This window comes from Onychomys torridus, chromosome 23 (assembly GCF_903995425.1).
Source record: "Onychomys torridus chromosome 23, mOncTor1.1, whole genome shotgun sequence".
NCBI lineage: Eukaryota > Metazoa > Chordata > Mammalia > Rodentia > Cricetidae > Onychomys > Onychomys torridus.
In genome coordinates, this window is record NC_050465.1 from 33,050,558 (window position 1) to 33,122,646 (window position 72,089).

Below are 72,089 nucleotides of genomic sequence, written 5' to 3' on the forward strand. Positions count from 1 at the left end.
ATTGGGTAATCCCTGTGTCTTTCCTAGGGTCCCATTTTCTAGGTAGCCTCCCTGGAGTTGTGTAGCAATCTAGTCATCTTTGTTTTACATCTAGTATCCTACTATGAGTGAGTACATACCATGTTTGTCTTTCTGAGTCTGGGTTATCTCACTCAGGATGATTTTTTCTAGATCCATCCATTTGCCTGCAAACCTCATGATGTCATTGTTTTTCTCTGCTGAGTAGTACTCCATTGTATATATGTACCATATTTTCTTTATCCATTCTTCAGTTGAAGGGTATCTAGGTTGTTCCCAGGTTCTGGCTATTACAAACAAAGCTGATATGAACATAGCTGAGCAAATGCCCTTGTGGTATGATTGAGCATTCCTTGGGTATATGCCCAAGAGTGCCACAGCGGGGCCTTGGGGGAGATGGATTCCCAATTTTCTAAGGAAGTGCCATATTGATTTCCAAAGTGGCTGTACAAGCTTGCATTCCCACCAGCAGTGGAGGAGAGTTCCCCTTGCTCCACATCCTCTCCAGCATAAGCTGTCTTCTGTATTTTTGATCTTAGCCATTCTGACAGGTGTAAGGTGGTATCTCAGAGTCATTTTGATTTGCATTTCCCAGATAATTAGGGATGTTGAGCAATTCCTTAAATGTCTTTCAGCCATTTGAACTTCCTCCGTGGAGAATTCTCTGTTTAGTTCTATAGCCCATTTCTTAATTGGACTGTTGGGCATTTTAATGTCTAATTTCTTGAGTTCTTTATATATTCTGGATATCAGCCTTCTGTCAGATGTGGGCTTGGTGAAGACCTTTTCGCATTCTGTAGGCTGTCACTTTGTCTTGTTGACAGTGTCCTTTGCTCTACAAAAGCTTCTCAGTTTCAACAGGTCCCATTGATTGATTGTTTCTCTCAGTGTCTGTGCTACTGGTGTTATATTTAGAAAGTGATCTCTGGTGCCAATGCGTTCAAGACTACTTTCTACTTTCTCTACTATCAGGTTCAGAGTAGCTGGATTCATGTTGAGGTCTTTGTCCACTTGGATTTAAGTTTTGTGCATGGTGACAGATATGGATCTATTTGCAGCCTTCTACACATTGACATCCAGTTATGCCAGCACCATTTGTTGAAGATGCTTTCTTTTTTCCATTGTACAGTTTTGGCTTCTTTGTCAAAAATTATATGTTCATAGGTGTGCAGGTTAATGTCAGGGTCTTCCATTTGATTCCATTGGTCCTCATGTCATTTTTTATGCCAGTACCAAGCAGTTTTTATTATGGTAGCTCTATAGTAGAGCTTGAGGATCGTGATGCCTCTAGAGGTTGTTTTATTGTACAGGATTCTTTTGGCTATCCTGGGTTTTTTGTTTTTCCATATGAAGTTGAGTATTATTGTTTCCAGATCTGCGAAGAATTGTGTTAGTAATTTGATGGGAGTTGTGTTGAATTTGTAGATTGCTTTTGGTAAGATCGCCATTTTTACTATGTTAATCCTGCCTATCCATGAGCATGGGAGATCTTTCCATTTTCTGACATCTTCTTCAATTTCTTTTTTCAGGGACTTAAAGTTCTTGTCATATAGGTTCTTTGCATGCTTAGTTACAGTAACCCCAAGGTATTTTATATCATTTGTGGCTATTGTAAAGGGTGATGTATCTCTGATTTCCTTCTCAGCCTGTTTGTCTATTGTGTATAGGAGGGCTACTGATTTTTTTTAGAAGAAAGGGGGATCTGATATAGGAAAATAGGATATAGATGTGATAGGATGAAAGGGTAGATTGTTAAACCTACTTTTAAAGAGCAACTTGTTATAAATATTTTACATTGCTATAGATTTTAGTTTATTTATACAAATTAAAGTTAATTTTTTATTACTTTATATATATATATATATATATATATATATATATATTTCTACTCTTATTATGTTTGTGTAACTCATTTAAATTATAATGGATAATTGAAAAATACAGATTAATAATTAGTCTTCTATGATAGTCAAACTTATAGTCATGTTAAGTTTTCTAGTTATACATAGATATAATTCAATTAGGTAGTTAATCTTCAAACACTTCAAAGACATGCACAATATGGCATTTAAAATGTTTTAAAAATTTAGACTTTCTGGACAATGAGACACATTTTCTCCTGGCAGCACCAATTTACTTCAGAGAGAAATATGGGCATCGAAGATATTCCAAATGGAGTTTATCTTCTTCTTGGCAAAAATAGCCACTTGGGCAAGAAACTGTTCTTGCCTGGACTACTTGACAAAATGTTGTATCAACTGGACATGCAGGACCCATAGGAAGGTGACCACTGAACTTTGCAAGGCAAAGTGGTCCTTTGGGTTCCTGATTCACAGAAGAAACTGCCAGATATTCTACAGGACACAAAGAGAAATGATTGAGAGACTCTAGGCCTGTCGGCTGAAAAAGGATGCCCCAATGTTACAGAGGAAATTTGAATGACTGTCCCAGCAGGCAGCTCTCTTTGTCATTCTAGATTTTTGGAAGTTTCTTTCAATGCTCTTCCTGTTTACTTAGGTATATTTTTCTGGGGTCTTTGATGTAGTTGAAGACTAGATACTTATAATTTTCCTTGGTTATGATAAAAGATACTTAGACATGAAACAAATATAGGATAGATAGAATATTTTCTTTACAAATATAGGATAGATAGAATATTTTCTTTAATTTTGCGAAATACAAATAGACTAGATACTGTAACTGTAATTCTTGCTTGATAACTGTTCTATTATATGTGGTGGTATTGTGTTCCCTAAAATATTGTGCACCCTAATAAACTTATCTGGGGTCAGAGACGTAACAGCCACAATATTAAACATGAGGATAGGCAGTGGTAGCACACGCCTTTAATCCCAGCACTCAGGAGGCAGAGCCAGGTGAATCTCTGTGAGTTCAGAGTCACAGAGTCATTGGAAACAGGCAGGCATGGTGACTCACACCTTTAATCCCAGAAAGACAACCTTTAATCCCAGGGAGTGATGGCAGAAAACAGAAAGATATATAAGGCATGAAAACCAGGCACCAGAGCTAGTTAAGCATTTGGCTGGTTAAGCATTTGGTTGGTTAAGCATTCAGGCTTTGGAGCAGCAGTCCAGATGAGATTCATCTGGATAAGAACTCAGAGGCTTCCAGTCTGAGGAAACAGAAACTGTTAAGGTAAAGTTGGCTGTGGCTTGTTCTGCTTCTCTGATCTTCCTGCATTCACCCCAATAACTGGCCCCAGGTTTGTTCTTATTAATAAGACTCCATAAGATTCATGCTACAATTATATGTAATTTTACCATGTTAAAATTAAAACTTTCCTTTTTGTTTAGACAGTAAAGGGGAAATGCTGTAGGATAATACTTTTGTACACTGGTTTAATAAAACACTGATTGGTCAGTAGCCAGGCAGGAAGTATAGGCAGAGAGAGCAGACTAAAGGAATGCTGAGAAAAGGAAACGCAGAGTCAGGAGTCACCATCCAGACACAGAGGAGGCAAGATGACAAGGCAGAACTGAGAAAAGGTACCAAACCACATGGCTAAACATAGGTAAGAATTATGGGTTAAATAAAGTGCAAGAGTGAGTCAGTAATAAGCCTGAGCTAATGGCTGAGCAGTTATAAATAATATTAAGCCTCTGAATGATTATTTTATAGAAGTCTGCGGGACTGTGGGTGAGAGATTTGTCCCGACTGCAGGCCAGGCGGGACACAAGAAAACATTCAGCTACATTTGACTTTGTGCACTTGAGTATAGCCTTCTCTTTTATGAAGTTTAAAGAAAGTTAAATGCCCTGGCAGATATCTTTATGTTCACTCAGAAGAAAAAAACTGAGAGGTTTAAATTTCACTGCTATATCAGGTTCTGTGACTGACTCTGTAATCTTAGCTACACACTGGCAGGAAATAGAAAGTCTGTTTTGTGCATTTTGCTACACATGCTCTTTTAACAAATCATTATCTGTAAGGGCTTAAGAATAAATGACAAAATCCATATAATTGTAAAATTCATTTTTGCTTTACAATTTTTCTTACTTATACTTGAAATTAATTGTATGATTCCTGAACTCATTCCCACAACTTTATTAGGACATTAAACTAAGTTTCCATATGATTTTAATAAAAAATAAAATCTTTCAGAATAGAGTTTATCTTGTGTCAGAAGTGCTTCTGACATATCACACAATGTGGTGGTTAGCCACACTCTCAAAGAAACTCTAGGGAAAATATGACTCACTATATGAGCAAAGTCATTTCTTTTTATATGAACTTTTTTTTAATCTGAGTGAATTTTGCTTTAATTATGTGTACTGAAATTTTTCTGTTGAATTTTTCCCTCTAGAGAATTAAGTTTCTTGATTTAAAAGGAGAGTTTGTTGTGTAGATATTTCCTCTTAATTGAAATATTCCTTCCTGGAATGAAACAGTGGCTTATAAGACTTGGGTAGCTAATGAAACTCAGTGAACTCAGAAAATTCTGGAAAAGTACAGGATTCACAGGATGCTTATGCAGGGTTATCTAAGCCATAAACAATTGTCTGTGGGGGAAAAGATGGTTGCTGTGGCCATCTACAAGTTATACAAGGATGTGTCAGTCATGATTTGTCACTCATGATAAGATGAGGAGATACAGCTGCATTTCAGTCACAAATACACTCTGTAAGCAACCTCTCACCAATACACCTATAAAATAACTGCAATAAACTTATCAATTCATCAAGCGAGAGTTGGCTGGAACTATTTATTTGGTCTGTTGTTGGTACCCTACCTATTGTGAATAGACAGTTGAACCTATCTCTCCAAAAGTCACACAATACAGTTAGACAAAACATGGCCCAACAGAACCACCCATGAGCTGGGAAGACACAGGTGCCTGGATTATGTAATGGGTGATAAGACATTCAACTTAAGCTGATCAACCTGAGACTGAGCACTATGTAAATAGCCTCAATGTGGCTACCTTGACCAATTCACAAAGAAATGGTGTGCCTTCTTGATGTAGTATAAGTGTTATGCTCCTTTCAATGAGTGATAAGACTTGCAACCAAAGTCAAGCTATCTGAAAGTGTATAATGCTAAGGTGGAATACTAAGATGGTCTTTCTCTAAGCATGCATTATGGGATGGCATGCTTCTCTACTGAGTGTAGTCTGTCAATAAGGAATGGGGATTCCCCCTAAATAGTATATACTGCAGCATAATTTTTGGATGTGGCTATGGCATCAGTGTGGTCTTTGTTGTGACTGACAAGACATGCAACTGAGACTCAGCTCTTTACCCCTCCCAAAAAAAACTTGATGGTGTAAGGTAGGAATTATAATCAGCAAAAGATATATAGATTCTACCATTTACATTAGCCTCTGATTTGATAGAAAATTTGGAGACGAGAGAAAGGAATGATGGAAGTGTTAGCTTGCTATTCTTACTGAAGGCCAGATGAGAGAGAGAGACAGAGAGAAAGGGGGGGAAGTAAAATGTAACCCTTCCTGGAATCCAGAGATTTGGAACCAGCAGAAGGAGAAGGAAATGAGAAGGGAAAGTCTGAGGTAGAAATGATAAAAGATACCCTCAGGTCTAGTCTCTAAGACAGGAAGTGAAATCGAAATCCCTGTTTCAGCATTCAATGGGAACCTTAATAATGATCAATTGTGGAAAACCAATGCAATCAGGGAATGTTCTGTTTCTGAACTGCTTGAATTGGAAGAGGCCTGGGTTATCAGGCTGTGGAACATGGGGTGTATGGTCATGAAAGCTAGAAACTGTGTGATATGACTAACCATTCTTCCTGGAGACAAAGGCTCCAGTACGAGGCAATACAATATAAATCAGTTCCTAAGTAGCTGCCTCTTGTAACCCTTTTGTGACACTTGGTTTTCACCAGCTGAGAGTCTTGTGAATATCAAAAACTGTAAGAGAATTAGGAAGGACAAGCATTATTTCGGGAACTGAGTATTCCTGAGGCAATGTCTGATGTCCAGTTCACTGGGATGGAATGGGCAGGATTGTGTTTCAAGGAAAGGCAAAAAGGCAGTTAATCCCTCAGGAACCTCACATGGAATGGGGTTCTAATGAATATGCAAGGTGGATCTGAATGACTTAAACCAGTATGTAAATCGGGTTTATAAAATTCCAAAACAATTAAAGGGGGATTATAAAAGAACAAATCAGAGAAAGGGATCTTCTTGGGTTATACTTAAAATCAAATGCTGCAAGTTTTGTGTCAACTTGGAGTTCCTAATGGACATTGACCAAAAGCAAATGCGGTATTGTAAACTTCTGGAAGACTTTAAAGCCTGAGCAATGGTTCAGGGAATGAATAAATGAAGTGGATGACCAACTGATGTGGACAAGAACAATTAAGCTTTCCTCATAGTAGGCAACCATCCCCAAGAACAGTTGTGTATATTGCTCAATCTGCCACCTTTTTAGCAGCTAGTGACAAAGTTGTGAATGAAAGCATCTACCATCATCCCCAGGAGGAGGGAGCAAGACAACTCCTAGACAACTACTGGATTATAATGGGTTAAATAAAATAGTGCTTCCCATCCATCCCACTATATTCAGCATTGCTTTTTTGAGGTAAAAATGTGATACACAGGATGGAATCTTTTCATGCTATACTATACCTTGCTGCTATGTTTGCTTTTATGGAACTGACTGCAAGTTCAGTTCAGGAAGTTTGAGGGATGGGGTTATAATGAGTTATAACCTGTGGGCATTTTGGTGCTAGATGCCTGTGGGTAACCCATGCTCCATAAGTAGCCCCCCATTCATGTACCTTTAAGTATCTCCAATAAAGTTATTGGCTTATCAAGAAAGACTTTGGTGGAAACATTTCTTCACTGTGTTGCTGGGACCCTATATAGAATTAATAGACATTTGTTCACAACTCCCTAAGAAAAGTCATGCAACAATCTATACTGGTATAATGATTAATATAGTCAACTTGATATGATCTAGAATCATCCAGGAGCTATGCCTCTGGGCACACCTGTGGGTGATTATCTAGATTAGGCTAATTGAGATGGGAAGACCTACCTTATCTGTGGTGTTATTCTATGGGCTAGGATTCTGGACTGTGTATAAGGGAGCAAGACCATTGAGCACAAGTATTCATCACTCTCTACTCTCTAAATGTGGAAGCCATGTAACCAGTGGCCTGAAATTCCTGCTAACATAACTCCGCCCCATGACAGACCTTAACTTCAAATTGCAAGCGAAAATAAGTCAGATATTTTGTCACAGCAGTGAGAAAAATAACTAATATAGCTGGTTTGTTCAAATTGGGCATGGTACTGAAACATTAATTCATTATCTTTTGTGAAAATCTAGCTATGTGTTTTAGGATTTTAAGTGTACTGAATAGGTTAAGACTTGAGTTCCTAGGCATCCCTTTGGCCTTTTTATTAGAATATCTGAAGCTGGCTCACTACCTATAGGATATATATATAAAATTATAATATATCAAACATGGCCAAACACCACATATATCACATGGAAGACACCAGCTTAAAATGGTCCATAATAGGTGGTAATTTGAGGTGATAGTACTCTTCTTAGGAAGAGTACATGATTAATACTCAATGGTTTTATGTTAAAAGAAATGAGATATAAATTCAAACTGTAGAAGACATTTTCAATACCTTTCCTTGACCTTGACATGGGCCATTCTGCTGTACGGCTTTACCTGATCATAACCCACATATATTGTGTGGTATTCAGACTGGAGATCCTTAGGAATGAGTACTCTCTGGTAGCCATTTCCAATTAATGACTGGCAGGATCGCTGCATATGAAATCTGGCTAACTTCTACCTCAGTTGGGATGTTTGAGGTATTATATTCTCCCAGAATTTTCCAACAGAAATTGGAGTTTCTAGGTAATGCACTCATTCTGGCTTGAATGTGTCTTCCCTGCATCTACACGATGAGATATGAACTCATACATACAATAATGGTACTAGGAAATTGAACACTTTACAAGTGGCTATACTATGAAAACTGCTATGAAAATCTCATGATTGAGATTTGTACTCTCAAAAAGATTCTAGAGAGCTAGGCTATCCCATAAGCTATATGACAATAACAGCTCAAAGAAATCAGTCCGATAAGTTGGTTATCACCATAAGCCAGAATTTGCTTCACCTTGATCATGAGCTTAATGGTCCCAGGTACTCTGAAAATAAACTCTGCTGCTTATAAACTCTTCAGTCTGCATCATTTTGTCATGGAAGTTCTAGAGGACTGCAGTACCCTCCTGTCGTCTTAACAGCATGTATATATCACTTCCACTTGAAACCATGTCTTAGAGGCTCCTGTTGGGGATATAAGATAGAGGCAACTTATCCGTTCCCTGTACTTGTAAATACTGTCCTTATATAATCTTTTTTTCTGTTGGCTCTATAAAAAAATACATGTAGTTCTATATAATGAGGCAGAAATTACCATTTCAAATGTACCTTGATCCACTTCACCAATATTTAAAGGAAAAACTTAAATCTATACTTTAGTTATTTCAGAGACACTTGACAATGCAATTAAATATTTTTAACATAAATGCTCTTAAATGCAATTCATTTTTAAAGCAATATACACATACAAACTCATTGGAAATTTTCAGAGAAACAGCACAATATTTCTTTCAATACATTCTGGGCATTTGTGTGAGAAGAATTAAAATATATTGGAATTATGTTTTCATTTGACACAGATACCCTCAAGTGAAGGAAAATATGTCTCCTACATTTTCCATGCAGCATGACACGTGGTTCTCATTTACAGTCTTGTGTGTGAAAACCCGACTTTATGAATTTACTTATTCCATGACCTGATAATCCTCTGTGGCTAAAAGTATTGCTTTTCAAGAGAAAATGCCTCATCGAAATTTTATGCATTACCCATGAGCTAAAAACTAACATTTCTCCTGGAATTCATCTCTGGAAAAATCTATAGAGGTTTTTCTTCCATCTTTACATTTTTTAATAATCTTGGTTCATATTCTACCAATTTTTTACTTTGCATTCTAATATTGAGGAACAAAGCATAAGTATAAGAACAGTCATGCCAGAAAGCATAATTATTAATCAAAAGTAGGGTATTTTTCCTGGGTTTTGCCAGAGTTATGAGAAAAACAGATAAAGTAATGAAGCAATAGGAGAGCAAGATAATTAACAAAATGTTCACTGCTTCTCACATGGCATTCACTCAGGTAAATTCCATTCATGAAGAACCTAACTTAATTATATCCTCAAATTCATGGGGTCATTCCTATATAAATACCTTCTTTTTTTTTCAGAGACTGAAAAAAAAATTCCAGAGTTTGAGATAAGATCATATTGTGAGAATGGCAGAGTTGAGGTTTAGACAGAAGTGTTCTGATACAAATGTACACCCACACAATTTAATAACTCAGTCAAGTGAACTTAAATAGTTGTGTTTCTGAGCCTCTGGGAGTCTTTGTTAGTTTGAGTCATACTCTCCAGCGGGATAAAGAAAGCTGTTTTTGAAGCTTATTTGACCATGACACCTTTGTATATAGAATAGCTTAAGGGAGAAATGCTCAATTAGAATATTCTCTCCACATGCTTCCTTGAGTACTAAAGTTGGGTGTCACAATTTGATATATAAAATTATTTTTACTTCAGTAAACAGAATACTGGAAAGAATAGAAGAAAGGTGTCAAAATGCTTAAGTGTTCTTTCTGGAAATAATAACCATGAGGTTTGACTAATTATTTTATTTTGTTTGTTTGCTTGCTTGGTTGGTTCTTTCATTCTTTTGTTTATTTTTGAAACAGGGTTTCTCTGTGTAGCCCTGGGTGTCCTGGAACTCACTTTGTATCCCAGGCAGGACCTGAACTCATAGAGATCCTCCGGCTTCTGCCTCCCAAATACTGGGATTATAGTTATGCACTGCTATTGCCTTCCTGGTTTGGCTAATTCTTAAGAGTCAAAATTAGTTTTTATATAAATTTTAAAGTCTCACATATTAAATTGATGACCAGATTTTATTTTATATTACTTTTTATTTTTTAAGTTAGCATACAAAGTAATGAATTGCATTCTGCATTTTTATATATGTCATTACATTTTTTGTTCTTAATCCTCCTCCCTCTGCCAGTTCCCATGCTCCCTGCATCTCTCTTACTGTTCTCCTTCCTCTCCCAAAATAGACCCTCCTGCTTTCATGTTGTGTGTATTTCATCACTATATCGTTTTTGTTTTCCCATCTACTCTCCCTCAAAATGTCTCCTCTTTCATGGTCCCTTTTCTACATTTATGGTACATACATCCTAAATAGCTATAGATATGGATATGCAGGATATAGCAGGAGGGTCCACTTCTGAGAGAAAATGTGATATTTGTCTCCTTTTCTGAGTCAGGTTCATTTTTCTTGTTTTAAAAAGCATCAGTAACAGGTTCATGAGTTGCATCCACTTTCCTGAATATCATGATTTCAGTTTTCTTTGTGGCTGAATAAAATTCATTGTGCATATAAACCACAATTTCTTTATCCATTTATCTGTTGATAAATATCTAAGCTGGTCCTGTTTCTTAGCTATTGTTAATAGAGCTGCATTAACTATCTATGAACATGTATCTCTATGGTGTGTTGAGTTAAAGTCCTTCTGATATATATGAAGGCATGATTTATCTGGGTCTTATGGTAGTTCCTTTTTAATATTTTTATTATTACACTTATTTAATGTGTGTGTTTGTATCTGTGTGTGTGCGTGCCTGTTTATCTATGTGTGTTTGTGTGTATATGTCTATCTATCTGTGTGTGTGTGTGTGTGTGTGTGTGTGTGTGTAAGTACATATGTGTCATGGCACTTGTATGAAGAGAGGAAAACTTGTGAAAGCTGATTATTGCCTTCTACCACGTGGCCCAGGTGTTGAACTCAGGTCATTGGGTTTGCCCTTGGCCCATTGAGTTACCTCACTGACCCAGTAGTCCTCTTAACTTCCTGGATTTATGGGTTACTGAAGCTTTTTAAAACAAATTTATGAAAAATAGAAAATCATAATTTTTAGCTTCATTCTTATCTCTTTCTGAAACTCTAATTACATGTGTGTTACATGTTATGCTGGTTAGGTTTGGCAACTTGACACAAACTGCAATGTTTCTATTAGATTGGCCTGGGCCATGTCTGCAGAACATTTTTTTAATTAACAATTGACACAGGAGGGTTCAGTCCACTGTGGGCAGAGCCAGTCCTATGCAAGTAGATCTGAGTTGTATAAGAAAGCAAGCTGAGCAAGCCATAGAGAACAATCCAGTAAGCAATGTTTCTCCCAGGTCTCTACCTCCAGGTTCCTACCTTGAGTTGCTGCCCTGACTTCCCTCAGTGATAGACATGGGAATTTGGGGTGAAAACCTTTTTCCATTGCTAAGATCATCTTGGTCAGTGTTTTACTTCAGCAATAGAGACACATGTTATATATGCTCCTTCACTTATCTAGTTATTCTGTGTTTCCATTTCAGACATAACTGATTATAACCTGTAGACCCCTTTCATTATAGTATATTGCTCTGGTGTGTTGAGTTTTTTACAGCAACAGTTAAATTATGGGTAGAAGGTTTTCACTCTTAGTCTAGGATTCCTTAGTCCTGAATATAGTTCATTCTTAACATATAGTTCTTGGGTTTCAGTGGAAATTCTGAAGCATTTACCAAGACTGCAATCTAATAGGACTGGAAATCTGAACTTTTGTTTCCTTAGGAGGCAGTTGCTGAAATATGTGTTCATCTTTCCAAACCTCCAGAAGTCTTCTTCCTCCTTGGACTACCTGTGAAATACATGTATTTGTGTGATTCAAAGATCAGCCGAATAGTTGAGGAAAGAAGGAATGGACATTTATATCAAGTTTAAGGATTTCCATTTGTGGTTCCCTGAATTCATGGATTCTGTTGTGGTGATATTTTGTTTGTGGTTTAACAAATAAAGCATGCCTGGAGATCAGAGTGTGAAGCTAAGCCACAGAGACCAGGCAGTGGTGTCACATATCTTTAATCCCAGTACTTGGGAGGCAAAGGCAGATGGATCTCTGTGAGTTCAAGGCTACATGAGATTAATCCAGTATACAAGAAACAGAGCCAGGCAGTGGTGGCTCATGCCTTTAATCCCAGCACTAGGAAGGTGGAGACTGACAGGGATATGGCTGGACAGAGAGAGGAATATAAGGTGGGAGGAGACAGGAACTCATGGCATTCAGGCTGAGGATTTACTAGAGGTATTAAGTCTTGCTAGTGGCTGCCTGCTCTGCTGATCTTTCAGCATTTACCCCATATCTGGCTCCAGGATTTTATTACTGAGACCAATTAGAATTCAAGCTATATTCTGTCATTGACCTCAGCATCTTCAGGTCAGTAAGCCTGTGGTTTTCTCATTGTCTCCTGAGCATATGCCATGGTAATGCTACCAGTGGAAAGACTAAATAAGCATGGGTGTCAATCATGACAGTTCCAGTTACTCATGTCCTAATTGTCCAGTTTTCTCTGCTCCTGGTAGATTTCTAATAGACCAAAAGGTTATTTCTGATAGATAGATTTTGAAATTATTATCAGTAGGAGAATAAGTCCAGTGCCAACTACTGTGCCAGTACTAGAAAGCAGACTTCATCACTGAGGTATCAATCAATTATATTTGCATTGCATTTTAAGCAATGAAGCCTTATGATATGAGACTTTGGGGGGAGTTTCTTTTTGCTCTAGAATGAGGATAATTGTGCCTATTTTGTCTGAGGGTGAGGTACTTTTATACTTTATAAAATTAGGTTTGGAACTGATGAGATGGTTCAGCTGGTGGGGTGTTTGTTATAGAAGCCTGGTAAAGTGAGGTCAACCACTGGAGGCTGTGTAAAGGGGAGAGGGGAGAAACAGCTGCATCAAGTCATCCTCTGACCTCCTGTAAGGTTATGGCATGTGCAGGCCACACCTACCCATCACGCACACACACTAACAATCGTTAAAGCAGTGTTTAATTGCATTGTTTCTCTTTATAACTTTTGAACATGTCATCTAAAACCTTCTCAGTAACCATTTTTGGTTTTGTTTCCAGATTGTTTTTCAGAAAAGGTTTTGTGTAGCAGAAGCAGGCCTCAAACTCACTGTGAAGTTGAGAAAGACTTTGACTCCTGACCCTCCCTATTCCTAACTCCAAAGTTTAGGGACTGAACCAGATTTCTAGGTAAACATTTTGTAAAAACTGTCACCATGAGGGCTAGGGATGTACCTAAGTGGTGCCATGTAAACTGCATGAGATAGTGCACATCTGTAACCAACTATTTGGGAAAATCAGAAATTAATGATCATCTTTGGTTGCACAGGGAGTTTAAGGGTTAATGGTAGGGGAAGAAGAGATGGCTCAATGGTTAAGCACTGACTTTTTTGCAGAGGGCCTGAGTTTGATTCCCAGCCCCCACATAGTGGCACAAAAACATTCATAACTTCAGTTCCAGGTGATCCACGTCTTCATCTAACTTCTGCAGGCACTAGGCAGACACATGATTCACAAACATAAATGCCAGCAAAACACTCATACACATAAAATAATAAATCAATAAGTAAATATATAACTAAATAAATAAGTCTTTTTTAAAAAAGAGTGTTAACACAAGAAGGTAATTAGGGATTATGTTGGTTTAGTAAAGTGGAGGTTGTAGAGTTAAGACCATGCTGTGTTGCCTGAGGCCCTGTCTCAACAAAAAAAAAAAATAAGAAAAGAAAAAAAGTTTTTCCACCATCTTTTCCCACATTTTTCCATGCCATCCTGTCAATATAATTATTTTATGACTATCTTGTAAGGTCCAGCACATAGAAGTTGAAAGTTATAATATTCTAACTCACTCATCTGTGCATATGAGTAATGGTTTTATTCATAACACTTTCTCTTTTACACTACAAACTAGACTAAGCCAGGTTCCTCTTAATTTTTTGTATACCAGGGAAATATTTTTTTCTATCAGTGTTACTTTATCTCTCCTTGTTTATTAATAGATTTATAAGTGGATCTCTTTTATTTCTTCTCTGTTAGTGTATATTCACAGTACAAAATAATGGGTCTCATTATTAAATTCTCATCCATGTATACCATGTAGTTTGATTATATTGATTCCACATACTCTACCCTCTCTTGCCACTATAGTAGTCCTCTTCCATTTTACAAATGTTCTACCTCATATTTATGTCTTTATTTTTTACCTAGAGATTGTATAGGAGAAAAACATGCAATATTTATCTGTATCTAGTTCATTGCTTAACATGATGAGCGCACCACTGAGGCAGAGGCAGAGCAGAGGCAACGGGGTGGGTAACAAGGCTCCCTGCTTCAGGACTCTCTGGATGGCTGTCTCTTCATCCTCCTCCTCATCACTGTCTGGTAGGTGATAGTCCTGGAGGGTCACTTGAATGAGAGGGCAGGAACAGAGGAAGGAGTGATGTGAGAGATTTCACCAGATGGCTGCCCTCCTGTCTCCTAGAACTGTTGCTTCCCTGGGGATACCTACTTCAGAGCTGAGAATCCAGCTGCTGTGCTTCCCTACCCCAGCCATCAGCCCTGAGCACGAGGGCAGTAGAGAAGAAGCATTAGCACCCGAAGAGACTGAAGGTCCCACTGCCTCTTATTTATTAGGGTGCACGATATATTGGGAACACAATATCACCACAGTATATACTCTCTTATAGTTGGATATTAGCCATTAAGGATAACCATACTACAATCCACAGACATCAAAAAAGCTAAGTAACAAGGAAGTCCCAAGGGGGGACACATAAGTATCACTGTGAAGGGGAAATAAAATAGGCATCACAGGTGGATGGGGGTCTTCATGGGGCTGGGCATGAGAACAGAAGGGATCAGGCTGGGGGAAGAGGGAGCAGAGAGTACTGGGAAAGACCATTGAAATCAAAGGCATCTCTGGGATGAGCTAGAAACCCAGTGCAATGGAAACTCCCAAGAATCTGTAAGGGTAGCCTTGGACTTTTAGCAATGGGAGACAAATAGATAGATTTCATTGAGAAATTCATACTTGTATACAATGTGTCTTGGTTAAACACACATACCAACAGTTCCCTCCTCTACTATCCCTCTCTTACACCCCCACCACTCTTAAATCCTAACTTTATGTGTTCTCTCCCTTTATAAACACACTCACTGCACTCTGCTATCTGTATGCACATAGATAGATGCATGACCATCTACCAAAATAAGAGTAGCCTTTCAGGGGCATGATCCCCAAAGAAATCTTACTCTCTTCCCCAGAACCATCAATTGCCAATAGCTTCTTAGATGGGGATGGGGCTTTATGAGTCCCTCCTCTGTCCATGTAGAGATTTTTTTTTCTCTCACAGTTATAGCTGCTGTGAATTCATGTGTGCAATGGCTCCATCATGTTCAGAATATCTGTTTTAATGAAGACATCCACTACTTCTGGCTCTTAAAATAATGCTTGCTCCCTCTTCCCTATGATCTCTGAGGGGAAAGTAGTATGGCATAGCTTTCCCATTTAAGGTTGTGTACACCACAATCTCTTATTCTTTCTGTGTTGGACCATTCTGGATCTCTGTATTAATCACCATCTACAACAATGATGAGCTTCACTGATGAGGATTGACAGATTCACTAATCTATGGATATAAAGGTAATGACTTAGGCTTATTACATGGCAGCCATGTGGTTTGGGCCCAGTTAATAGTACCAGGCATACGTTCAATCTTGTGGAGTAGGCTTTAAATCCACTCCAGAAATTGGTTGTTTACTCCTATAGTATCCATGCCACTATTACACCAATGAGTATATCTTGCCAGGACAGTTGTTATTATACTGTTTTTCTCCCCTAGTAGCATGAATAGAATCTTCAGGTACTATGAAAGTAAGCCAGTAGAGATGAAGCATCCAGGTTAGTACCAGCTTGATTTCTCTACATCCTGTGACTCAAGTATGTGGTGTCTTCAGCAATATGGTCTTATCATTGAGTTCTGAGAGGTGATAAAGAACACTGTCAACAGTCTGAAATTCTTGAAAGGGTCTATGAGACTCAGCAGACTAACAATTTGAAAAGAGGTAATCTATACTTGGCACTAGTAATTTATTAGATAACTGGTGGTGTCTGGGGGAGATGTTGTACCCCTGTCATATGATAGCTCCATCTAAATACCTTATATAGGCACACATGTATATTTTAAGAAGCTTCCACACTAACAGATTTCCATATGGCATTTTTAAAGACTTTAGTGTTAAAGCCTCCCTATACTCCCACCTGTGACCCCTTCCCACTCCAACCTCCTTTAACTTTTTCTGTTCTATCATTCCCTTTCTTCCTTCATACCACATGTGTTCTTTTCACCTTCCCTTGGATTATTTGCTACACATGGCACCTACACTAGTTTTCTGACTTCTGTAGGTACTCCAGTTTAAACATACACATCTGAAAGTCAAAGCTAGCCACATTAAGAAAGAACATGTGGCATTTGTCTTTCTGGATCTGAATCAACACAGAATAATTGTTTCCAGAAACATCCACTTATTTGAAAATTTCATAATTGCATTTTTATAGCCCAATTATATTCCATTCTGTAAATATGACACATTTGCATTATCTAGTCATCAGCTAATTTCCATTTGGGGCTATTGTGATAAAGCAGAAATGAACCTGGATGAGCAAGTGTCTCTGTAGAGAGATATAGAGTCCTTTGGGAATATGCTCAGGGGTGATAGAGCTGGTTCATGTGATAGATATATTTTTAGCTTTTTAAGAGGCCTCTACATTTGTTTCCAACATTCCTGCACCAGCATGCACTTCTACCAACAACAACTATGTGTTCCCCTTTTCTCACAGCCATGCCAGCATTTGTTCTTTTTGAATAGTTCTTAGAGATCTTCACTGTACCCACTTGAAACTATTTTTCTTGAAAAATAATCCTATTATATTCCAAAATAGAATTTATTTTATGAATAAAAGTTTAAAAGGGAACAATCTTGGAAGAGTTGAAACAATGGTTTAATTGGGCTAATTTCTCATTAATTTTAATATTTTCAATAAGAAGAACTAAAATTTTTATTAGCTTTTGATCAGCTTTCTCCTATGCAGAAAACATATATTATCTTAAATACGTCATTCTTATCCTGGACATTTGTTTTTAGACATACTTCAGAGTGAGACAAAATGATGCTTTTACTTGGTCAGGAAATTGTCAAGCCCATATTTTTCAAATCATAAGATAATATGAGATTCATTTTTCATGTTCACTCCTATAAGGAGGAGGAATTTCCAGAAGAGAATTTTTTAGTATGCTCTGATAGGAGAAGGTTATTTTGAAGGACCAACTATGTGAAAACAGCCTGGGAAACATATATCCTTTTTTTAGCATAAAACAACAACTTCTTTAACAGTAAGGAAAAATACCATTGCTTAAAAACAGGTGCCTGCTGCCTCTGGGAAATTAAGATCCAGCTTCTCAGAGAGCAGATGATTTCCATATGTATCCTTTGGCTTCACTATGAAAACCAGCATCTCTAAAATGGAGTGTCCATTTCAAATGGATTCAAAGGGATCCACCTTTGCACTCACAAAACTCACACCTTGTTATTTCTTGAAGAAAAATCAATATATCTTTCAAATAGTGTGGTGTGCTTGCATGCATGTCTAACTCCACATAAAACCATAATCATAAAAAGCAAAGGCCTCCAGTCACTGACTGTAAAGGAAATTATTACTTTTTTTAGAAGCTGAAGTTGAGACGGCTCCTCAATACATATTTCTCTGTTATTTCTCCAGTCCATTTGATAAACCAATAAAAGACATTTTCTCAAAATGATTACCACTGCTATTTTAAATGGCTGGAATGTAAACATGGTATCATGTGTTGTTGTTGCTTTTAATCACTTTTTAATAATATTTTGTCAAACTTTCCCCTCACATCATGTCAAACTTGGTAGAGTCAACATTTTCCTCGTTTTAATTATTAAAATTCAGACCTGTGTAAAGTTTTAATTTCAAACTCAGTCTAAACTGTACCAACCAAAGCATGAGGACTGATCTAGATTGCTAAGGAAGGTCGAGGCAGAAGGAAACCATTTTCTCCTTCTCACTACATATTTTCTCCTCAAGGCTTCTCACCCTTCAATGTGTGTTTGGCAGGGGTAAGGGGGGAAAGTGAGGGGAAGGGAAGGAAGATGGAGGGATGGAGAAAGGAGAGACAGGGAGGGGGAAAGGAGGGGCTTCTCAACTGCTGTTATATTATCATATTCCACTGACTAATTTAGCTTTCTGTCTCTCTGGCTAGCCACAGGTGCCTTGTGTGTGGCAGTCATTCAAACCTTGGCTTTTCTGTGAGATCTCTATGAGTTCTTAGTATCTTGAAGATTTTCCTTATAACATAATTTTCTGCTAAAGTATATGAAAACTTCATGTCAACCTCATTCTCCACCTCTAAATCCTTCCCATAGTGGTACACCTTCTGCCTCCTCTAACTGGAGCTTCCATCCCCAACAAGAAGCTCTACATAGTGGGCAAGAAAGCCAAACTAAGCTTATATTGTGGGATTTATGCCTATTTTCATCTCCTCTTTGCCCCCCCCAACCAGGCTCTCTCTGTCATGTCAATGATCTTTCATGATTTCATTGAAGTAGACCAATAGGTAAATAAATAGGCTGTACAGATATCCAGTCAGGAGACAATGATATCTAGTCTCCCCTCTGGTGGGAAGTTCAGTTTCTTATGAATGATTCTCTTGGTACCTCTCCTGTTTGAAAATTGACTTTAAAAAGAAGAGCCTCCTGAATCTTTAAGATAAGAGAAAATGACACTCCTAATACAATCACTACCTTCCTGATTCTTCAGATTCTGTTCCACCAACCTAACCAAGTATATTAAAAGTGGCAGGGATGTAGCAGGTGTAGAAGGCTTGGTTCCAAGATATACTAGCTCTTAATAGCTGCCAATTGGGGTGTGTGTGTGTGTGTGTGTGTGTGTGTGTGTGTGTGTGTGTTGACTAATCTTAGTTGTCAACTTAACTACATCTGGAATTAAAGAAAAACCAAGCATCTGGGCACACCTATGAGGGATTTCTGGGTTGGATTATTTTAGATGGGAGACCCACCCTAAATCCAGACCATCTGAGGTCAGAAGATCCACTTTTATTTTCTGACTCCTTTACCTCATGTGCAAGTTCATCTCTACTGAGCCATTTTCTTCACTGGTGTTAGAACTACTTCTTCAGGATTCCTATGTGGACTAAAGACTGGCAGCTCTCTGGGACCTCCTGGGATGCCAGAACCAGATTGGGGCTGCTGAGGTATACAGCCTCATGGACTAAACTACTACTGTACCCTTGGCCTTTCCATCAGGAGACAGCCATTGTTGGACTACAGACTATAAGCTGCTCTAATACATCTCTGTTTAATATGTAGATGTATATTAGTTCATTCTACCAGTTCTGTTCCTTAGAGAATCCTGAATAATACAGGGTAGTTCTCTTCAGCATGATGATGATGATGATGATAGATGGATGGATGGATAGATAGATAGATAGATAGATAGATAGATAGATAGATAGATAGACAGATAGATGTTTTGGCAGCAAATGCAGATAGATGGGGCAATACAAAAGGAAGGTGGTAACTATATGCTTTCTCTTTAGTCCTTTAAGAACTCCAAAGCCTAAGTCAACAACCCTTGTCAGGGAAGAGAAACAGCATGCATCTGAGATGCAACAAATAGTAAGGTGAACAGGAGGCCAGAGTAGTTCCAGAACATGCAAAGTGATATTCAGAACTGAAGCAAGCATGGCCTGGTGTCAGATATATTGGAGCTTTTATTCAACTACTTTCCTAGTGAATAGAACTGTGACTTTGAGAAAAGTAGGGTATTCTCCCTAATACTTCCTTCCTCTCAGGAAAATAAGCATTCTTGGGAGAATAACAATGGGACCTGTTGAAACTGAGAAGCTTTTGTAGAGCAAAGGACATGGTCAACAAGACAAAGCGACAGCCTACAGAATGGGAAAAGGTTTTCACCAACCCCACATCTGACAGAGGGCTGATATCCAGAATATATAAAGAACTCAAGAAATTAGACATCAAAATGCCCAACAGTCCAATTAAGAAATGGGCTATAGAACTAAACAGAGGAAGAAAGAAATTTAAGGAATTGCTCAACATCCCTAATTATCTGGGAAATGCAAATCAAAATGACTCTGAGATACCACCTTACACCTGTCAGAATGGCTAAGATCAAAAACACAAGAAGACAGCTTATGCTGGAGAGGATGTGGAGCAGGGGGAACTCTCCTCCACTGCTGGTGGGAATGCAAGTTTGTACAGCCACTTTGGAAATCAATATGATGCTTCCTTAGAAAATTGGGAATCCATCTCCCCCAAGGCCCAGCTGTAGCACTCTTGGGCATATACCCAAGGAATGCTCAATCATACCACAAGGGCATTTGCTCAGCTATGTTCATATCAGCATTGTTTGTAATAGCCAGAACCTGGGAACAACCTAGATGCCCTTCAACTGAAGAATGGATAAAGAAAATATGGTACATTTATACAATGGAGTACTACTCAGCAGAGAAAAACAATGACATCATGAGGTTTGCAGGCAAATGGATGGATCTAGAAAAAATCATCCTGAGTGAGGTAACCCAGACTCAGAAGGACAAACATGGTATGTACTCACTCATAGGAGGATACTAGATGTAAAAACAAAGATGACTAGACTGCTACATAACTCCAGGGAGGCTACCTAGAAAATGAGACCCTAGGAAAGACCCAGGGATCACCCAATGACAGAGAAATGGATGAGATCTACATGAACAACCTGGATGACAGTGGGAGTAATGAAGGGCAGGATTTAAGGGAAGGAAATCTTAGGGGAGCAGGAGATCCCAGCTGGATCAAGAACAGAAAGGGAGAACAAGGAATAACAGACCATGATAAATGAAGACCACATGAGAACAGGAATAGGCAGAGTACTGTAGAGGTCCCCTGAAATCCACAATGATACATCCTCTGTAGACTGCTGGCAGTGGTCAAGAGAAAGCCTGATCTGACCTAGTCTGGTGATCAGATGGCCAAATACCCTAACAGTCACGCTGGAACTCTCATCCAATAACTGATGGAAGTGGATGCAGAGTTCCTCAGCCAGGCCCCAGGTGGAGCTCCAGGTGTCCAACTGTCAAGAAAGAGGAGGGACTGTAAGAGCGTGAATTGTTGAGACCAAGATTGCAAAAAGCACAGGGACAAATAGCCAAATGAATGGAAGCACATGAATTATGAACCAAAGGCTGTGGAGCCCCCAGCTGGATCAGGCCCTCTGGATAAGTGAGACAATTGAATAGCTTTAACTGTTTGGGAGGCATCCAGGCTGTGGGACCCGGACCTGTCCTTAGTGCATGAGCTGGCTGTTTGGAACCTTGGGCTTACACAGGGACACTTTGCTCAGCCTGGAAGGAGGGGACTGGACCTGCCTGTACTGAATCCACCAGGTTTAAATGAATCCCCAGGGGAGTCTTGGCCGTGGAGGAGATGGGAATGGAGGGGAGGGGATGGAGGAAAGGTGGGGGTGGGTGCAGGAAGGGGGGGGACAGGGGAACCCATGGCTGATGTGTAAAATTAAAACACAAATATAATAATAATAATAATAATAATAATAATAATAATAATAATAATACAAAACCACTTACCTCAGTATCTTAATACATTACATGTTTGTCCTGGCTAGTTTTGTGTCAACTTGACACAAACTATAGTCATCTCAGAGAAGGAAACCTCAATTGAGAAAACATATCCAGATGATTGGGCTGTAATTAGTCAAGCCTGTAGAGCATTTTTTAAATTAGCAATTGATGGAGGAGGTGCAGTCCATTGTGGGTGGTGCCACCCTTGGGCTGGTGGCCCTGAGTTCTATAAAAAAGCAGACTGGGCGGTGGTGGTGCACGCCTTTAATCCCAACACTTGGAGGCAGAGCCAAGCAGATCTCTGTGAGTTCAAGGCCAGCCTGGGCTACAGAGTGAGTTCCATGAAAAACCAAAAAAAAAAAAAAAAGCCCAAGTTTCTTGTTGGGGATTTAGCTCAGTGGTAGAGTGCTTGTCTAGTAAGTGCAAGGCCCTGGGTTCGGTCCTCAGCTCTGGGAAAAAAAAAAGAAAGCAGGCTGAGCAAGCCAGGGGGAGTAAGCCAGTAAAGAGCACCCCTCCATGGCCTCTACATCAGCTCCTGCCTCCAGGTTCCTTGTGGAAAGACTCACTCCTAACAGGCCTGAGGGCCAGCTGGCCCAAACCAGTAATAAAGTACTTTCTGAGAGCCAACCTGGGTTTGCCTAAGGGCCTTAGCAACAGCGCTGAGACATGATCTGGAGATGACCTGGACCCATGAGAGGCAGCCATGTCACACCAGCAGATGCATATTTAGCACACCTTCCCCTGGAATGGGGTGGAGGGTATATAAGGCTTGTTTCTTCCTGAATAAACTGAGCTTCTTGTGTCAACATTCTCTCAGAGTCTGTGTCATTGAATCTGCACCTACTTGGCCCTCTCCCCCAAAGGGAACAATAGCACAGGACCCTGCCACAGTTCCTTGGCATAAACTCCAGCTTTGTTTTTCCTTGATGGCATGTCACTATATATGAGCCAAATCAACCCTTTCCTCCAGCTGCTTTGGTCATGGTGTTTCATCACAGCAATAGAAACTCTAACTAAAACAATGTTCATCAAAAGCACATGGAAAGTATCAATGCGTTTTTATTATCTGATGCAATGACCATCTCAAGATATACCTTCAGATGTTCTAAGTAGCTCACTAAAGCAATTAAACCTCACAACTATTATCTCCTATCCCTACATCTTTAGGAAAAGGAACTCTCTATAATTTTGTTAGAAGGCATAAAGAAGTGCTTATACTCTTAAAACACTGATCCTTGTTTTGTTCCTTGGCTTAAATACAGTGAGTCACACTGAACTTACAAAGCTACATAGGTTTGGTTTTCCAAACCATACATGCTATAATTTTATTAAAGATTTCCACTGAACACCAGTCAATAGTAGTTCAACAGCACTACTATCTGGTTTTACTGAATGAGTTGCTCAGACACAGACATTTCCTGGAAAGTGTGTTCATCAAGCTATAGTTGTAAAATGCCAGTAATCCATAAGAAACAACAGAATCAGATCAATTTCATGAAATATTTTAGATATTCATAAAATATCTATCTTGTATAGCTCCCTTTCATTAGGTAGCTAGATGAGAATATGCAGGGAAAGGATTTTCTAAGGAAGGAAACTTTATGCTGACATTAAATTAAATCTGAATTAAATTATAGAAGCACAGAGATCAAAACACATTTTTCCCATGTATCACAGAGTACATGTTGCCATGGTCCCAAAATAAAATTATGTTATCAGTAAATGCAAAGACTATTTCTTTTAAATAAATTTAGGCTCTAAAATTTCTTAGTCACATAATTTTATGATGAATGAGCAATTTCTCTGTATCACAGATTTAGAGTTACCTGAAAACCTGCTGTGATTTTACAATTGGTTGCTATTAAAAATAATAATAATGTATTTTTTAAATATGTGCTTGTTGAAACTATTATATGTTAATATTTCCCAGCAGTTTCCCCATAAATTACATAATTCTGTAATGTAAACATTCACCATAAAATTTGCCTAATATTGTATACTAGGATGTATGATGGGACAGAGGTTACAACAACTTCTCTATACTAGACTGACTATCATGCTATCAATATTTTGAAGTAATGGACATATCATAATGATGCCAACACTGAGCTTAAGGAATTAGCACTTGATGCTGCTTGAATGTTTGTGACTACTCCAAAACTCACACTGAAACTACACTCCCATGCATGCATTATTGGGTGAGGCATTTAGTAGTTTGTTAGGTCATGGGGGAAGCCTACTTCATAAATAAAGCTTAATCTAGTTATTTTTTAATAGCTTCATCCATTGTCCGGTCCCTTTGCCCTTTTATCATGTGAGAATGCAAAAGCAAGGCACCGTTTTGGAAGCAGACAGCGGCCCTCACTACACAAACCAGCCAGTACCTCAGACTTGGCCTTTTTAGCCTTCTAAATCTGCAAAGAACTGTGGGCAACTAAGAAATGCTAAGAACAGCAGAAACAGTCTTCCCCAGGAAAGAGGACACCAAATGGATATACAATGCCAAATGGTCAGCCTGAAAACATACACACACAACTAGCATATAGACTGAGCAGGTTGTATTAATTAAACAAATGTGATTGTTCAGGACATATTGAGAATGGTATAAAGATACCGTGGTTCTGGATGGCTGTGGATGTGTGAAAAGATGACCTCAATGCAGTGGAACCTCAACCATAGATTGCTGTCGGTTATGTTTCCATCACCACAAGAAGGTATCTGAGATCAACATATAAGAAGGGAATGTAGGCTTTGCCTCGTAGTTCAGAGGCTTAAGTCCATGGTCAGCTAACTGCTGCTCTGTGGTGAAGCAGGGTGACCTGGCAAGGGGTACCTGGCAAAGCAAAGCTGCTCACCCTGTGATGACTGAGATGCAAAGGAAAGAAGAGGGCTCCAGCAGGGGACCCTCCCAAGGGAGGAGGCAGGCTCCAACAAGGGACCCTCCCAAAGGGAGGAGGCAGGCTCCAACACGGGATACTCTCAATGGCCCAACTTCCTCTGAAGGTTTTGTTGCCCCCAACAATATAGTCAGCTGCAGTTCGTGCCCTCCACACCTGAGCTTTTGAGGGATATTTAATACACAAACCATAAAAACTGTATCTCAGACTTCTCAGAGTACTAATAATAAATCAGTCTTTTAGAAATAACAACAAGAATGAGATTAACTTTCATGACAATGCCTTATAAATCATCATATCAACTGTATGATGAAAAAAATAGAATTCTTGGGTTGCTTAAGGGTACATAATTTCTACGGAACTAAAAATTGAAACTAAATAAATGGAAATTTTATTATTATCTGATTGAAAAAGTAAATGATATACAAACCAATTTACTGCTATTGTTAAATTAGTATCAAGATAAAAATATTCATATTATTACATTTGAGGAGAAAAACATTAAAAAAAACACCCTGGGGAGATTAAAAAAAAGATAGCACCACTTTAAATACTACTCAGCCTTGCTGTGGGGTGTTCTGTATGCTCTGAATGTGTTGCTCTGATCTGTTAATAAATAAAGTGTTGATTGGCCAGTAGCCAGGCAGGAAGTATAGTCAGGACAAAGAGAAAGGAGAATTCTGGGAAGTGGAAGGCTGAGGAGGAGACCCTGCCAACCACTGCCATAAGAAGCATATGTTAAGATACTGGTAAGCCATGTGGCAACTTATAGATTAATAGAAATGGGTGAATTTAAGATATAAGAACTAGATAGCAAGAAGCCTGCCACAGCCATACAGTTTATAAGTAATATAAGCTTCTGAGTGGGCTGTGGGACTGCAGGGGCTTGGCAGGACCCAGAGAGAAACATTCCAGCTACACAGCTTTCATTGCTTAGGGACAATTCCAAGCATTTTCTTAAGTTTTTAATATGTGATCCTCATTTGGCTGTGATAATAATGAGGTTTTAAAAGATCTAGTAGCTATAAATTAAAATTTTCCTCATCATCTAGGCAAAAGGCATTCTCTCTGATGCTTCATCTAGGGCCCCCCACTGAGACAGTCAGAGGGCTGGGAGATGACTCAGGAGCTCATCACCTGACACAAGTTTACTGATGGCCACCTAAAGGCAAGGAGTAATTCACACTGCACTTTCCAGGTAGAGCTTCATAATAATACTGAGTCATGAGATTTAAATTTATAGTATACACCCATGTCTTGGGCCTGCTTAACTGAAATGTTCAAATGTGGTTGGTTGTTCTTTACTTTTTAGACTCTTTGACTCCTTGTGGGGCCTGGCCCGCCACCCAGCTCCCACATAAATCACACACGGGCTCACTCTTTCTTATGAGTGCCCGGCCTTAGCTTTGGCTTGTTTCTAGCCAGCTTTTCTTAACTTAAATTTTCCCATCTACCTTTTTCCTCTGAACTTTTATGTTTCTCTATTCTATATACTTTACTTCTTACTCTGTGGCTGGTTGTGTAGCTGCGTGGCTGGCTCCTCATGTCCTCTTCTCCTCCTTTTCTTGCTCCTTGATCTCTCTCTTCCCAATTTTCTCCTCCTATTTATACTCTCTGACTGCCAGCCCCACCCATCCTTTCTCCTGCCTTGCTGTTGGCCATTCTGCTTTTTATTAGACCAATCAGGTGTTTTAGACAGGCAAAGTAACACACCTTCACAGAGTTAAACAAATGCAACATAAAAGAATGCAACACACCTTTGCATTCTTAAACAAATTTTCCACAGCATAAACAGATGTAACACACCTTAACATAATATTCTAAAACATTCAAGCGATTATTTTTAAGATGGAATGAATGCTGAATCATTTTAGGGTTCCAAATATTCACAGTTAGAAAAATGTTGTTCTTTTCCAAACCACTGTATCTTTACAAGCTATTTATAATACCTTTCATGTGATTCAAAGTGTTGGAATTCAGTGGTATGACTGTCCTCTGAGAAATAGGCTGCATATGCAGACAGATACCCCCGCGCTCACACAGAGAGGCAGCTGCATTCTTACCCTATTAATAGCATTGCTTTTAACCAGGTTCTTGGTTCAACAAAAGTGGCATTTTATAGTTGCATTAGAGTTGCACAAAAACATGACAATAAGCACCTTTTGAGTGCTCCAGTTGTTCACTTCCTATGCCAAGAAATTCACATTCATTGGCTCATATCTAGCAACACATCAGTGAATAAATCACTTAACCAAACCTCTTATTTTTATACATAAGTTTTGAAATTGTTTTTGTACAAACATGGATGAAAGGTGGTTTTAGCAAATAAGTAAAAGTTCAATTCATTGACAGCTAAGACACATTGCAAAGCTCTGTACTAAGGCTTTAGCCATAGGCACTAGCCCTTTAGTCCAAAATATTCACAACTAAATGACTTTATGAGCCTCATTTTTTATTGTATGTGTGTATACTGTGCATGTGTGTATGTATATGCATGTGTGTGTGCGTGTGTGCGTGTGTGTGTGTGTGTACTCATACTACAGTATGTGTGTGGACATCAGAGAATAACTCTATGGAGTCAGTTCTCTCCTGCCACTTTTACATGTTCCAGTAATAGCAACTGCTGAGCCATCTCTTTAGTCCTTCTGTAGGCCTCTTGACACCAAAGTTTTAGAAATAATCTGAGTATCTGAAGACACCCAATAGCATCATAACCATTTCCACATAGAAGTAGATCATCTGGTCCCACAGAATAACCACAACTGCTCCAAACCTCCCCCACAAAAAAACTAAAGCAAAAGGAGAAAAAAGAAATGTTAAATCTTGAACCACAAAAGTAATATACAGTAGAAAACAGTACATGCTGTTAAATATCCACTTTGAGCTCCAGAAAGAGAGAGAAAAGAAATAGAAGTTATTTTAAGTATTAATGGCTGAGAGTTTTCTAAAATCTGAAAGATGTATCAACCTATAAATCTAAGCTCATCAAACACAATGCAGAATAAAAGCATAAGAAGACTGTGACCCACAAACTGATAGAAGAGCCCTCAGAACAGGCCACATCTGCAGACCTCCTGGTTTCTAACTTCCAGTCTCAGATTTATAAAAATATGAATTCCCATTATTTAGGTCACTTTTTGTTATAACATTCATAGCCACCAACCCAGCCTATTATGATAAATAATGAAAACTGTAACTTTTATCTTATACCCATGCCAGCAAATTAAGAAGAGATAGAATCATATGATAAAGCATATCACATATCCGCATGAAAATGGCTTTGTGTAACTCAGTATAATAAATTTAAGGTATAGAAAGAACTTTTTAAAAAATTAAACAAGAAATCAAACAAACTAATCAATAAAATGAGCTGATAAAATGAACAGATAGTTCTCAAAAGATGAAATACAAATTGTAAGTAAAAATATTTAACCTAATTATCCATACAATCTTATATGACTAGCCATATCACTCACAGTTACTCAAAGGACATACTTAACACGTTACAGAGACACGTGTGCATCAGTGCTATAGCAGTATTATTTGCAAAATAGAATGGTCTAAGAACAGAGGAATGAAGAAATTGATGTACACAAATGGAGCTTTTTTTTCATCCATAATGAAGAGCAAAGATGTATCATTTTATTAGGAAATTAAGTAGATCCCAGAAAGATAAGTACCAGATTTTTCTTGAATGATTCCCAGATTTTGTGTAACAGCATAAAATCATGCATGTCTACATGATAACAGCAGAGGTATCCAGAGCAGAGGAGGGAGTTTGGGAACAGCAGGAGGAGAGAGAAGTAAAAGGCAGAGGAGATAAGAACAAGCTATATGCATGGTAGATGTTTGTGATATGTTCTTATGCAACCACACATCACTCATAATTAGTATACAACAAGGACAAAAGGTTAGAGGATAGCTAGGAATCCCTCAGATACCAAAGAAGTCATGGAAAATAAAACCAGCACCTCTCATGATGGAGAAACACGGTTGGGTCCCTAAAACTGAGAACAAGGATTTTACTTTATCATCAAAATTTTGGAGATTTGGTTATAAGTATAAGATAATAAATACAAGAAATCAATTCTGAAGTTCATTTTTAAAGCCCCAAACATTTATATTTATACAAAATTAATTACCATTTTTATGGCTATTCTTGGTTGTCAGCCTCTGGAATTAACTAAACTGCAAATGACTAGGCGTATCTGTGAGGGTTTTTTTTTCCTTAATTAAGTCATCTGAAGCTGGAAGATGAACTTCTAATCCAGATCTCTTGAGGTGGTAAAACAGATTTCTAATCCAGATCTCTTGAGGTGGGAAGACCCATCTATAATCTGAGCCAAAGCTTCTTCGGGCAGCCTATGGAAAGGACATGGAAGAAAGGAGATATTTTGTTCTCTGCCTGCTTTTTCTCACTCTTGCTAGCAGGTCCACTCCTTCACTGGCGCTAGAGAGTACTTCTGTGGGATTCCAGTATTTAGTGAAGACCAGCTGAGATATGCAGCCTTCTAGACTGAACAATTACTGTATTCTTAGACCTTCTAATAATAGACAGCCATTGTTGGACTATCTAGACCATAGCCTGTTAGTCATTCTAATAAATCCCATTTCTAAATATATTTATATAGATATAGATATATATGTATATATATATATATACAGATATATAGCCCCATTCTATAAATTTTGTTCCTCTCAAGAACCCTAATACACCATTAGAAATGGCATTAACTATATAAGTCATGTTTAGCAAACATTGAATTTTTTTTCAGAAATATAAATTTTTGTTGAAAAGATTTTTTTCATACAATATATTCTGATCATACTTTTCCTCTTCTCCAATTCCTCCAAAATACTCCTTACCTCATTACCCACCCAATTTCATACCTTTTCTCTCTCTTTTTAAAAAACAAAAACAAAAACAGGAAGCACATCCATCAGCAACAAACACACACACACACACAAAAAAAAAAATCCCAGGAACTGAAATATACAAACAAAAGACCAATAGACCAAAAAATTTTTTTAAAAAATGCTCAAACAAAGCAACATGAAACAAAAACACCATTGAATTCATTTTTTATTGATTAAATACTCCTGGGCGTGGGGCCTATCCTGAAGTGTGGTTAATATAGCCAGTGAGACTCTGTTGGAATAAACTGATTCTTCCTTTACAAGTGGATGTCAATTGGAGAGAGCTTTTCCATTAAGGATAGAAGTCCATTTCCACTTCCCTCCCTCAGTGCTGCGAACCCATCTGGCTTGGAGCTGTTCAGTCCTTGTGCACACTGCCACCATCTCCATGAGTTCACATGTGTATCAGTCCTGTTGTGTCTGGAAGACGCTATTTCCTTGGAGTCATCCATCACTTCTAGCTCTACAGCCTTTCACTCAGCACTATCTTCTGCATAACTCTTTGAGCCCTGAGGGGAGGGGTTTGATGAAGACATCCCATTTGGGAGGGAATGTCCTGAAGACTCTCATGTTTTGCACATTATCCAGCTGCAAGTCTCTATTAGTTTCCATATCCTGCAAGAGGAAGCTTCTCTGATTATGACTGAGCATGACACTGATCTATGAGTATAGTGGAACGCCATTAATAGTCATTTTATTGCCATTTTCCTCTTGTAGAACAATTGTATTTGGTATTTCACTAAGTCCATGACCTATCTAGTCTTAGGCTTTTGGCCACCCAAGCAGTGTGAGTCATAGGTTCCCTCTCATGGAATGTGCCTTAAATCTAGTAAAAGAGTGGTCGGTAACTCCCAGAACATTTGTTCCACTATTCCATCAATATATGATGCAAGCAGGTCATTGTGAAGACTACAGGGTTTGTAGCTGGGTGGATGATTATCTTCCCTCCTGGCAGCATGCAGAGTACCTTGCAGTACCATGAACACTAGTTAGTACAGGTGAAGCCACTACTTAGGCACCAGGTTAACTTTTCCATATTCTTCATATTCAATGAGATATTTTTTACTAAAAATGAAAATTATTGCCAAAAGTTTTTGAAGGTTATCTAAAAGGTCATTTTTTTCTATATCAGCAGATTCCAAGCCTCAGGAATCAATCAACCCATATAAAAAAATTTTAAAAACCTATACTGAAGATGAACAAACTTTATATTATCATTAGCATTGAAAGTAATACAGTATAACAACTATTTACAGACATATTGCATTAGATATTATCAATAATCTAAAGATTATTTCAAATATACAAAAGGATGTTTTTAATATAAATGCAAATACAATGCTATTATATATACATATGAGGATTGAAAATCTAAGAACTTTGGCATTATCAGAGAATTACAAAATTAACCCCCCACAGACATGTAGGAGATGCCAGAAATACAAAATGTAAATTCGTAGATAAGTTTAGTGGAATTTCATTAAACACTAGAAGGCATTTTGAAAAATAAAAGCAGTTTCTAAATTTATAAAGAATGGTGAAGGACCCAGAAAAGGCAAAACAAAATAAAAATAGAAGAAATGCCATGTGAGTGCCAGGTTTCAAGGCTTGCTTACTATAAAGTTTCAACTAAAATGTGATGGTGACATAAAAGCAGACTTACCTATAAAAGAAAAATAACAGAGGTATGGGAGATAATTTGTGTATACAAGATCAACTGGTTTTTAGAAAAGGTGTCAAGGTAATTTAATGGGTGGAATAATGGCTTAGGCTGCAACAACTGGACGTCCACATGGAGAAAGCACTCCAACACTTCCTTGGCACTGGAGGCAGAAACTATCTATCTCATTAATGACTACTTAGTTGTAAAACCTAGAAACAAAAATTTCTAAAATAAAAATATTGAATGTCTTCATGACCTTAAAGATAGGAAAGTGCATCTTAGATAAAACACATAGAGCAGAAAGCATAAAAAATTAAAATATGTATTATCCTCACCTCATCATAATTTTAAAAAAAAATCATTAGTCACTAGGGAAAAGCAAATCAAAGCTGCAGTGGATAGGATTTTATTTTTAGAAACAGACAATAGCATGAGTTAGCAATGATGCTGAGAATGTACAACATTCATGCATTGCTGGCAAGTGTGAAATAGTGTTGGAAAGGGATGTCCCAAAATGTAGCACTGAAGACTTCCATTTAGAAGCTACCCAAATTCCTTCAAATATCAGTGTCTTAACTGACATTGATATAACAAGGATCCTCTCTCTCTCAACCCCCCCCCATATGTGTGTGTTTGTCTGTCTGTCTGTCTCTGTCTCTTTTTCTCTCTGTGTGTCTCCCTCTAGCTTCTAGCTTTTCATCCAGTTCAATCCCACTAAATTAGTTACCACTATGTTTTTTACATCTCATCCATATCTGCACACTTTATTATTAATTTACCAACTTATTTGTGTTTTACCATTTTTTTCTTGAAAAATGGAGATGTGGATATTTCAATCTTTGTAAGAGAAAAATCATGTATGTTGATCCGCTTAAAATTAATACTCTGTTTATAAGACATGCCTTTATGTAAATACTTTGTCCAAGCCAAGCATTTAATACTGCACTAGATTAAATGAGGCATATACACAAACACAAACATGCACACACACACACACACACACACACACACACACACACACACACACACTTAGAAATACCTTTTCTGGAATCATTTTAAATGTTTCTTAACATCTTTTTTTAATTAAATGAAAATGTTCAGCATCAATTGCTAGCAGTACAAGATTTCAGACTTGTGGGAATGGTCCAGAATTGTGGGAGTGTGCTCCAACCCCTTTCTTCACAGTCAAGTGACTTAAAAATGTCCATGAAGGAAGAACTGATTAGAATCCTGATTTTCATCTGTTTGAAGAGAAGACAAGAGCAGAAGAGGTTACAGTCTTACATTACTCGACTTTCTTGCTCCAATATATCAAAACTTGACCATCCAAGATCACGAGGAACAGCTGAGAAAGAATCAAAGCAGACACTGTACCTTGCAGTCAGTAGAGCCTGCCAATGTGAGATTAGAGCTCTCCATCCTAACGAGAAAACAGCTTTGGGAAGTTCTCCATGTTTGTGACTCACAGATATTCCCAAGGGTTGCTGTTTCCATCTTGCAGTCAACAGACTCGGAGGAAGACGTGCAGTTCTGCTCAACTGTTGTTCTTAAGCAACTTGGCTGAAAGAGATGTTTAAACATTTGTTGGAAAGATGATATATTTGAGTGCTTTAATTTTTTAAACAAAACTCTAGATTTTAAACTGATTTAACTCCATATTCAACATGGATTAAATAAGGGCTGAAGAACAAATACTATTTTGTATAATATCTACTATGAACTTAGCAATTTTCCCATTTTAAAACTCCTAAACTAGGGGGTACTTATTCCAAGAATAGACCTGCACTGCACCCCACCCCCTACATATCATTTCAAATTGCCTCCAGATCCTAATCTTTGTATCCAACAGTTCTGGCTCAGGAATTGGCCACCTAGTTCAGGATCTCACCTTGGCTTCTACTCTGACCAGCCATGCCAAGTCACCTCCCATTCCACTAGGATTTGATTGCTGGCTAATGTCCACTTTTGTCTAACCCAAGCTCTCTAAGTATTGTATAGCGTTCTTGATCTACATTTTCTCTGCACACTTCTAGTCTGTCTTACTCCATTATGCATGCAGACTGCTGGTTTTCACCCTCATGGCCTCCTTTCTGCTCTAAGCGAGCTCCCTCATTTTTTCTTTTCTTTTCAAAGTCCCAATTAAAAAATGCTAGACCTTAACAATTGTCCTGATCTAAATGGTAACTTTGTTTTTTTTTTCTGTGAATAAACAAAGAGGTATAAAAATAACAGAAGAAATATTACTAAATAATGTTCATTTTGTTCTAATAAACACTACCCCTTCGTTTAAAAGGCAAGTAATAGAAGGAACCCCCCATCTCTCTCCCAACCTCTTATGTCACTCATGCCTGCCCTGTTCCTCTCCTAGTTGTCCGTCTGTCCGACTCTTGGCAATCCCGTCACACACACTTTCTCTGGAATGACAGTTTTTTGCCCAGGTTCCACACCCACCCCTCCCTCTGTCCTGAAGATCACACTCTGTACAAATGGAACAAACTGGGTTCAGCCAACAAACTTGTTTAGTTTAACTTACACAGCATTCTAATTTGCCTTTCTCCCCCAACAGTTGCCAATGTGTGAAAACCAGAAGAGTAAGCTTGAAATTAGAAAGTCCCATCTCTGACTGGTAATCAGGTCTTTATTTATACACAGCAACATCCAGAGCTGCAAAATGTCAGGAAAGTAGAGCTGACTGCTAGCCAGGAGAGCTTACCTGAGACACTTTCCCAATTCATCTCAGTAGAATTTAGAGGTTGTAATGCTGGCTGTAGAGAAAAGTACAGTATATGATGCTCACAGGCGCGCATAAAAGGATACAGAGAGGTTCAGTTTCACTGATGTATTAGAGGGAATTTGACATACTAAATCACTGTCTGTGTACTTCATCTTGAAAGGTAATCTCAGATGTGTCTTTAGTAAAAACTCACACTTCTCAAATCTCCATTTAGACCTCTTTCCTCAGGCTACCAATGAGAAAGGACTCTCTATTTGCTTCATTAAGTTTCTTCCTGGTCTCCCACTTCCAACTTCCTCCACTACTTTTTAATTTAAGATGCAAACATGAGAGAGACCTGGAAAACCATAGACTATGATTGACATTAACATTCAGCATAAAGTGGTTTTCAAATACTTCTGAGTAATTTTGATAAATAGAATTTCTACTTCTTATAGTAAAAATGTTTTAAAATATTCAGTATCATATAATGCTAAAGTGGGGTGGATTTGGATGTGTGATTTCCATAATGATCCTTTTATGTTATAATTCATAGTAATAATCAATGAAAATATGACAAGATAAATGACAACTAATAGAGAAAATGTTAGACTTATCCACAAGAATTTGCCTTGGTTCTTTGAGAAGGAAGCATAAGGCAACTAGATGTATCCTTGCCTATGCCACTGATATCCACTGCTATACAGATAATGCTGGGCAGTTCTGGAAGATTGACAAGTCCTCTGTCCCTCATTCAAAAATAGTCACTTGTATATACATTTCCATATGCTCACACAGACATACAAATATACACATACAATTTTAAAACACAAAAAATAAAATAAACTATAAAAAAATAAACCAGAAAATAGTTAAGCATTAACTACACAAAGTGAATAAGAAGTGTGAGGTGGAACATTCTAACTAGAGAGAGAGAAAGAGGTAGAGCAGAGCAGACGCTGCTAGACACTGCCATGAGAAGCAAGATGTAAAGATACCGATAATTCACAAGCCTTGTAGCAAAGTATAGAATTATGAAGATGGGTTAATTTAAGATGAAAGAGCTAGCTAACAAGAAGCCTGCTATGGCCATGGTTTAAAAATAATACAAGCCTCTGTGTGTTCACTTTGGGTGTGAGCAGCTATGGAACCAAGAGGCTGTGGGACCAGTGGGTGAGAGAGATTTGTCCTGACTGCAGGCCAGGCAGGACACAGGAAAACTTTCAGCTACAGAAGTGAGCCACTCTGAATGGAAGAGGATTGTAGAATAAATGAAAGCCAGGAGCTTATGTCCTTGTTATACCTGAATGAGATATTTGTGGATGGAGGGGCTATCCAAATGGACTTAAAGATCTAGAACTCACAGAAGTAGATAGAAGAGGATGCAGTATGTCAAGAGAAAAAAAAAAACAGAAGACAAACTAAAAATGGGTCATCTGAGCAAGAAAATCATTTATGAACAGGTCATTAAGACAGATATAGAACACTAAAGACTGCTGATATTTAAGATCCTCTATAAGACTTGTGAGGCATGGCAGGATAAGGATGAGGAAGGTGATGTGGTAGAGAAGTATTTCAGAAGAGACTCTCTATAGAAAGAAGGGACTCTTTGGTATTATCAATTGCCAGAGAAAATGGAACACAATAAAATCAAACGTTGTTTCTTAGGTTTGGTGATAACCTTAGTGAGATCAAGGGATAGTTCATGGGGAAGAGACAGAAACTGCATCGGGTTGCCCAATTTATTCAATGCAATTGTGAAGGAAAGGGAGAATACTGACCAATCTAATCTAGCCAGCATGCAGTAGCGGCACACACACCTTGTCAGTAACTAACAGCTCTCTAATTGGATTTAAGACCCATTCAACAAGAGGAAAGTCATGCCTGGTACAGAAACCTTGAAAACTACACGGGCTGCTGAAGTCATGGGTCCTGGAGGAGAGCTTACGACCACCACTTTACTAAACCAACCTAACTATGCTCTAAATATTTTTCCTTACACCCACAGATAAACGCAGCCCTCACTCTTAACAAGGAAAGTTCTCTTTGCAACAGATGGAGATCATTAAAGAAAACCACAGCCAGTGAAAATGCAGAGCTGTGGAGCCCAGTCCCCACATGTAACCTACAAACAACTCCTGCATTAGAGAAGATGGGGCAGAGTGATTATAAGAGCAAGAAGATCATGAAATTTGTTGTGAGACCATGTCTCCTGAGAATGTCAGAAGCAACATGACAAGCACCAAGAAGGAAAGATATTTGTTAAAAATGGAGGCTAAGCATCATGCTGCACATCTACAACCCCAACACTCATGAGGCTGAGACTATAGGCTCTTGAGTTCAAGGCCAGCCTGGACGAGAGAGTAAAACCCAGTCTCAAAATAAACAAAGAGGATGCAAGTCAGTGGTAGAATGTTTGCCTAGCCTTCAAAAGGTTCCAAATTTGATCCCCAGCACATAGGGGGTAAAAGTGAAAATAGCAATATTAAAAATTCTGTGTGATGAGACCAGGTGGAAGCACGGCTCTAAAATCAGTCCCAGGAGCCATTATTAAATGCCCCATAAAACCATGTTGCCTGAAATACAGGTTTGCCTGGCTCAGACTCATGGACAATACTAGAGAGGAAGTACCCCAAAGTTAAGATGGACCAACAGTGACATCTGCTGCCAGGGACTTGTTTTGAAAGTGGGCTGTGTCAACATTTGCAAGTAGAGTCCTGCCAAACCACTGGGCTTGGGCTGTGATGAGTCAGCACTCCCAGAACTCCTGTTTGTCATTTATGCTATTAGAAGGTTTTCCAAGGAGAACACAGAACATGGGAAAATAAGAGAATGTTTGAAAATGTAACTAAAACAAACAAAAACAGTGGAGGCTGAGACATAAGCGATGAGAAAAAGACTCCACTTTATCTTTTCTCATCCTGTTTCCCTTTGGCTAAATAAGTTCAAATTAATTCTGTAATTGTTAGCAAGCATGAAGATGTTTCCAGTGAATAGGATTAATGTAACCATTGCCTGCTTCAACAGATTCCAACATAATAGCCAGGCCACAGAGGGAAAAAAAAATGTCCAAGGATCAAAGGAGATTATGCATAAAATTTCAGAGTAACCCTTGCTTAGGAAAACCACTTCCTAATTATCTAACTATTTACCTGGATTATACCTCCTTCAACATCTGCTGGCCCTCAGGCATTTTCTTTTATTTTTGTGAAAGCCAGTTGAACATAAGGTTTGAATCAAACATCATGTTTAAAATAATCATAATAACTGCCAGTATAAAATGCTCAATGTGATTCAATTCTATAAACCAGAAAAAATGAAAGAAAGAAAAAAGAGTTATTTATTTGTTTATAAAAATAGAAAATGATAATGAATTCAATTATTTTGAAAGAAGTTGAGCATGACCAATATTTCAGTTGAAGAACTCCTGAGTTTGGACTTCCATTCCAGGATTGCCACCACACAATGTGGCATCTTGAGCAAATTACACTTCTCTGGGCCTCATTTTTCTGTGCTATAAAATGAGAAGATTGTACTGTATGTGGGATGGCTGCAACTCTTTTCTTTCTTGAATTTAGCAATGCCTGCTTATGAGTTAGTCACATAGCTGCATAAAGACTCCATGGAAAGACTTAATAGCAGGGTATATTGTGGATGAAGGAAGCACAGAGTCTCCATGAGCACCTCACAGATGTTCTGGTCTACTGTGGACAACAGAAACAAGGAGTGTCCATGTGCACCTCACAGATGTTCTGGTCTACTGTAGACAGTGGAAGCATGGAGTGTCCATGTGCATCTCACAGATGTTCTGGTCTACTGTAGACAGTGGAAGCATGGAGTGTCCATGTGCATATTACAGATGTTCTGGTCTACTGTGGACAGTGGAAGCATGGAGTGTCCATGTGCATCTTACAGATGTTCTGGTCTACTGTGGACAGTGGAAGTATGGGGTCTCCATCTAAACCTCACAGATGTTCTGGCCTCAGACAAGAACATCTTGCTCTTCTTTTGGAACTGTAGATTGCATTATCAGCTGCACATTTAGTGCATATTATGATTTCCCTTTACAAGGTGTTCAACAGATATTATTTCTTGTACTCACAGTATTCTAAAGACAAGGAAAACAAGCCTCAAAAAACAAAAAAGAATTTCCCAGAGTCAGAAAACACAGACTCAGTAAATATCCCACCATTCTCTGTTATAAGTGAACTTAACTTCTCATATTTTGGATCCATACCCCAAACCCCCCTGAAACATAAAAGTCATATATTATAGCATCACTGTGCCTCATATGTCAGTATTAAATATACACATATGCTTACACAAATAAAGCATATCTCTTTTGACATGAAATTCAGCTAGCCTACACAAATACAAAGGAGCAGTGCAGAAGACCTGGTGCAAAAATATTTGAGAAAGTGTTTTTGCCCCCTTTACATCCAGACCATAATTTCCTCTCCTTTATCTTCTCTTATTTCTTCCCCCATACCTCGTCTCCAGCAACCCCCATCTGCTTCTCCTCTGTTTCTGTTCAACAAGAGGGTAGGCCTCCTATAGGTATCAACAAGAATGGTATATCAAGTTGTTCTCAACAGACAAAAAGGATTGCACTTTTAAATATTAAAAGTGATAAATGATAGAAAAATGACACAACAAAGTCATGTTAAAGTTAAAAGAAAACAGAATTTTTATTAATTAAATACAGAATAGCACTAAATCCAAAGTTGGAAAGATCCACGTTCACAGAACACTGTGATACACCAATTGGATGTCTGGCTGATATAACTGCTATAATACTCAGGGTTGTACTCGGTGTAAGTGAAGATTAATAAATACTAGCTGATGGTACTGGTTTATAAATAATGTGAACAATGAATTCATAGTAAAAAGAATATTTCTGAGATTTCTTTAATATGAGGTATTGCCTTGGCTTTAGTCATGCTTTAGGTCATAGTATCCATGTTGGGCTGAAAGCAAAAACTCTAACTTTCCATTAGAACACATTAACTCTTCCCATCAGATAGCAAAACCATCAGCAGCCTCTAGAAGTGGTCCATAATTGCAGGTTTGCACATTGATGTTTACAGTGATAGACAATTGCCTTTGGAAAATTACCTGGCAAGATAGTTTTACTTTTAAAAAAAAAACAGATACAAGAATGGAACCATAGAATAAAAATGAGTACTAGCAGTCAAAAAGTATATTTCATACCAAAATGCTATCAAAAAGTATATTTCATATAAAAATGCTGTGTGATCTTGTGGTTACCTAGTTGATTCATTTATGTTGTAAGCATCTGTTCTTCATTTATGATAAATTCTCCAATTACTCATCACAAGGAACACACTGACAAATCAGTCTAACTTTAAGAAGCTGGTAACTGGAGCTAGAAAGATGGCTCATCAATTAAGAGCACTTGCTGTTCTAGCAGAATACCTGGGTTCCATTCCCAGCACCATCACGGCTTCTTACAGCTGTCTGCAACTTTGGCTTTGTGGGCTCCTATGCCCTCTTCTGGCCTCTGTGGGCATTAGGCACATATGTGGTACATAAACACACATGCAGATAACCATGTATATGCATAAAACAATAATTTTTAAATGAATAGTTGGTTGATATAGGCATAAGATAAATTAAAGTACAAAATCACAAACTACATGCACACCGTGAGCAAGAAAAGGCATTTCTTTTCTCTCATGGGAAAGATGCCAAAAGACCAAAGGTCAGAAAGACACAGAAACACAAGAAGGAATTGAAAACCAGTGTGTTTCTCTAGACACTAATAATTTATATGCTATTAAAATAGTAAAAAAAAATGGTGAACTTGAAACTATAGACCCACTCATATATATGATACCTCTAAAATGTGGACAGCCAGCAATTACTGAGAAAGAGTGCTTATATAACTTATGTAAAGCAAAGTCCTACATTATATTTCATACCTACTGTTCTGCAGCAGTATCATTCCAAGGTGTGAAGGCCCACTGTGCTATCATGCACTGAGTCTGAACAAGAAAGCTCTACAGAGTGCTGTTCAACATATACTCCCTGACTCATTCTGTTTGTAGAGTGAGCTGAGCTGTGACTGTGGTCATACTCAACCAGCCAAGAAAATGTTTCCAGAGTGCAATTGTTCCAGCATCAAGCCACTTTACAACATGTCCCCATTGCTTTTTGATACTCTGTGGCCAGGAGACTGCTGAGAAAATATTATTCACCAGAATTAGACTGGACTAGTCATCTGCCTGGTTGTTACATTGCACTTCAGCTCAAGCCATGTCTGCAACTGAACTTACCAGATGTTTCTAATTTCTCTGCCTTATGAACTACAAGTTGAACTTTTTTCTTGGCTTTGAAATATTCTAAACAAATAACGTTCTGTGATGTCTCAGGAGAGTTACATAATAAAGTCCCAGGTAGTATCATAATAAGAGTCCAGGCTCTCCTGAGCTGCCGGAGGCCTGTCCCACTCACTACCTCTCACTACCCCTCACATTCTTTTGAGAAGGTTTTAGCTCTAAGATTCTCATTCTGATCTAGAAGGTCCCATCAAGCTAACAGATTTTAAAAACCACTAAAATTCTGAAGCTACTATACATCCTCTGCTGATGTATTCAGTAAAATACATGTTGCATGAAATTAAGCTCTTAACATGCATAAAAGTCACCAATTTATACACCTTTCAAATAGCACTATGTTCTAGAAAACTATCCAAAGATTGTGCACATGCTTAAAAAGAAACATACAAGGATAATAACAAGTCTTTATTAATAGAGAATGGCAGTAAATTTTATATTGTGTCCAACAGAAATATGACATAGACTGTAAGACAATTATATCCATAATAATAATTAAATGAAAAAGTAACAAATAGGTCAACATGAATATGTGTGTGTGTGTGTGTGTGTGTGTGTGTGTGTGTGTGTAGGTGTGTAAATATACACAAATGCCTACATATACTATATAATTTGTAGCTGTGGATTTTATTTTGTTGCCATGTATAAGAATTCTTTATTTAGATATAAATAACTTTGGAGGAATAGGGTAAAATGAAAATAAACTGAAAACATGAAGGTTGGAGAACTCTACACACATGAATTCACAGGAAGGAGGGGGCATAAAGAAGGAGCAGAGAAAGCAGACAGCCCTGGGAAGTCCCTGCTCCTCAAAGACCACATGAACCGGCTGCTACTCTCGTCAGAGCACCTCCTACTGCACTGCGGGCACCTGTTTCAGGTCCTGTGCAGCTTCTCGGGAGCAGCAACCTTGACTACAGTTTCCCCTCTTCCTTGAATTATCTTACCCTGGTTCTCAATATGGTCTCTATCAGCTGTCCAGCAGCCTGGCACCTCTTTTTCTTTTAACCTAGAATTAAGTCTTCCAGGTTTTGGCCACAGGCACTCCCTGTAGAGTGAGAGCGGGTTCTCAATGTCTTGCCATACTCTCTTGGAGACATATCACTTACATTTTATTTATAGATGATCTCCTGTCCTATACCTCTGATACTTATATGTATCCAACATTTCTCTCTTCCTCACTTTCCCTTCTCCAATTTTCATCCACTCTCTGATTGGCTACAGAGTGCTTCCTTCAATTACTGTATAAAATCTCAACTTAATCTTTATCCTCCCCAGTCTCTCCTTCTTTCATGTATGTGTTTGTGTGTGTGTGTGTGTGTGTGTGTGTGTGTGTGTGTGTGTGTAATGCACTATTTATATGCATATTTGTATATGTGTGTATTAACTTTAAAACTGAATTCCAGGTTCCTCATAGTTAAAAACTAAATTTTACCTACGTACTTCTGTCTACATTCCCTTTAACAAAGATTAGTGTTCTATACTATATTAATACTAAATTCTTAGTGAATGCATTTTTGTGAGTAAATTATTTTCCCCCATAAGTGCTATACCTAACACACATTTTAGTAAGCACAACAATATTTAGGAAATTGGCTTATGAGCTATTGACTTACTGATTTTTGATCCCATCTTTTCTACAATGGATTTGAAATGGTCTACATACTGGTTACTGGTTTTATTTCTATTAAAAAGGAATGCGTACTTGAACAAGATAGGATTTATCTTTCACTATTGCATAAGAGTGATGGTAGGCTACAAAATCACATATGTGGTAAATAAATGTTTTACTACACAACTAAATTATTACTAAGAGTTTGGGAAGTAGACTAAAATCTGCAGCTGAAGCTTTTCTGAAGATCCCCCAAATCTCTGGAGCTATACTAAGGTTCATTGGAGATAGGATGTGGCCTTCAAGCCAGCTCTCACATAACTTCTGGGAATCTGTCTTGCTATTGCAGGGGTTTGGGTGGCAGCTTTGGTATCAGTCTTGGAACACAGAAGTCCTCCCACAAAGTTACTAATCACCATCTGTTAAAGCCCCCATGGGGTTCTGATTAGTAGCCTTGTACCAAAACCCGCCCTCTCCAGAGCATTGCCAGGAAACAGAGTGGAACACTGAGATGTCTACACACCAGGACCCTTTCTGCCTCTCTCCTCCCTCCTCAGTCCATTACTTTTGATCCTGAAAGCAACCATCCTTTGAAATATCCAGCCAAGATACTTTCCTGTGCTTTCACATCCACTTTATTTTACAGATTACACTAATCCCCCCTCCTTTATGAGGTTCAAATTTCTAGAAAAAGTCCAAGTGTTGTTCTTTTACATCTATCCCTTGAGAGATGATGAGCTCCAAACCAAATGTTTAAATAGAAAGATGAAAGAAAAATACAGCACATTCCTCATAAACTAGGTTCCTTTCTCAACAAATGGTCCAGGTCTCTTCCTGGCTCATCCATCATTGGTCTCATGTCTTCCCTTTTATTCCCTGTTTTATTCTCATTGTAATTCCAGTTCATATCACCATGTCCTTGGGCCTTATCAGCTTATTCCTAAATTATTACAACAGCCTCTTTGGAATTCTGCTTCATTCTGTTGCTCCTTTTTTCTAGGAAAGCCCTTACCATGCCTCTGCAAAATCTTCCACTGGCTGTCACAAAATAAAACTTCATCTGCTGACTTGAAAACTGTACATGCAAGCTGCCTTAGTCTAACTTAATTGACCTAGTTCCCAACATTCAGCCTCCTTTCCAAAGAGGTGAGCCATCAATTTGTCCCTTTGTACACCCCTTACACACTAATGTAACATTACTTTAACTCACATTGCTACATCATCTCATCTTATGTAAAGTTTAGCCAATGTTAAGAACCAACACACCACTGAACCTCTCTCTACTCCTGCATAATGTAGCTAAACCATAGGGACCAAATTGTCCATTTTAGTATATAGTGCTATTTTTTTTATTATGCGCCTATTTCTCTCATTTTACTCTTTGTATGTTCCATTCATTGCAAACATCTTGAAGGTAGGCTGCATATCTTCATTGTACTCACCACAGAAATAGATATGTTATAGGCAATTCATGTGAATTACCAACCAATGGTGCCTTCTCAACCCAACTTATTTCTCCCACCCTCAATATTTACATATATTTCTTTCTACATGACATCATTCCCTACACCAAGAATCCACAAAAATCCTTTATTCTTAACACAGAAATTCAGAATATAAAAATTAAGTATATAGAACTGACAAGTTTCAAAATAAAGATGTAAAACCCACAATAGAGACATAGTCATAAAGTCTAAAATCTAGAATATAAAATAGATATGTTAATCAAACAAAAGATAATAAAAAAGATATTAGCTTTTATGTTTAAGAAGAAACATTTTTAAATTATTTCTTTTATTTTTCAGATTATAATATAATTATATCATTCTCCCCCTTTCCTTCCTTCAAACCTTCTCATATACTACTTAACATTCTTTCAAATTCATGACCTCTTTTTTTCATTAGTTGTTGTTACATACATATATGTATATACATTTTAAATGTCTCTTGGTTGTATAATAAAGAGTCCAAGGAAATAATAAAATACAATGTTTATGTAGGTCTCTTAGCAGAGACTTCACCCTACCATATTCCTACGTTAGCTCCAAGCAGGAGTAAAGAGACACTCAGGTGAGTTTGGCAACCACAGTTGTGCTGTTTCTAATCTATTGCCTTGGGCAGGAGCTGCTCCAAATCAACAGCGACATGAAGAACAGAGGTGCTTTTAAGCATCTTTTCCAGACCCACAGGGAATAGCAAGCTGGAACCTTATTTAAATAACTTAGTAAAACCTATTTATTTTCTCTTTAAAAAAAAAATGAAAGAAAGAAAGAGAAAGTCAGTCCATAAACCATCCTGCAAAATGAGCATACTAAACTTTTGTCCCTAGGTAAGTAGCTATTTAGAGTAGAGGCTGAGTTATAAATTATTAATAATAATAATAATAAATATTTACACTATACATCCAAATGTATTGCCTAGGAAATATCTAATTTACTGAGTCAGTTGACCAAGTGATTAATTCCTAGTTGATCAACTCATCATAAAAAGTTTAAGCAAGACTCAAGACTTAAAAACACCATTTCTAGGTAGTCTTGAATCCATTTTAAGGAACATAATGAAACAATAATAAAATTTAAGTTAGTATATAGTCTCATAGATCAAAAACATTTCCTAGAAAAATGTAATGCCCAAGTAATTTGTTTTACTGGCTATGAATATGAGTTTTGCAAAATGAAGTGAAAGCATGCATTATAACATAACACAATCATCAGATTTAAGAGTAGAATTAACTATTTTAAGATATTTATTCTTATACAAGCTAAGATGCCTAAACTATAGGAAAATGAGGTGGCAACTATTTTAAGAGACTTTACAAAAATTACTTATTTTGAACAATTTTATGAATCTATCAACTGCTATCATCATTAACAAATCCTCAAAGGAAAAATTTTTACCTATATCACCTTTGGGTAAAACGATATGATGGTTTAAATGGCTGCCAAGGCATAGAAGAGCATAGTATTACAAATGGGTCAATCTAGGGAAACGCTTTCATCTTGTCTCTTAAGCAAATATACTGCCTTCTCTTCACCCCTCATTCCTCTCCTAGCTTTCTGACCAGCATTCTGTTCACCAATGATGATGATGGTAAATTGTAAGTCACTTGTTTTCATCTCAGATTCTGTGAGTATCAGCTGAGTGCACAGCTGCATAATGAACTGCTTGTCTGGGTACAAAATTCTCTAGCTGTACCCTCACTGCCAGAGATTTTAAAAAACATTTTAATTTATAACTTTGCTGGCAAATGTATTGTTAACTTTGTATACCTATAGTTAACTGTCAAATGTAAACAATTTATTTAATATAGCCACTTCCTTATTCTTCTAAGTAAACTTAATATTTGATTACTGAGGAAATGCTCAGTGGAAAGCACTAATTATCAATTGAAAAACATCTAAACTCATATCCAGGTCAACAATTAAACATTGCAATGTTGGTTGAGACTGCATCTGGAAGTATTACTATTAAATCATAAAAAAATAAAATAAAATTTCAACAATATGGCTGCCAAAATATGACCTGAAAAATGGTGATACTAATTGACATGTCAATGTGGATGGAGAAATCTGACAGGCCCCCACTCCCTAGACACCTAGATGAAGAACTAAAGATTTAATAATTATGAAGAAAGGTAGAATCAGTCTTCTCCAGGGACCAGCCCCCAGTAGGTGATCCAATCCCAAGTGGTCAGCCATAAACATAAATCCACATGAGCAACATTCAATTAACTCAGAGGCCAAGAATTTCAGGAGTGTGAAAGGAGGATATGAAAAGATTTGGAGAAAGGAGAGAAAGGGGGGGGATAATGAAAATACAGCACTCATATATGAAACTTTCAAAACTAAATAAAATATATTTTAAATGAAAAATGTAAATTTGTAGTAAGTGGGTAAATAAGGCAACCAGGTATTGTTGGTGCACACCTGCATTTCCAGTACTTAAGAGATTAAGACAAGGAATTCAAGGTCAGCCTAGACTATGTAATAAGTACCAGACTAGCCAGGACTATATAGTAAAAACTGGCTCAAAGGTTAATTAATTACAAAGCTAAAAATCACTGACTTGACCACAGACTGTTGCTGTATAGGGACTGAGGTGAAAGAATGTGATAAAGGAAAATTGGTTTTGACCAATTTGTGCTAAATACTCTGTGGAAATAACCCACTGAGCCCCATTAATGAGGGCAACTAAGACATACTAATCAAAACAAAATATGGAAAATACAATTTACTTCAGTATACATATTCTTTCAAAGTGTTGGTCTTGCTCAAAAATCTTCTCTTTAAAATGACAGAAGAAAATTGTTTTAGCTCCTTAAATGCTGATTTCTAAATGGATCCTAAGCCTGTATAGAAACATCAATGGAGACATACATGTTGGAAATGCTGCCCTCCACACACTTGCCTTCTGCCTCTTCTCCTTGCACTAGAACACTATCTAAAGCCAAATATTAGCATACCCTGACTGAAGAATCCTACCTCTCCTAGTGATATGCAGTGAAATAAGCTACTAGACATTAGGACAGAGTACCTGGAAGGAAGTGGCTCATGAAGTTTCTGACCCAAAAGGGACCAGAACTTAAAGCTGAGTTCAGAAGAGGTTGTATACACAAAGGTAGAACTCAGTGTGACTCAGGTTTTAACACCCTGGCACACACATCAAGACCAAACTCTGAAATCTTTCCAAGATGCCTACTGGAAGCTTGTAATAAAAAAAAATAATTAATTAATTAAAAATTTTAAAAAAAACAATAATGACTTCTGTCTCCCAATAAATTAGAGATGACCAAACAAAACAGAGTATTGAGGAAAGGAAGTAAACATTCCAAAATAATGAATATTCCCAAATGAATCTATTGTGTGGGACTTAAGAAGCCAGCAGTTGACTTTTCTTGGGAGAGGCTGAAGAACATTTCCTTAACTGTAGGGCTAAGGAAGGCAGGGGCAGAGATAGAATTACTGAGAAGCTTCTTAGGTTGCCCTGAAGAGCAAGGCTGATGGCAAGGAAGATTCTGGAACTTGTCACTGGGGATGAAAAGACTCAAGAGGAAATGAAAGTAGGTGGCAGAACTTGGTGGTCACATGGAACATGTGTATAAAAACTGTAAATGTCAGTCAGTTTGAAAGGGCATCAAGGACACAATGGCCAAGAGATATGAAAATGGCTCATAGACTATGCTTTCTAAAAGCAAGGAAGGCAAGAAGACCCTGTTGGTAGTCAATAAGGGAATGGAGGCAGTCAAGAAGAGAAACTACAGATGAACAGAGGTGACACTACATAACTGTAGAGAAAGGAACATGTATAACATGACAGTGACTCATTATGGAATCCATTGGTACTCCAATGTCCAACAGCAAGTATGCGTGTGGAATTAGAGTAGCTGTTGTTTTAAAGGCAAGATTCTCAGAGACTTAGACTTCTGGTTAAGTCACTAGAAGCAAGGGTTGTAACCAAAGGGAAAAAAATCTAAAATAAATAGTAGAAGAATAAATGATAAATATTGGTTGTGAGCTCAAGACCATCAACTACATAGTACAGTTATTGAGCATTTCCAGTAAATTTTTCTCCAGAAAAACCATGAGTCTCCCTAGTGGAGCTTAATATCACATTGGTGGGTATGGATCATCTTTACTCAATGCCTTATTCAAATACTAATATTTTCTGGGAACCCCTTACATTCACAGCCAGACAGAATATTTTTCCAGCCATCTGGTCAAGCCGATTGCCTGGTAAAGGTGACATATAAAACTAGCCTTGACAAGTGCATCCACCATCTGGATTCTCTATAATTTTGTTTCTTTTGTAATAAAAACTAATTCAAAAAGCTGCCTTCTGGATACTGAAAATGTCTCAAACATACATTCAAAGAAGTAAAAGTACATAGGAGTTTATATTCCATGATGGTAGCCCATAACATGTAATTACTAGTGTGGGCATATTGAAACCCAGCTCCCTTCTCAAAATGGGATGATTCGCCAGCATGGTTAGACTCCAGCTCTTCCCATGAAATTACGGTGAGGCTGAAAGTGTGCCTGTAATCTGACCTTTTGATAGGCTCAGACTCTTCCAGTTTAGTTTTCCACACATCAGTAGATGTCTTTGTGTAAGAATATTGTTAAATTTCTAACACATGAATTCTGTTATTTTTAGATCTTCTTCAGGAAAACCAAACTTTTTAAGACAGAGTCTTGGCATGTTTGTCATACAAACAGCATGTTGAAAACACTTTTGGAAGAGTCATTGAAAATCAAAAATAATAAGGAAACCAATCAAATAATATGAAAAATGTGATTAAAAACATCTATATAATGTATAAAAGTATACTTATAATAACTGAGAATAAATTTAGACCTAATGGGGAGGTTTGGAAGGAAAGCAAGAGATAAGAAAGAAACAAGCCTTGTGTTATTAAGGGTATTACAGATTTATATTCCAATTAGTCACTAGGAATGAGTCTACATGGATAGGGATTCTAAGTTAAGGACTAATATTATAAAGACTAAAATGCATTACTTTTTAATGTAAAAAGAAAACTCTGTATCTAATAGTGAGTATGAGGCTAGGGCAAAATGAAGTGATATATATGAAAATATGAAATAAGAGCATGAGTTCCTAAAATAACAACAGTAATTTCAATAAATGTAAATAATGCCAACTTAGCCATAACAGAAAAGGACTGTTAGAGTTAATCACAGAATAATACCCTACTATATATCATCAACTGTAAAAAGTCCTCTTATTCAAAATTTAAAAATAAAACATGCAGAGTGATTGTCAGAACATGGTACAAGAATGAAGTCACATGAAAAGATTCTGAGTGCTTGTGAAAATCTTCAAGAAACCAGCACAAAAGTCTTGTGACATCAGTTTCTTCATAAAAACAAAATATTGTTTTTGAATTATGTTTTCATGCTCCTCTCAGGTGTAGTAAATAGGAGTGAGTTTACTTCAAACTATTCATTACAAGTGGCTATCTTATTTGTTTATATGCCTCTATAGAAAAACATGTTTTTGCCACATGCAGCAGCTTCTCTACCATATGCAGCTTGACCTTTTGATTATACACTTTATTCATGCAACCCCTTCAGAGTACAAATTGCCTGATGCTCTGAATAAAGTTAGTTATTGCATGAAACTTTAGTCTGCCTCATTGACCACCTCCATTCTCCCAGGTCCCGCCCCTACTTGAGCAGTAAACAAGTGTTATCCTGGACGAAGACCTGAAGTTGGCTATGAGATAAGACAGTAGGGACCTTCAGAAAAGGAGGTGAATGGGAATAATGGGCAGAAACCATAAGGTTTGCCTTATGTCAAGCTTATGCATCATATTTTAAAGGAAGGAGGAACACACATGTTACAATCACAACTATTAGATTGCTTGCAAGTTGGTTATGATTATAATCCCTGATTTACCAATTCCTCCCTGGGTTCATGATCTACACTTGGTATTTCCAATGGACTAACCTATCTATTAAAAATTCTAGAAGGAAAGTCGTCCTTGGATACTCTTCCCCTATTATCTCTTGAGGAAAGGAAAGAACAACTCTTTGAATCCAGACTAAAAGAGGTATTTGTGTATCATGTGGATCCTTCACTGCCCTTAAACTTGCTGGGTTTTCCCCACTAAATTGTCTCCTATAAGTATTAAAGCACATGAGCATAAACCTTTGAAATGGATTTATTTACACCATAAGGACCTTTATCTTATTCTTCTTGATCAATTAGTAAATCAGAGGAGCACTTGATGTCAACAATTATACAGATTTGATCTGTGCTGTATTATATTACCCTTAACTAAAAATCAGCTTTAACAACACTATAGAACGCTGTGGATTTTCAAATTTTATTTGTGAATTACTATGGAAGGATAGAAAGTCATTATCCATCTGGCAAGCTATGGGATTTTCTCATACAAACTGAATTTGTGATTACAGAAATTGTCCAACCTTCTCCCATTCCACAGTCAGACACATATTTTATTGATGGTTCATCTAATGGTATAGAAGGGATTCATGGTCCAGATATTCATCCATCTAGTAATACTTCCTTTTCCTCAGCCCAACAGGTGGAACTGGCTGTTTTGATTCATCTATTATGGTTAATTCATAAACCCTTAAATATTGTTTTAGATTCTAGTTATGTTGTAAGATTATTTCCAGCAGTAGACTCATACTTGTGTACACTCTAACCTCCCTGATTTTATTGCAGAAGGAAATAAGCATGTTATGCACTAACCAGCCCTATTTTTTACTTCTCTAAAAGAAAATTGGGAAGGGGTATACATCTGTCATTGCAGATGGATCCACTGAAAAATTATGGATTCCTCTTTGACTCCACCAGCTACAGGCCATCAAGGATGATGGAGGTGAGCAAGGAGACACCAGAAGTAGTCACCAGAAAGATAGTAAACCTGTGGTGATATATTGTGTACCCTAATAAAATATGCCTGAAAATCAGAGAACAGAACAGGCCACTAGATTAGACATAGAGGACAAACAGTGGTGGCACACACCTTTAATCCTAGCATTCAGGAGACAGAGATTTGTCTGGATCTCTGTGAGTTCAAAGCTACCATGGACTATATGAGATTGACTCAGTCTAAGAAAGCAGCAGAGCCAGGCAGTGGAGGCACACACCTTTAATTCCAATATGTGGGAAGCACACATGCCTTTAATGACTGGGCAGAGAAAAGTATGTAAGGCATGAAGAGACAGGAACTAGAAGCCCTTTCAGCTGAAGAAGCTCATTTGGCAAGAGGCTTATCAGCTGAGGCTTTTCAGGCTGAGGAGTCCTAGAGGTAAGAGGTGGCTTGTTCCTTTGTCTCTCTGATCTTTCAGACAAACTTTATTAGGGTACACAAAATATCACAAACCTCCAGTTAGAGGGCAAAAAGAGATATCCACCATATCATCAGAAGTCATGTCTGCCCACCATGGCATAGTTAAGGCCCTATGTACCAAAGGAGAAGTTATTCTATGAAACACTCAGAGCTCTATGTCACCTGAGAATCTCTTTCTAGGCATGCTAGCTGCATTAACTTGTGCAGCTGTGGCAAGTGTCTCTGAACACATATATTGGTCCTCATCCTCCTTTGCTTCAAATTGTAGATAGGATGAAACCAGCTACTGTTGTCTTTACTAATAACTATGTTTGTGTTTGGACCTTGAGACCATAATAGACTCATTCATTCATCTGAAGAAGGGACTGGGTTTTAAGTTTTGTTTTGTTGTTGTTATTGTTGTTGTTTTGGTTTTTTTGAGACAGGGTTTCTCTGTGTAGCTTTGCGCCTTTTCCTGGAACTCACTTGGTAGCCCAGGCTGGCCTCGAACTCACAGAGATCCACCTGTCTCTCCCAAGTGCTGGGATTAAAGGTGTGTGCCACCACCTCCCAGCGGGACTGTTTATTTTATTCACTTTCCATTTGCATAGACCATTATAACATTTTGTTCCTATTAAAAGGCAAATATGGGTTTATATTTTATAAGACACCAGAACTACTAATCATATTGGTTTCTTTTAAAGCTATTCTCTAGATTTTTCTGATCAACATAATAATGTTACCAATAGTACTAAACATAATTTGGATTGGAACCCTGTTCATGATGGCAAAGTATTACATACGCTTTCACTGTTCTAATATTCACCCTTGTGGTCTGAAAGAAAATGGCCCCCAGAGGGAGTGGCACCATTAGGAGGCGTGGCCTTGTGGGAGGAAGTGAGTCACTGTGGGGATGAGCTTTGAGGTTTCCTATGCTCAAGCTACACAATTCAAACATCAGTAATTTACTACACATTTCCTTCCCTATTTTGAATTAAAAAAAAATAACAATGACTAAAATGTCCAAATTTGAAAGGCAAAGAGCTGTAGTTGTGTCACTAATTACAGGTCATCTGTGTACAATGTCATTTGTTCTCCTCATTCCAGCTATCAATAACAAATTATTTTGATGAAACATAAGAGAAAGACCACATCATCTCTCTGTCCTCCCTATGAGTGAAATACATTTTTCAAGATTTGTGAATTGAAGAGGTGCCTTTAAAGAATGTAAGAACTTCAGCTTCAACACCAACAGACACAGGGCTGGAAAGTATCCCCCTCATACTTACAGTAAGAGGGGGAAAATCCAGCAAGATGAAACATGATGACTTCTCTTGGACCCATCAGAGAACTAGCTCACAATCCAGACACACGCCCCAGAGTCTGGAAAGACAGGAGACTAAACTACAGAGAAACACACTGAGATCAGTTTACCTGAGGCAGAAAATACCAGAATCTGGGAGGTAGTATATATACGTCCTGGGAATTTTGTCAAAGTTCTGTGGACGAAGTGTGGGCTACCCTTGGATTAAAAAAAACTCCTAGGGCTACAGTTTTATGGCTCTCACACATTCATGAGCTTTGCCTGCAGGAATGCCACCAGGTCTCATGGTGATGAGCCAAGAAAAATGACTTCATGTCTTTGGCAGGAAGAAGGGAAAAGTGGCTGCTCTGAGATGTGCTTTTGCTGTAACGAAGACCCAACCTCTACGAAAATTATTTTAACAGACTTCCAGATTGGAAAGGCAACTTTCTAACCCCAGTTCCACCTAAGTTTTTCTCACATGTGTAGAGAACAGGAGGGAAAAAATAAAAGTTTAGAAACAGATGTCACAGCCAGGGACATGGCACCACTAAAAGATCAACATTTAACCATAAGGTGATAAATCATTTCTCTTTTGTCATGGCTTACCACAGTTTCAACACAACGGCAGTAAGATGATAGAACAGAACTGAAGGAACTGCAACATTTTGGCCCAAAGCAAACACCGGGAGACTCAGCTATAACGCAGGTCTTATAATTATCAGAAAATGTAAAATAACTATGCTAGCAGTTCTAGTGAAAACAGATATCACACAAAAACAAATATTGAGTGTATTTTGTTTTAGAAGTTATGAAATTTGTTGCCAACATGCCAAATCTAACTCAGTCAGCAGACTCAACACATTATCAATCAAAATACCTGCAATCTGTTTGCTAAATGTAGAAAACAATGTTCTCAAGTCTACACAGAAAGCCAAAAAGTACAGAATATCCAACACTGAAGAGTGAAGCAGAAGTCTAATACCATCTGTCAAGACTGCTTTGTGACTATTCCAAGTAGTTTCTAAATGTCTTCTAAATATCTAGTATATTTTGATTTTTATATTGCTAAAATTTTTGATAACTGTGAGCTTCCATTGATATAATAGGGCATTTGTACAGCCAAAATTAAAAGCCACTGTGCTGCCCATTGTGTATATCCTATAATCCTAGCATTTAGAAGGTAAAGACAGGTTGTTTGTGAGTTTGAGGCTAACACAGGAAAACATGGTGATACTCAGAAAAACAACAAAAATTTATTCTCCTATGGTGGTGTGACCAAATGAACTCTTAATCACTTCTAAGGAAATTACATAGTTTCAAACATTTCACTCAAATGCTTTCATGAGTCTATATAGCATAAGCTTCAACTATAAATTACCAGGCCAATAATAATAAAGCAATACTGTTCATACTTCATCATGATTTGTTCTGTGTGCTTTACATTTTTTTTAGATGTGACTTCAAGGCTTCCTATAAGGCTGTGTAATATGTAGTTCTGGTGAAAGAATGCACACATAGACTGAACAAGGACAAGTACAATAGACAAGCTAATGTAGATGCAATGGAGGGATCCCAGGAAGGTCTCAACAAGACACAGAACTATAGACAATTAAGAAATGCTGAGAGAAATAGAGAAATAGTCCTTTACATGGAAGAGCACACCAAATTGTACAATGTCAAATGGTCATCTCTGAAAACATATGTACAAGTAATATTTTACAGACTGTGCAGGTTGTACTGATGTGTGTAGGAGTGTGTGTGTATGTGTGTGTGATTTGTGTGGGTGTGTGTGTGTGTGTGTGTGTGTGTGTGTGTGTGTGTAATGAAAAAATTGCCATGAATTTGAAAGAAAGCAAGAAGGGTTTGGAGGGAAGAAAGGGAAAAGAGAAATGAAGTCATTATAATCTCAAAAAGAGGAATATTTTTATAAATACTGTCAGTTTTGAAGAGTTTTGGTAAACAATATTGATTTCTACTATAACTTCATGGCTTAATGCATCTGAACGCCTGGATACTGTGAAATTAGAGCAAAGAATTGTATTACTGGCAACTATGACACCACTGAAACAAAAGAGTGGCCTACATATAGAGTTTTGCTGTTTCTATTTCTTGTGATTATCTTGGACCTAAGCTCTGGAGAGTATGCAGTTTGGTTGAAGGACCTGAATCTGCCTGGTCCATTTGTAATAGTGAAGAAAGTTGAATCTTATGTGAGGTATGACTGCAGAGTCATGTGTGACAGTATCATCCATGTGAAAACAAGATTAAGGAAAGTTGTAGCTAGAGTTTTCCTGCTCCTGCCTGGCCCATGGTCAGGGCAAATTTCTCTCACCCATCAGTCCTGCAGCTGCTCAGACCCAGCCAAGTAAACACACAGTTGCTTACAACTGTATGGACGTGGCAAGCTTCTTGTTATCTACTTCTCCTATCTTAAATTAACCCATTTCTATTAATCTATACTTTGCCACATGTCTTGTGGCTTACATCTCGCTTGTCATGGCAGCGGCTGGCAGTGTCTCTCTGCCTCAGCCTTCCACTTCCCAGAATTATCTTCTCTGCTTGTCCCGCCTATACTTCCTGCCTGGCTCTACTGGCCAATCAGTGTTTTATTTATTAACCAAACAGAGCAGCACATTTGACATACAAAACATCCCACAGCAGAAAGTCTTGGAGAAAGAATTTCCAGAGTAACTTCCCAGTATAGTAATGACACTTCACATAATATAGCAACTAATTCATGCAATTTTACATTATGAAAAAAATTATTGTAATCTAAGTATGGTATGCGCTAAGAGGCACTGAAGTAAAAGTTGAGAGGCTACTGTCCTGCTTGTCAGACTCAGAGACGTTTTGATGTTCAATGCTAAAGGTGACAGAGTGCTGCTAAACTAAACAGCGATGGCTGAAGGGGAAGTGTCAGATAAATGTCCCAAACTGCACATGCTGAGGTTAAAAAAACTGTATTGGCAATGTCTTTGGAATCCATGTTTACCACATTTTTTGTAAAGAGTAAGAGTGAGAGATAATTTTGTTTATATTACTGACTATGCAGGACTGTAGTTTGTCAGTGTATTACATTCTCTTTGCAGCACTGAATAGAAATAACATGAGATCATGTACCAACATTTCCACCCTCTCAAGTACCACATGTTCTCTCCCATGAATCCTAGGTCTAAATGCATGTACACACACACACACACACACACACACACACACACACACACACACACGGAGATCATAGGAGAGGAAGACCTGAAGAGGGATAGACAGAAGAGAAACCGTGAATCCATGTGCTGTGCACACAGAAGGGAACTATTAGCAGGGAGGAAAGTGACTGGCAAGGAAGGGTGAAGGGTTAGGGGATGAGGAAGGGGAGCGGGGAGAAACGGGTAAGAATAAAGTGTGTTTTGAAGATGGCATAATAAGATGCTAACAGAAAACAATAGTTTAAAACAAAGACAAAAAGAGTAAACACAGACTCTGGCGTTTGTCCATGTCATAGAACAAGTGACTGAACCTCTGAGCCTTCATAATGTGGGACTGAACAGACGAAATCCAGTGTAGTGTGGTGGCACAAACCTATAATCCTAGGGTCACACGTTCAAAACCAGTCTGGGGTACACAGAGAGATCCTGTTTTAAAAAAAGATTCTACACCACAGAGTTGGTGTAAAGAACTAAGGTAATGAGTAGAAAACAGGGAAAATACCTAAACATAGCCAATGACTCTGTGTATATTCATAAAGATATATTAATTTACATTTTTCTGAGGCTATTAGCGTAATATTTATTTTATCCAGTCACAGAAAATTTTATCTCAATGCAGTAGACCACTTAGAATTTACTTTGATTTTTTTAACTGTATTGTTATAATTTATATGGTTTTATAGATATATTTCCAGCTTATTTATGTACAAATAGTAAACAGATTTTTTTTCTCTTTACAGTTGCTATGCTGATGTGCTTCAGGGTGTGTAGATATTTGAGATTCAATTTCAAGGACAAGGCTTATTGACTCATAAGGTCCCTCCCTGTGGGCTCCTAAGACATCTGTACAAACAAGATTTATTTCTTGAACTCACACCTATGTCATTGAAGTTAGGACTGGTCCAGAGGTAAATTTTGGAGATCAATTAGTAGCAAATGCAATGACTTCACATTTTGTGAATGCTGACATACTGTAAAAAAATAGTTTTCATATGCTACACTTGGCACTAACATCAGAATGCCAAAAAATGTTCTGGATCGTTTCATGGCAAAATTAATTTCTGTATTACCTCACTCTCTCCCCAGAAAGATGCCCTTCTGTTCACGTTGAGCAGACATTAATATCTCAGCAGGGAATGTATGACTCTTGTAATTCATATAATATTCTTTCAGTCCCAAGAATTACAGCGCAGTTTCTACAAGGTTCCTTTCAACAAAAATTTATTAGTCACCTTCTGCACCACAAACCAGGCTGATCTCTGGAGTTGGGAGCGAACTACATGTTGACAAAGTATTCAAGTCAAAGGGGAAGGAGGACCTCCCCACAAATCCTGAAGTCCAGGGATCCACAGACAGGAAACCTTCCCAGCTCTCACTTATCCTGATGAGAATCATTCTTCCATTCACACCGAAACTCCTGTCTTCTGAGCTCCTGCCAAGTAAAATCTCTTTATTGCTCTTTCTGCTGGGCATTCTGCACACCTGTAAGTGATCAGGCCCTGGATAATACTGCCTGAAGGACAATGCTGAGAAGTTTGCAAGTCTCAAGTCTTCAAGGTCTTTTACCAACTTTGAGCTGATATTTTTATATAGGATGAGAAACAAGGGTCTATTTTTTTTTTATTTTTCTACACAGAGATATCCAGGTTACACAGCAGCATATTTTGAAGATAGTATCTTTTCCAAGACTCAGTTTTTGGCACACGCCCATACTTATATTTGAATCCTCTGTGTTATTTGGGTAACTGTATTATAGTCTGACATCTAATACTGCTTTTTTATGCTCAATATTGAATTGACTATTTAGGATCTGCTGTGTTTCCATGTGAATTTTTAATTTCTTTTAGGTTTATGACTGTCTTTTTAATTAGATAGGGGTTGAGCAGAATTTATTGCTTTTAATGGGAATTTTAACAACATTAACTCTCAGTATCCATGAACACATGATGATTTTTCCATCTAATATTTTCTGTTTCTTCAGTGTTTTGTAATTTTCACTGAGAAAATTTCATCACCTTGGGTGGATTTATTCCTATATTTCTAAAACGAGTAGGACTGTTGCTGAGAAGCCACAGGCCACACCTGCCAGTGAATCAGGTAGGCTACCTGCAGATCATCACCTCTCCCTCAGCTCTTCCAAAGTTCTGTGGCAGAAAACCTGCTGCAGGTTCCCTTGCCCCATTTGTCTTATCTCGGGGAATCACACAGATCTTCTCCTTTTAGCCAACCTTCCCCACTTACTGCTTTTCCCCAGCCTCCAACCCTAACAGGCACTCGCTGGGAACGAATAGGTCAGCAAAGCCCATGGGCTAACCATAGCTCTTTACCTCTACCTCCATCCCTGTGAGTCCAGCCCCCTAGACTCATCCCCAGCTATGTAGCAGACCTTCTCATGTGCCCTCTTCTCATGATCTGTCCCCATTTCCAGTGGACTAAACAGACGCTTGATGGAACAACCTGCTTCCCACCCTCATGTGTACCTCGCAAATCTCAACCCATAGCCAATCCCATTCATAAGTGTGAGCTACCAATACCTATAAATATACACTTTACTGGAACCCCCAGTGGCCAAAACTATCAGGATCCCAGAAGAATTTCCTACCAGGCAACACATAGTCACCACATTCTCCTAAAAACCAGACAGGAAAAAGAAACCAAGGAACAAAACACCCACCCAACAAAGACAAGAATGGATATCAGCACCTAGAATTACAATCTTCCCAAGTCCTGATGCCCAGGTACCAGAATAAAAACACAATCAATAACAGGCAGGACTTGGAGAGAGTCTAAACAATGTCTGCATCATGTCCCTCCCCTCAGGAAATCCCACAGAAAAGGGGGCAGAATGATTGTAAGAGTCAGAGGGGATGAAGGACACCAGGAGAACAGTACCCACTGAATCAACTAAGCAGGACTCATATGGCCACACAGAAACTGAAGTGCAAGCATGAAGTCTGTAGAGGTTTGCAGCAGGTCCTCTGCTTATACCTACTGGCTGTTAGCTTGCTGTTTTTATGGTAGCAGGGGTATCTTTGACTCTTTTGCCTGCTCTTGGGACTCTTTTCCTCCTATTAGGTTGCCTTGTTCAGCCTTGGTAGGTAAGAGGGCTTTTGCTTTGTCTTATTATATTTTTGTCATGTTTAGTTGTTGTCTCTTGGAAGACTGCTCTTTTCTGAAGGAAGGTGGAGGAGGGAGTGGATCCAGGGCAGAGGAGAGGTGGGGAGAAGCTGGGAGGAATAAAGAGAGGAGAAACTGTGGTCAGGATGTATTGTATGAGAGAAGAAGCTATTTTCAACAAAAAAAAATAGAAAATAAATAAATTAAGTGATGCTAAAAATAAATAACAGGCAGGACAATATGTCTCCACTAGAGCCCAGCAACATTACCACAACAGGCCCTGAATATTCCAACATAGCAGAAGAACAAGAAAAAGACATTAAAACAGCCTTTATGAATATCATAGAGGCCCTTAAAGAATTAATTAATAATTCCTTTAAAGAAATCTATAAAAACACAAACAAACAGTGGAAGAAAATGAGTAAAACAGTCCAAGACTTAAAAGTAGAAATAGAATCAATAAAGAAAACCCAAACTAAGAGAAATCTGGAAATGAATAATTTAGGAAATTGAACAGGAACCTCAGAGGCAAGCCTGACCAACACAATACAATGGATAGAAGAGATTGTGTTGGATGTTGAAAACACAATAGAATGGATACTTTGGTCAAAGTAAGTGTTAAATCTGAAAATACTCCTGACAAAAAACATCTACAGAATCTGGGACATTTTGAAAATACCAAATCTAAAAATAATAGCAATAGAGGAAGGAGAATAATCCTAGGTCAAAGGTAGAGCAAATATTTTTAACAGAATAAAAAAGGAAAAGTTCCCTAACCTAAACAATCTGATGTCTATCAAAATACAAGAAGCATACAGAAAATGAAATAGATAGGAGCAGAAAAGAAAGTCCCCTCAGCACATAATAGTCAAAACACTAACCATACAGAACATAGAAAAATATTAAAAGTTGCAAGAGAAAAAAAACAAGTAAGATTAAAAAAAAAAAAAAGACAGAGCTAACAGACAGAATTACACTTGCTTCTCAGATTGGGGCAGTGATGGCACATATCTTTGATCCAACACTTGGGAGGCAGAAGCCAGAGGATCTCCACGAGTTCAAGGCCAGCCAGATCTATGTAGTGAGTTCCAGGGCAGCCAGGGCTACCCAGTGAAACCCTGTCTCAGAAAAATAATAATACCTGATTCTCAATGGAGACTCTAAAAGCAAGAAGGGCCTGGAGAGATGTGCCAGATGTACCACAGACTCTAAGAGATGGCAAACATCATATCAGACTACTATACCCAGCAAAACTTTCAATCATAATACATGGAGAAAATAAGACATTCCATGATAAAGCCAAATGTAAATGATATTTATCTACAAATCCTGCCCTACAGAAGACTCTAGAAATGAAACTATACCCCAAGAAAACACAGGAAATAAATAATCCCATACCAGAAAATTGCAAGAGGGGAAACACACACACACACCAGACAATTGCAAGAGGGGAAACACACACACACACACACACACACACACACACACACACACACACAAACAAACAAGAATCAACAAACACTGCTCTTTGATACTCTCAATATCAATGGTCTCAATTCCCCAGTAAAAAGACACAGATTAAAAGAATGGATGCAAAAATTGGATCCATCCTTATGTTGCATCCTATAAACACACCTTAAGACATTGCCTCTGTGTAAAAGAATGGATAACTGTATTATGATCAAATGAACCTAAGAAGCAAGCTAGTGAGTGTAGTCATATTAATATACAACCAAATAGACATCAAACCAAAACTAATTAGAAGAAATGGGGAAGGACACAAGGTAGAAACTCATCAAGGAGAAAATCTACCAAGCAGACATTGCAATTCTTATATTTTTGGTTGTGAGCCTAGCCTTTAACAGCTGAGCCATCTCTCCAGCCCAGACATTGCAATTCTTAACAGCTATGCACCAAATACAAAGGCATCCAACTTCATAAAAGAAACACTATGACAGATTAAATTTCACATTGATACACACACACACACACACACACACACACACACACACACACTGATAGTGGAAGATTTCAATCTCACCAATAGGCAGATCATCCAAACAAAAACTAAGCAGAGAAATACTGGCACTAACTGGTGTCATAAATCAAATGGACCTAAGAGCTATTTACTGAATATTTCACCTAAACAAAAGGAATATACCTTTTTTTACAGTACCTTATGAAACCTTCTCCAAAATTGACTACATACTTGGACATGAAGCAAGTCTCAACAGATACAAGAAAATTGAAATAGCTGCCTGAATCCTGTCAGACCACACAGATTAAAGTTGGCTATCAACAACAGCAGAAACAACAGATAGCTTGCAATTTCATGGAAACTGAACAACTCACTACTGAATGAAAAATGGGTCAAGGCAAAAACTAAGATGAAAATTAAAGAATTCCCAGAATTGAACAAAACTGGATATACAACATACCTAAACTTGTAGACACAATGAAGACAGTTCTAATAGGCAAATTCATGGTACTCAGTGCCTACATAAAAAAGAAAATAAATAAATTACACTCAAAAGAAGAAGATGGCAAGAAATAATCAAATTCAGACTGAAATTAATAAAAAAGAAATGAAAAAAAAAGAATCAATGAAACAAAGAGTTTATTTCATCAAAAAAGTCAAAGAGATTGACAAACCCTTATCCAAATTAACTAAAAGGCAGAGAAAGAATATACAACTTAACAAATTCGGAGATGAAAAGGTGTGTGGTGATGTATTGTGCCCCTCAATATACTATGTCCCCCAATAAAATTTATCTGAGGATCAGAGGAAAAAGCTGGCTACTATATTAGATATAGAAGTCAGGCAATGGTAGCACATGCCTTTAATTCTATTACTTGGCAGGCAGGGATCTGTCTGGATCCCTGTGAGTTCAAGGCCACACTGGGAAACAGAGCCAGGCATGGTGACACATGAATCTAATCCAAGTACCAATCATAGAGGTCTGGATGTCTGTATAGACAGACAGGAAATGACAGAGCTGGGCAAGAAGAAGAAGAAGCAATGTAGCTGGACTGAAAGAGCAAATGAGAGAACAAAAGAGAAAGGCATATAGGCATGAGTATACAGGAAGTAGCTTAACTTGGAAGCTGAGGTGTTGGTGAGGTGAGGTTAGCTTGTGGCTGTTCCTATTTCTCTGATCTTTCAGCATTCACCCCAGGACCTGGCTCTGTGTGTTTTATTTAATAAGACCATTTAGCAATTCATCTACAAAGGTGGGCATAACAACAGACGTAGAGAAAATCCAGACATTCATCAGCATACATTAACAACCTGTAACTTCTACAAATTGGAAAATCTAAAAGAAATAGATAATTTTCTCAATACATATCACTTACCAAAGTAAAATCAAGATCAGATAAGCAATTTAAACAGACCTCTAACTCCTAGTGAAATAGAAGTAGTCATTAAAACTAAAAATGAGCCAGATGGTTTTAGCAGAGAATTCTACCAGACTTTCAAAGAAATTAATGCCAATATGTATGCCTCAAATATTTCGCAATATTGAAAGAGAAGAAACATTGCCCAATTCATTTTATGAGGCCACAATTACTATCATACCTAAACCACATAAATACTCAACAAAGAGAATTAAAAACCAATTTCCTTTGTAAACATACATGCAAAATCCTCAACAACAACAAAAAAAAACCTTACAAACTGAATCTAAGAACACATCAAAAAAATCATCCATCATGATCAAGTAGACTTCATCCTAGAAATGCAAGGATGGTTCAGCATACATAAATCAATAAATGTAACCTACAATATATACAAACTGAAAGAGAAAACCCGCATGGCCATCTCATTAAATAGAGAAAACACCTGTTACAAAATCGAACACCCCCTTCATGATAAAAGTTCTGGAAAGATTAAAAATTCAAGGAACATACCTAAATATAATAAAGGCAGTTTAAATCAAGCCCATAGCCTGCATCAACTTAAAGAGAAACTCAAAACATATACCACTAAAATCAGGATCAAGACAAGGTTGTCTACTCTACACACCTATACCTATACAATATCATACTTGAAGTCTTAGCTAGATCAATAAGACTACTTAAGGAGATCAAGGGGATACAAATTGTAAAGGAAGAAGTCAAAGTATCACTATTTGCAGATGATATAATGGTGTACACAGAGTGACCCTAAAAATTACACAGAGAAACTCCCACAGCTGATAAACACTTTCAGCAGAGTAGATGAATTTAAAATTAACTCACAAAAATCAGTAGCCCTTCTACATACAAATGACAAATGGACTGGATAAAAGCATGGAAGCTACACCTTTCATAATACCCTAAGATAATATAAAATATTTTGGAATAACTCCAGTCAAGCAAGTGGAAAATGTATATCATAAAACTTCAAGTCTTAGAAGAAAGAAATTGAAGAAGATATCAGAAGATGAAAAGATCTCCCATGCTCATGGATCAGTAGGATTAATATAATAAAAGTAATCATTATACCAAAATCAATTTACATATTTAATGCAATTCCCATTAAAATTACAACACAAATCTTCATACTTCTTGAAAAGGCAATTTTCCATATGGAAATACACACATCCACAAACATACACATATATACACATGCAAACACACACAAAATTCAGAACAGCTAAAACAATCTTAAAAAATAAAAGGAACTGCTGGGGGTATCACCATCTCCAAATTCAAATTGTACTACAGACCTAAACTAATAAAAGTAGCATAATATAGGACAAAAATAGATGAGCTGATCAATGGAATTGAATAGGATATTCAGACATAAATCCATACACCTATGGCCACCTGATTTTTGAGAAAGGAACAAGAAACAGACAATGGAAAAAGACAGCATCTTCAACAAACAGTCAAAGTGGATAGCTGCATTTAGAAGAATCCAAATATATCCAATATTTATTACCCTGCACAAAACTCAACTCCAGATGGATCAAAGATCTCAGCATAAAACCAGATACACTGAACCTGATAGAAAAAAAAAAGTGGGTAATAGCCTAGAACTCACTATGATAGCAAAAGACTTTCTCAGTAGAACATCATTAGCAAAACCACTAAGATCAACAATTAATAAATGGGACTTCATGAAACTTACATGTTTCTGTAGGCCAATACACACTATCATTTGAATGAAGCAGCAACCTATAGAATGGAAAAGGGTTTTTACCAGCTATACATCAATGGAGGGCTAGTATCAAAATTATATAGAAAACTACATATCAAGATAACAACTCAATGAAAAATTTGTGTACAAATCTAAACAGAGAATTCTCAAAATGGCTGAGAAATGCTTAAATTTAAACATTTAAACTTTAAACACTTAAAGAAATATTCAATAGCCTTAGCCATCAGGGAAATGCTAATCAAAGCTACTTTGAGATTTTATTATACACTGGTCAGAATGCATAATATCAAGAATAATATATCTTTTTTAATAAATATTTTTATTTTATAATTAATTTAATTTTACATATCAGCCACTGCTTCCCCTGTCCTCCCTCCTCCCACTCCCCAGTCTCCACCCCAACCCCCCCCCAATTCCCACCTCCTTCAAGGCAAGGTCTCCCCTGGGGATTCAGCCCAGCCTGGTAGATTCAATTGAGGCAGTCCAGTCCTCTTCTCCCTACATCAAGGCTGAGCAAAGTGTCTCAGCATAGGCCCCAGGCTCCAAAAAGCCAGTTCATGCACCAAGGACAGGTCCCAGTCCCACTGCCTGGGGGCCTCCTAAACAGTTCAAGCTCATCAACTGTCTCACTTATCCAGAGGGCCTGGTCCAGTTCCATGGGGGCTCCTCAGCTTTTGGTTCACAGTTCATGTGTTTCCATTAGTTTGGCTATTTGTCCCTGTGCTTTTTCCAATCATGGTCTCAATATCTCTTGTTCATATAATCCCTCCTCTCTCTCACTGGTTGGACTCCTGGAGCTCCACCTGGGGTTTGGCCATGGATCTCTACATCTGCCTAACCAGACTTCAACTTACAACTCCAGAGAGGCTACCTCGTAAAGAGGACCCTAAGAAAGACACACGGATTACCCAGTGACAGAGAAATGGATAAGATCTACATGAGCAAACTGGGGGTGAGGGCGATAATGGAGGGCAAGGGTCAAAAGTGAGCTTAGAGGAGTAAGGGGTCCCAAATGGATCAGGAACAGAGTGGGAGAACAAGGAAAGAGACACCATGATAAATGAAGACCCCCCATGGAAATAGAAGAAGAAGAGGTCCCCAGAAATCCACGAAGATACCTCCACTATAGACTACTGGCAATGGTCAAGAGAGTGCCTGAGCTGGCCTACTCTGGTGATCGAATGGCCAAACACCATAACTGTCATAAAACAATAATATATCTTGATATCAAGATAATATCAAGTGACAGCTTATGCTGGTGAGGATATGAAGTAATAGGAAAACTCATTCATTTCTTGTGGGAGTGCAAACTTATAGAGCCATTATGTCAACCAGTGTTATGGTTCCACAGGAAGATGGGACTTGGTCTACCTCAAGATCAAGCTATTCCACTCTTGGGCATATACCCAGAGGATATTTCATCCTACCACAGAGACTCTTGCTCAATCATGTTTACTGCTGCCTTATTCATAACAGCCAGACATTGGAAACAACCTAGGTGTCCTTCAACAGAGAAGTGGATAGAGAAAATGTAGCACATTTACATAATGGAATATTATCCAGCCACTTTAAAAAATAGCTGAAATCATGAAAATTGCAGGTAAATGGATGGAACTCAGGGGGAAAAATCGGAGTGAGTTTTCCCAGACTCAGAAAGACAAGTATGGCATGTATTCACTTCTGTATCGATATTAGCTGAGGTGACTATCCATAGAACCACAAAGGGTAGAGCTACAGTAAGGGTCTGGGGAGGGGGTGCAGATAGATCTTATCAGGGGGGCTAAATAGAATAGATAGTGATGAGTGGATGGGGGCTGGAAAAGGAAAATCAGCTGGGGAGGGGAGAGTATAAGAGAATGAGGGAGGAAATACAAGGAGAGACAGCTAAATTAAGGGCCTCTTGAGGGGCAGCATTGGAGCCTAATACAGTACAAGTGTCCTTAAATATATACATATATGAAGGTGATCTAACTGAAATCACCAAATAATGAGAGATACAGAGTTCCAACTGGACATCTTGCCACCAAATGAAGCTTCCAATCTCAGAGCTGAGTTACATCTGATTAAGTTGTTGGCCTGTTGGCCAGAGGGGTACAAGGGAATTCCCAAACAGCCAAGGCTATTGCCAAGACTATATAGTTTGCTCTCCATAGACTGACAGCCAAGTCGATTGTTGAAGATGAGATATGCACAACTCATTGAACATGGAGTAGTCAAGGTGGTTCCTATGGAGAGCCTTGACCCCTACATTGGTGTAGGTAGGTACCTGCATGCTACTAAAAAATGTAAATATTAAACCAACCACAAACCCTTTGATGTACAGTCATGGCCTTCCTGTGAGATATATTAGGGCAATGATGGCACAAAGTTTGTGGGAGTAACAAACCAATATCTGATTTGACTTAAGGCAAACTTCAAAAGATGGAACCCAGCACTGCTTGGATAACCAAGAACCAGAGACTAAATAGACCAGGACCTAAGATAAAACCAATACTACTGGTTGAAAAGGGGAAAAGGTAGTAATGTAGCATTTAAATGACTGCTATTGACATTCTTCTATACTCATAGATCAGTGCCTTGCTCTGCCCTCATCAGAAAAGCTTCCTCCTGCAGCAGATAGAAACAAATACAGAGACACACAGGCAGATATTACTCAGAGTGAGAAACCTTAGAACACTAAGACCTACAAGAGATGTGTCAAATCAAATTTCCTCCTCAGGGCTCAAGGAACCCCACAGAAGAGGAGGCAGAAAGACTGAAGATCCAGGGGGAATGGAGAACACCAAGAAAACAACATGATCAAAGCTCATATGAACTCACAGAGACTGAGGAAGCATGCACAGGGCTTGCACAGGTCTGAACCAGTTTCACAGTTTTGAGCCAAGTTTGAAGCAAGCTTTAATTAAATACTGGCCAGGTTGATGGACTCTAGCCAGGTCAACCCCTGGGTTCCCAAGGAACAGTCACCATGAATCACATATTGCAGGGGTTTAATCAGGCAAAACCCACGATTCATTGTATTTCCCATCATATCCAATCAAAAGCAAGGATACATCCTGACATATTTCCTGCCCACTCACCCCTAGCCTATATCCAATCAAGCACATCCAGTATAAACAAATTTGTTTAGGAAAGTAAAAACACATGGCTTGTTATTTCCCAATAACTACAGCTCCCAGAATCCCAGGAAGTTATTATGTCCTTGAACAAGTAGGGTTTAGAGGCAAACTTTGACTTTTACACTTGGTTAGAGTTATTTCAAGATATTTTGAGGCTATTGTTAAAAATATTGTTTTCCTGATTTCTTCCTATGTATGTTTTCCATGCGTATATATGAAGACTGCCAATGTTTGTGTGTTAATTTTACATTCTGCTACTTTACTGAAAGTATTATTTTTTGTCCTCCTTTTTTTTATAGAATATAACACACTAATTCCAATTTGTGCTGTCCGTATGCTACTAGATGTAGAACCAGCCTGTGAATGTAGTCGACCTTCCTAAGAATATATCCTTAAAGATTATACTTCTTCAACTAGCCATTAACTGTCCATAGCTCCCCAGTTTGGACTGGGGACTCGTGAAACCCTCATCCCTCCCATTGCTAGAATGTTGACTGAAGAGGCTAATTTTTTTCTCCTTTTTTCTTTCTTTCTTTTTTTAAAAAGAACTCAAAGCATTTCAGCATTAGTTTTTAAATAGGAAATAGTTTAGCATTAGAGTTTTAATAAGTATCAATACTGACAATAAATTTTCTCATTAAATGAAACAAAAAGCAGCCATATACTGTAAACACAATTTAACCAACAAAATGTTTGCCTATAAAATATAGCCTACCCCTTTCAAATGAGTACCACCTTTCAAACTATTATTCTTTCCTTTTATTGAAAATAGATTTTTTTCTCCCACATAATATATCCTGATTATGGTTTCACCTCCCTCTACTCCTTCTGGTTCCTCTTTACCTCCCTTTTTATCACTCACTAAAGAACAAATAGACTTTTATGGGATAAAAATAAAATATAACAAAATAAGTTATAATAAGATAAAACAAAAAACTGACATATTGGATAGGTAGATCTGTGTGATCCACTAGAGATGGGCAGGGGAGGAAAGTAGGCTGCAGCAGTTGGTCTGCTACAGAGCTGTAGATACGACTGGGTTTTGAAGGATGAGACTGGGGGGTTGGATTTGGAGGAGCAGAGGGAGAGATGAAGATCTGCAGACAGACTACCTACTTCCCTCAGAAGCTAATTTCTTAAAGTAATAAGAATTGTTTTAACCATTAAGTTGCTTAGTTAAAATGTGAGTTTATTAAGGATGGATAAAAGGTAAGTCATTAGGGAAATATCAGTTCTCAAGTTTCAAAGTTTTTACTTTTAGTAATATACAAATAATTATTTTTTTATTTATTGATTTATTCCACATCCCTGCTGAAGTTTACCCTCCCTCTTCTGTTCCCAATCTCTCCTCTCCACTCCCATCCTGTTCCTGCCCCCAATTGACTCCTCCTCCATTTCTTTTCAGAAAAGGGCAGGTCTTCTATGGATATCAACAAAACATGGCATACCAAATTGTAGTAAGACTAAGCACCTCCCCATGTAGTAAGACTGGGCAAGGTGACTCAGTATGAGGAGTAGGGTCCCAAACGCCAGTAAAAGAGTAGGAGATAGCCCCTGCTCCCACTGTTAGGAGTCCCACAAGAGGACCAAGCTACACAACTGTCACATATATGCAGAATGTCTAGTCAGTCCCATGCAGGCTCCCTGGTTTTGTTGGTTCAGACTCTGTGAGCCTCTGTGAGCCCAGGTTAGTTGATTCTGTGAGTTTTCTTGTCATATCCTTGACCCCTCTGGCTCCAACTACTTTTTCTCTCCCTCTTCTTCAGGATTCCCCCAAACTCTGCCTAAAGTTTTTGCTATGAATCTGCATCTGTTTCCATCAGTGGCTGGATGAAGCCTCTCTGGTGACAATTAAGAGACAATAAGGCATCATTACATTGACATTTTTTTTGTTCTAGCCTAAAACCCATGCCAGGAGAGTAAGCCCACCCCTGACACTGGAACACAAAGACCCACAAGCTGGATGACCAAGAGACCTAGGATAGAATCAAAGATTTTTTTTAAAACAATTTTTGAAATATATTTCAAAGCACTGATATTGCCTTAATATTCAATTTTGGCTAAACCCTTTAAGATGGCATTTGAGATTAGAATCAGCAGGGCGGTGGTGGTGCGCACCTGTAATCCCAGCCAGCCTGGTCTACAAAGCGAGTTCCAGGACAGCCTCCAAAGCTACAGAGAAACCCTGTCTCAAAAAAAAAAAAAGAAGATTAGAATCAAATCCCCACCCCTGGTTTAGTGCACGATATCTGACAGATGTTCTATACGAGAAATTGAGATTGATACTTGAAGTTGCACGGGCTCTGAGGTGGTGTAGTAGTGAGAATCATAGAGAACAGACACTTAATGGTGTTTCCTCTGTTCATATTGGAAATGGTATAAAAGCATCTAAGTGCCTCTGATTTACCTATTTGGGCAGAGGCTGACAATGGTGGTATTGTGTTCCCCAAAATTTTGTGCACTCTAATAAACTTATCTGGGATCAGAGACAGAACAGCCACAATATTAAACATAGAGGACAGGCAGTGGTAGCACACGCCTTTAATCCTAGCATTCCAGGGGCAGAAATCCATCTGTTCAAGGATACAGCCAAGCATGGTTCACTCCTTTAATCCTAGAAAGCAAGGCCTTTAATCCCAGGGGGTGATGGTAGAAAGCAGAAAGGTATATAAGGCATGAGGACCAGAATCTAGAAGCATGTTGGCTGGTTAAGCTTTTAGGCTTCTAGCAGCAGTTCAGCTGAGAGCCATTCTGGATGAGGACTCAGAAGCTTCCAGTCTAAGGAAACAGGATCAGCTGAGGAACTGGCGAGGTGAGGTAGCTGTGGCTTGTTCTGCTTCTCTGATCTTCCAGCATTCACCTCAGTACCTGGCTCCAGGTTTGTTTTATTAATAAGACTCTTTAAGATTCATGCTACAGCTGACTGTTGTCTTACTATCAGCTTAGAGACTAAACCTAAATCTATGGCTAGTTTAGCTGCTGTCTGCAGCCCCACAGTCCATGCCCCACTGCTCAGGCTATGGCCTGGCAAGACTTCCAGTCCCACCAGCCCCTGTTCTGCCACTACCACCAAATGTCATTTTTAACTAAGTCTCTATCATTCTATCTACCAATAAAGACTTGGGAGTCAGATGTTGGAGTGAAAATCTGACAGCTCAGAAAGGCCAAGAAACAACCAGTTGACCTTCCTTTTTGGCTAGTGACCCAGCAAGAGAGCATCTCTCTGGCTGTCTCAAACCAAAAAAGACCACCAAACTCCAAGTTCTTCTCTACTACTTCCTATGGGCCTCTCTTTGTGTCTTCCTGGCTCCCTCATACTCTCTATGGCTAACTCCTGTCAACTAGTTGCAGGCTCTGCCTCCTGACCCAAGGTTGATTTTATTAACACAGTCTTTGGGGTTCACAGTGCAATCAAATATCCCACAACAGCTGCCAAACTTAAAATAAGAAACTATTGTTCCTGAAAAGTAAAATAAGTTAATCAACAAAGCTAGGGAGATGGGTAGTTGGAGGGACCAGAGTGTGGATCCCCACATCCACATAAATACATCAACACTGGGCAGGTGTGGTGGCCCATCAATCTTAGCCTCTGGGGAAAGAGTCAGGGGGATCCCAGAGCAAGCTAGATAGCTTAAGTAGCAGAAAACATGAGCTCTATATTCAGTTAATTGAGAGTTCTTGCCTTGATACAAAAGATGAAAAGCAATCAAGAAAGATACCTGGCACCGGGTGGTGGTGGCACACGCCTGTAATCCCAGCACTCGGGAGGCAGAGGCAGGAAGATCTCTGTGAGTTGGAGGCCAGCCTGGTCTCCAAAGCAAGTTCCAGGAAATGCACAAAGCTACACAGAGAAACCCTGTCTCGAAAAAAAAAAATTCACCCATGTGCACTCCACACATGAACATGCATATACACATATACATACACCACACAAATATGCAAAAATAAATAAATAAGTAAATAAAAGAAATCTGCCTGTTTCCTAAAATAAAAGTTGATTATTAGAGATCACAATATGCAGAACTGGGATGAAAAAAGTAAATAGGGTACATAATGTAATTTACCCTAGATATTCCTTTAGGAACCAAACTGATATAGCTGATGTATTTAACACGTACACTGTACCTCAATGCATACAATGTCCTCATATAACAAATAGTCACTCATTCTGAAAATATGGTTCTCAAAGGCCCTTTCTGGTACACTCAGAGACTTCTTATTCTGCAATATAAAAAGAACATTAAAGTTTGCTTTTTTAAAGTCTTACATTTCAGAAATAATACACAAACCAAAATTTCATCTTTGTGGTTGATGTTTTAACTAATGGAACACCAATTCAAGAAAATATGCTTATCTTGTATTAATTGTGTGTTAAACATTACTAAATTTGACATCATTTTAGAATGTCTTCGGTAGGAGATAATTTTCCTGAGCACCTCATGTTCAGGTTGCAGGGCTGGAGAAATGGTCCAGTGGCTAAGGATACTTGCTGCTGTTGCAAAGCACCAGAGTTCAGTTCCCATCAGCCACATGGGGCAGCTCACAACCTTCTAAACTCCAGGTCCAGGGGATCTGGCACCCTCTCCTGGATTCCACAGGCATCTACACATACATCCATATAACCACACACACATAGATATAAATAAAAATAAGATACATCTTTAGGGGCTCAGTATATGCTATGAGGAGCTGCTATTAGCAGTGGGTGGCTGTTAAGGAGGGAAAGTCATTTTCTTTGGTAGTGTAGTCACTAGCAGGCTCCCCACACCCCAGCAGATGGCCCCATGCCATGTGCATAGGGGCAGCACTAGGTGAACTCAGTAGGTTAAAATTTTCTAATTAATTAAAAATTAGAAGGATATGAAATTGGAGAGAGATGTGATGAGGGCTTTTGTGAGACTTGCAGAGAAGGATTGAGGGACAGGTGTGATCAAGATACATGGTCTACATGTAGGAACTTTGCAAAGAATAAAAATAAAATTAATTTTTAAAAATATAAAGAGCTAAAAAAAGATGTTCTGAGTTTAGACATGATGTTTAATTTAATCATTCAATTCCGTGTCACCTGGAAAATGAATTGCAAGGTTATGGGGAACATGCTGCTGTCCTAAGAATGAGCGCCTTTACACCTCTGCTTATGAATCTTGATCTAGCCAGAACTAGAAATGTGTACATGGAAGAAACACCTGCTCAACGGTGTCACACTGACTTTTAGTCAACCTCTCCACAAGGTAGGAAAGTCCTTCTATGGCCCTTCATTTCACCTTTTATGTCATTGAATCATTGCCTATCTTTTTAAACGCATAAAATAAAACCAGAGTTTGTGTGTCCTTATCTCTGTTGACAAAGAAAGTTCTTCTTACTCCAGGCTTATGGGGCAAATACATTTTTACATCTCTTGATCTAAGTGGTGGACCATTTCCCTTTATCACCAGCATCTTACTCCCCTATTGCTCCTCAGTTATAAACAGCTTTGAATCCAGCTTTCCAGTGGCTAGAGGTAGAAAAGAAAGGAAAAATAAAACAGGATAAGATCTTACTGC